The sequence below is a fragment of the Pinus tabuliformis genome, chromosome 7 (genome assembly GCF_031772625.1).
Source record: "Pinus tabuliformis cultivar Carrire ecotype Pingquan chromosome 7, CPIR1, whole genome shotgun sequence".
In the NCBI taxonomy this organism is placed as follows: domain Eukaryota; kingdom Viridiplantae; phylum Streptophyta; class Pinopsida; order Pinales; family Pinaceae; genus Pinus; species Pinus tabuliformis.
The window spans coordinates 1458016908-1458088996 of record NC_142293.1 but is presented as its reverse complement, the minus strand read 5'-3'; the positions used below and the strand labels follow the sequence as shown (position 1 = coordinate 1458088996).

Genomic DNA, 72089 nt, shown 5'->3' with positions numbered 1-72089 from the left:
TGGAGAAACATTGATCCTACAACAAATCAAACACTCCTGGTTATGCGGTCAACGCTGGTCAAAGCCCCAGCCTTTTGGTGACAAAGGCAGCAACAACCATAGGTTTCCCAAACCGGTTTCATTTTGGAAATCGGTTTAGAATGGAAATGACCCAAAAATCATTCCATAGTAAAAGCGGAAACAGCTGCATAGTGAATGTACATTCAATCCAAATGAAAGTCGTGTATTAGTTGTTTTTAAAACACGGATATAGTTACAGTTACATGGTTGTTGATCTCTATATATCGTTTTGAAAACAGAGCTTTTGTATGATCTTCAGAACTTAATACCAGAAATCGATTACAGTCACGGTTTCATTATAACATTGTTCATGCATTAATAGCTTAGTTGCTTGAGCGTATTCCAATATACCATTGAAACGCGGACGGGCCCTGCGTGGATGGGTATACTGTCATTTTCATTTCATTAGCAGCTTTTGAATATTGAATAGCATGCATAGTGATTAGAGTTATGCTTATAATTTTGTTGATTTAATTAGCAATCTTTACGAATGATGTTTATGGTGATAGCTTAAAGGATTTATCGTTAAGATCATTGAACCAAATCTTGTAAGAGATCTGATCCATCGTTATAATTTTTAAAGCATCCTCATAAACTCTGTTTACATGTATTTAAATTTGTTGTATGCCTTTGATCTTTCATGAATGCTGAGTGTTAACTAGACAGAGCTTTTGTACATAGTATCCTTGTAAGGGGATTAAAGTCTCGGTCTAACAATACACAGTGTCTTTAGGACAGTTAGATGAGTTCAGTGACCTGAGTGTCAAGGTGATAGGGAACATATCTTAATGTTCCGTAAAGAAGTACTGTAACCTACCACAATGAACACTTAGTTAGGAATCCTTTATATCTATAGATTTTAGACGCATGCCTTGAAGTTTACTTACCCTGGTCGATAATAAATTTAGCCTAATCTAGCACCCTAGGTTGGTTACTACAAACACCATATCCAATAAAAGTACATTTCTTTGATTTTGCCTCAAGCTTTGTTCTATTTTCTTTATTAATGTGGACAAAGGCTTCACAAACAAATTTTTTTAAAAATGAGTAGTTTACTTTTTACTTGTCCATGTCTCCTCTGTAATACCACCATCAAAGGAACTTGAAGGCCCTATGTTTATTAGATAAACAACAATATCTACAACATTTGCCCAAAATTGTAAAGGCAATCCTGCATGCAATCTCATGCACCTTGCATGCTCCATGATTGTCGTGTTCGTCCTTTCTGACACACCATTTTCTTGTGGTGTTCCTGGAACTTACTTTTCTATGCGAATTCCATTCTCTAAACAGTACCTATCAAACTCTTTGCTGCAATATTCACCTCCATTGTCTGACCTGAGACACTTCAACCTTTTTCCTGTCTCATTTTCAACCAAATCTTTCCATTTCTTGAAAGTATCAAATACATCAGATTTATTTTGAATACAATAAATCCAGGTTTTTCTGGTTGCATTATCAATAAAAGTAACATAATAACGAGAGTCGCCAAGAGATGATACCTGAGCGGGTCCCCATACATCTGTATGCACAAGCTCTAATTTTTCTCTCTTCTTTTCTTTCCCAACTCTGAGGAGTATGAGTCTCTTCTATTTTCCATAAACACAATTCTCACGTAATTTTAAATCAACATGCTTCAAACCTGGCAACAAATTTCTTGAGTGAAGAATTCGCATCCCCTTCTCACTCATGTGCCCGAGCCTATGATGCCATAATGTCGTATCTTCTCCTGTAGAGGTTAAATCGTTAACGGAATTAGAAATACCATTGCATAAATGCAATGTACCAACCTTTTCTCCTTTTTCTATTACCAGGGATCCTTTAGTGACTTTCCATGTTTTATCCATAAAAATAGTCATACAACCTTCACCTCCCAACTGCCCTGTTGAAATAAGATTTTTCTTAAGATCTGAAACATGCCTTACCTCCTTCAATAGCCATTGATTTCCATTCTGTTTTTTTATCAAAATTGTACCCATTCCAATGATTTTACAAGGTTTATCATCAGTCAATCGAATCTGTCCAAAATCTCCTTGCACATAATCATGAAAATGTTTCCTATCAGGTGTGGTATGGAATGAGGCCCTTGAATCTACGACCCATGCATCAATAATATTTTCTAAAGAAAGAATCAAAGCATCTTGCAATACATCATCTATTTTCTTGTTGCGCGTCTCCTTCTTTTCCCTTCTGAGACTTGTAGTCTTTCTTCAAGTGTCCTTTCTTCCTGCATTTCCAGCACATTATCCCCGATCTAGACTTGGATCTGCCTTTCCTTGACTTACTACGATATCCTCGGCTCTTTCCTCTTTCCATTTTTCTTCCCCTAGTCTCTACAATCAAAGCATTACCTAATGTCTCACTGGAGCTTTTCCGTCGCATTTCCTCGCTAAGGATTGCACCGACAACATCATCAAAGTTAAAAGTACTAGATTTTGAGACAGAGTTACTAATGGCCATAACTAAACCATTCCAACTTTCTCGCAATGAGCATAGAAATAACAGAGCCCTAACTTCATTATCAAAAGTTACCCCTACAGAACTTAACTAACTGGTAACTGTATTAAATTCATTTAAATGATCAGCAACAGATCCACCTTCTGACATTTTCATATTAAATAAATGCTTCATAAGAAATACCTTATTTGAGGCCGAGGGTTTTTCATATATTTTGGCCAATGTCGACATTAAACCCTCTGTTGTCGTTTCCTTTGAAATATTAAATGCTACCGACGCCGCTAGGCACAGCCGTATTGTTCCAAGTGCCTTTCTGTCGAGAATATCCCATTCTGTGTCTGTCATACTCATCGGCTTCTTTGCCTTTTTGCTCAATGGTTGGTACATCTCTTTGATACAGATAATCTTCCATCTGCATCTTCCATAGCTGGTAGTTTTGGCCGTTAAATTTTTTGACCCTAAACATACCATCTTCTGTCATTTCCCCCACTCGAACCAGGAACCCTTCCCTCCTGCGAGTTTATTAGCCAAATAGACCTTTGGCTCTGATACCAGTTGTTAGAAAATTATATATTACAGAGCAATGGAACACATAAAATATTGCAGAAATATTAACATAGAAAACGCATAAAACAAGAGAGACACATATATACGTGGTTCACCCAATTTAGGCTACGTCCACAGAGAAACAACCATTCCTTCCTTTTATATTATCCAGCAAACTGAAGAGATACAACCTACAGTAGATCCGCTGTAATTCCCTCTTTGCTCTCACACAATTTCCTCTCTTTTTCTCACTCAGAATACGGTCTACATAGACGCAATACAATTCCCTCATATGTAGTGAGGGGTTGCCTTCTAGGGCAGAAAACCCTAAATTAAACAGAACTTCTACCGTCAGATCTCTGCCTAATGAACGACCCAGATTGACTATGAATTTACAACATTTTACAAGGCAATTTTACATCTATTTTTAGCTTCAGGGGCGCTGCCCCCTCGGCCCCCCCTGCAACGTATATTTTACGGGCGGCGTTGCCACCACATTACGAACTGGGGTCCAATGTGGCAATACCTCTAAATAAAGAAGATAATCAGGCTCCACACCCAACAGCCACAAGGGTCAGTTTTAACCTTGGCTATAAATACCCCCTCATTTGTACATGCAAAGGAATTTTTCACCTCAGCTCCTCCCACATATCCAAGAGAGTCTGTAATATTTCCTTTGAGGAGTAAGTAGTGGCTCCAACGCCCCTCACACAAGGTTAGTGATGTATGGTGTAACAATGTGTCTTGGAACTTTCGCTTAATTCAGAAGCCTGCTAACAGGCTAGCATGTTTACACACATGTATTGTAATTGTTGTAAGACTAATCTTTAACACTTGTGATGCATGTTGCTTTAACCTGTGCTCTACATTTGAACTAATTCACTTGTTGTAATACACATATGTTAACGGAAATGTGTTGTATATGTTGTTAACATTGTCTCGCACGTGTAGACTACTCTCTCGGACATCAGACAGACCTTTCACGTAAAACTTTCTATAACAACCGTTGCACTCGTGCGGACTAATTCGTTGAGTGTTATACATGTTATATTTTCTTGTGTGTTGTGACTATCGCATCCGTGTGGACTGTTCCGCCGGAAGCTATGCATGTCATGTTGTGTTGTGTGTTCCTAATAGAGTTGGGACTTCTCCCAACCAACTTGGAGCTCACACTCACCCTCTCTCCCTCTACAGTGAAAGAACCATTGACACAAGTAACACTTACACTCACCAGGCACGCGAACTTCACTTCTCGAAGACAAAGCAGACCACTCTTTTGTGTTGACAAGCAAGAGTTGAGGCAAATCCTTAAGATAATGGAAACCGGGCCATCATAACGAATGGAACTCCCACACCAAACGGTGTGAGGTCTAGTTGTTACTTCATACAGGGGTGATCCCCTGAATGTTGGTGGATCCAACACCATCAACACCCCCCACCGCCCAAAAAAATAAATAAATTAAGAAAATAACTAAAAATAGTTAGTTTAACTTATATGTAAGGAGTTTGAATAACATATTTCCCATTCATTATTGTTCACTCTAAATCTATCTTGCTACATTTAGTTTATTCACATGTTATATGCTTCAATGTCTTCATGTTCCTCTATTAAAAATTTCTAAAATGATAGCCCTAGTTTAATGTCCTTGATTTTGACATTCCTTTGTCAATTTTGATAGAGATAGATATCAAAATGCCTAACAACACTTGTCCAACAATGAAAAATATATTCCTTTCTAATGAGCTTTTTTGTTCTTAAATCTTGTAACAATTTGTTGCAGAGGAAGAATCTAAAACCATAATTTTCTAAAAATATGGACCTCCCTTAATAGCCTTATTTCCTTATTGTTCTCTTAGTTTTGATTGAATAAATAGATGAAGATCCTTAACAACATTTGTGGGACAATGTCAAGCTTTTATTTTTCAATGATCTTCTTTAATTCTTAATTGGGCCGAGAGGCACATTCTACAGCCCAGTATGACCCCGATGTGTAAGTATTTCATGTCCTCAAAAAATAAAAAATAAAAATATTTTTCGCTAATGTGGGCCAATCTTAAATTATATATAACTTTTTAATCTTATTAATGGACAAAGATTAGTTATTAAAATATAACTATGTATTTGAATGGATAGTAAATTATCTCATTCTTTTAATAAATTCTTTATCATATACCTAAATTTGAATTTGAATGGATCATAAATTTACCTTTAACAATTGTTTTTGCCACATTAAAATTCCAAATTAAATAAAATTTTAAACATTTTTACTCTTTACTAAAGCCAATGTCATTTATTAAATCAAAGGAAAAAGGTTAATCCAACACAAAGAATGGAAAATCTTGCTCCAAAATCTTTTAATATTTCTTTTAACTAAACATTTGTAAAATGATTTTTTAAAAGGAAAAGCCATATCCTAAGGATATATTAAAATCTTTAAAGACATAAATATTTCCACATCAAAGTTACTATTTGAAAATATTAATTTGATGTAGTTTTATTATAAATTTTGTTACCAAGCCATGTAAAAAGCATAAATAAATTTAATATTGATATTATAATATTAATATTAATTTTATTAAATTTAAAAACTTTGGATTAATGCAATATTAAACTTAATATAATATTAAATTTGTTATATTATAATATATATTAATTGTAGATATATATGGAGGGAAGAACAAAGACATAGAGTGATAGAGGTGGAGAGATAGGGGGAGTGATAAGGGAGAGGATGAGATACAATGAAGGAGAGGGAAGAGGAGGAATGAAGAGAGAGAGAGAAAGAGACGAGTGAGAGAGGGGTTGAAGGGTGAGAGAGAGAGGGGGAGATACAAAGATGGATAGGAGAGAGATAATGACAAGGTTGGAGGGCATATAGAGAGGGAGAGAGGGGGGTGAGGGAGATAATGACAAGGTTAAAGGGCAGAGAGAGAGAGAGATGAGGGGCGAGAGAGGGAGAGAGGGGAAGGACCAGAGAGAGGACGAGAGAGGGAGGGATAGAGAGATGGAGTTGGAGGGGGAGAGAGGGAGTGAAGAAGAAAGACATAGAGAGAGAGTAAAGTGGAGAGAGAGAGAGAGGGAGTGACAAGGGAGAGATATAGAGTGAGTGTGTATGTTTTGGGGTGATATAGAGAGACAAATAAGGAGATATGGAAGGAAGGGTGGAGAGAGGATAGATGGAGGGAGATAGTGGCAAAGTTGGAGGGTGAAGAGAGAGAGGGGGGGATAGAGTGAGGTGGAAGAGAAAGGGATAGAGAGGAAGAAAGAGAGAGAGAGCATGACAGGCGAAGAGAGGGATGGAGAGAGAGGGAGCCTGAGGGGGAGATACAGGTAGGTAAGAAGAAAGACATAAAGAGAGAAAAGTGGAGAGAGAGAGAGAGAGAGAGGGAATGATGAGGCAAAGAGAGAGAGGGAGAGAGGAGAGTAGTAGGGAAGAGAAATATAAGCAGGGGGGGTGCGGAGGAAGGGAGAGGGAGAGTAATAGGGAGGGAGAGATAGATAGATATGGAGAAAGAGTGTGTATGCTTTGGGAGTAATATAGAGAGACAAAGGAGAGGCAAAGGAAGATAGAGATATAGATGGGAAGTGAAGAGAGGGAAGAAGAGAGAGATAGAGAGAGGGAGGGAGGTAGGGAGGGATATATATATATATATGGAGAGAGAAGGTGTGTATGTTTGGGGGGAGTCAAATAAAGAGACAAATAAGGAGAGATGAAGGAATATATAGATATAGATGGATGGGAGGAGAGGGAAGAATATTACTTACACAAGATGCATCGATTTCAATGTAGATGATGATTTATAATCCTATTTAATTGCTTCCACTACATGCATTGACTTCAGTGTAGATGTTGATTTCTAATTATATTTGATTGTTTGCACTAGATGCATTGATTTCTATGTAGATGTTTATTTCTAATCCTATTTGATTGCTTGCTTTAGTTGCATTGGTTTCAGTGTAGATGGTGATTTCTAATCCTATTTGATTGCTTGCACTAGATGCATTGATTTCAGTGTAGATGTTGATTTCTAATTATATTTGATTGCTTGCACTAGATGCATTGATTTCAATGTAGATGTTGATTTCTAATCTTATTTTGTTGCTTTTATTAGATGCATTAATTTTAGTGTAGATATTATTTTCTAATCATATTTGATTGCTCGCATTAGATGGATTGGATGTTGTTAATCTTGAGACTGCAAATTATTAAAAATAATTTTCAAGATTATATGGAGGGGAGAGAGAGGGAAGAATATTTCTTGCACTAGATGCATTGATTTCAATGTAGATGATGTTTTCTTAGAATTCTATTCAATTTCTTGCACTAGATGCATTGATTTCAGTGTAGATGTTGATTTCTAATCCTATTTGATTGCTTGCTCTAGATGCATTGATTTCAGTGTAGATGTTGATTTCTAATCCTTTTTTATTGCTTGCACTAGATGCACTTATTTCATAGATTTTGATCTCTAATCCTATTTGATTGCTTTCACTGGATGCATTGATTTTAGTGTAGATGTTGATTTCTAATCTCATTTAGCTGCTTGCATTAGATGCATTGATTTCAATGTAGATGTTGTTTTATAATCTTATTTGATTGTTTTCATTAGATGCATTAGATGTTGTTAATCTTGACATTGTAGATTATTAAGAAAAAATATTTTCAATATATATGGTAATACCTAAAAGGACACTATTAAGAATTAATTAGTTGTCAAAAGTTGTAATACCTATTATTAAAATGAAATAGATGTGCAAAATCAATCCTCTTGCAAAGTGCAAATTAATCCTTGATAAGATAGTCTTCCTTCTACATCACCAACTAATTACTAATAGACGATTACATATATTCAAAATATATTCAAAATTACTAATAGATAATTTCATATAATAATGTATTCATAATATTTATAAGAGAAAAAGATATATTTATAAACATTAAAAACAAATCAAAATATCCTTGAAGGAGATGTGATAATTGTTTGGAGAAACAAATAATGTAAATATTTTATAATTCTAGCAACTCATTAAAAAACTAAAATACAAAGCACATTATTTCTTGATTTTGTTGAATAGACTATAGATAAAAAATCATCAAAATAGTCTTGAAGGAAATAAATTATTACAAACGTTAGCAAAGAAAAAAATTATTTCAAGAGTAATATTGACGCAATAAATTATCAAAGCTACACTTCAAGATATATTTAGTAATACCTCGAGGGACACTATCGAGAATTAATTAGTTGTGAGAAGTTTTGATACCTAAAATTAAATGAAATAGATGTGCAGTATCAATCCTCTCGCAAACTATTGCCAATATTGTCTCCCTTATTCATCACCAACTAATTACTAATAGACAATTACATACACATATAAAAATATAACACAACAATTGTAACATTCAAAAACATTATCATCCAAATCCAAACACATAAACACACAAACCACTCAAAGCATCCAAACAAATATGTAAAAACCATTCAAGGCAAGCAACACGAACTAAATTAAAGAAGAGAATGATATGGTCATGCCAAGCAAAGAAAATATAATGTGAAATTTGAAGTTAATCTCAAACATATACATAATAATGATAATCTATAAATGTGACATTGTTTCCCTCAACTAGAACCAACTTAGATCCATCTAACACTTGTATCTATCATGCGCCGAGAGAGATCAAATCCCTGAATGTGCAAACTTTTACTCAAATTCTACACTCCAAATATATTCACATTTTTTTAAATATATTTATTTTTTGGCTTTTTAGGTGATTAAATAGTTCTTGAAAGTTAGATTATATTTGCATGCTTTATATTCAGTCTCTTTTCCATAATCAAGTGTAATAGACTATTATGGTTGTGTATCAATTAAACTTGGTTAGATCCATCTAACACTCGATTTATCATGCACCGAGAGGGATCAAATCCCTCGAAGTGCAAACCTTTCCTCAAATTATACACTCTAAAAAGAAGGTATGCACCTTGAGGGATTTGATCCCTCTTGACGTGTGATAGATCCATCATTAGATGGATCTAAGTTGGTTCTTATAATAATTCATTGTAGAGTAAAGGTATAAAACCATCTTCACTGCTTCGACATTTCATTGTTTTTCCTTTGTTTTTTATAACCTATTACACAAAAAGAATACAACCAAAGAGAAACACTATGATAGTTGTGCATAAATTTCAATAAAAGGACATCAAAAGAATATAAAGTCAAGTATTTTTGTGTTAGGTTATTGTTATTATCTTAAGATTGTGATCCAGTGCCTGCCTGTAGATTAGGAAGCCAAGTATACTCATGCATCCTCCTATTTGTATGTAGAATTGGGAAACCTCATTTCTAATTATAATTTCTTTTGCATCATTGCAATGTCTTTATGGCAAACAACAACATTTATGAACTCTCTAAATGCTTAATTACAAAAGAAAAGTAAGCTACAAGGCTTCATTAACAAATAAGTTGAGTTGAGGATTCACATTGCAAAGGTGAAATATTATGAATGTTGCCTTACCTCTATGCAATCTCAAATTTTCGAAGCCAATAACTCATACCAATTTTTTAGTAAAACAGATAGATAAAAAATGGATTCAATTCATTAATAATCAATTATAATTTAATCACCATATTTTAAATGCATTTTATTTCTTTTAAGTTATGTAATTTTTTATTTTGTTAAACTAATTTAATTATATTCAATTTTAAGAGCATGGCTAAGAAATTTTTACAAACCAATTAAATAAAATGATGAAAGCAAAAAAGAAATATGTACCATCTAGCATATAAATTCTTAGAAAAATGACATTGATATTTGACTAGAGCCTTTGTTTTACCCAATCAATAAATTTCACCCAATTCTCCTTTTAACCCAGAAAAGAAATTTCAAAAATTCTTCTCTTTTTTATCTCAAGAAATTTCAAAACTTTTGCCCAAAATAATAATTACTTTCCAAAAATTTAACTGAGGGAAAAAAATAAAGAAGGAAAAACATTGCCAATTTCCCTTTCCTTTTAATTCAAAGCACAGGTGGGACTACTTGTAAATCGTTTCCAAACACCAAAACTCTAGAGACTGGAGTTAATGATGAAACTTACTTTCATATTGCTTGTATCCTTCTACACTATGGGCGTATGGGTGACACCTTGAGAGATTTGAACCCTAAAACTCTAGGGACCGGAATTATTTCTACCTTATTTTTTAAGGCACTAATTTTTTTTAATTTTTTTTTTGGCTTTCGACCATTGTAATTAGGCTTTATCCTTTTTAAAATATTTATTTGGGGTAAAAAGGGGCACTCTTAAAAGAATTATATGAGCAAATTAAAAAAGGAAAATAACTTTATCAATTTCCAATTATTTCTATTCGCTTCTCTAGCTTCAATGTTTTTTGTTTCTATAAAGTGCCTCTCCTTTTATAAATACGACATTTTCTTCCTTAAAATATTCGTGGGCCAAAAAAAAGGCTAATTAAAATGGCAAATGTGACGCAACTTGACTAATTTTTACCAATCTCCGACAGATCATTAATGGAGTCAAAACCAACATATTTCGCCTATAGCAATACATAAATGATCATGTGTCTGTCATTGACGATTACTAATATGAAACCACTTTCTTACTACAAGCAACTAAACCTCTTTCATTCCGAACGCTTTCCATTGAAGACACAACTAACAGAAAGAAAACGTCATGCGAATGAACCTCCCAATCTAGCGTTTTCTTGAAGGCTCACGATCTACATCGAAACCCACCTAGCAGATATGGATGTGTGCTACTACCCAACCTGAGATCCTCCTAGGACAATAGTGAAGATAAAGTCTTGAAAATTGGATTTCATTTCTCCCCAAATTAAAGATCTTGATTCAAATATTTGTGTAAAAGCCAAACCACCATACAATCTAGAGCAGATCGGAAGAGATTCCTTTGTTCTCTAAAATTCCATTTTCTTTTATTAACGTGTAAAATGGAAAAGGCGACTCCTAAAATTTGGCGCTTGTCTCGAGATTCTATCAGGTTGCTAAAGCCAACCGTCGAGCTCTTCGCTTAGGTATGTTCCCATCAGGGGTTAAATTTGATGCCCGTATACAAGTTTCTAGCTTTTTTTTACACTTAAAATAATATTTATTTCTACAGGTCATCCCTAACTTATTTACGGGCATATTAAAAAACTGCAAGTTTATATATATATATATATATATATATATATATATATATATATACGGCTTGGGAGAATAGTAGAGTTCCTAATAAATCTCAGGAAAAAATTACCGTATGAAGCAATGAATCTCAACTTAAGTTGTAAATGTCCTCACAATTTTCCATGCATTATTAATTAATTGGGTTGGTGACCTACGAGCTACCAAGTTGCCAATTGCAATTATGTTCTCCTCTCGCTGGCTGAAACAACAAGTTATTAGATTTGATGTGAATTCTCATGGGGAGCACGAGAAAATTTGCATAAACAACATGCTACAGAACCTAGAACTTGGAAAGTTGGAAGGCTACAGAACCTCGAACCCAGCAGACCACTCGCACTCATAAATGCCTCACTCTGCACACATATCTCTGACCCCTTTCTTCACACCTTTCTAACATGCATTATGTTATAATTTTTTTTCCATCCCTTACTAGTCGCCCACTCCTCTAATTTGTAAGGGTTTCAATTCCACTGTTACTTACTTCACATGCTTCATAACGTCTCTTTCCCTCGCCACCTTGCTACTTCTGTTTACTTTCAGCCTTACATGGAAAAACATTGTGAGTTGGAACTTGGAAGTCAAAGTTTGGGCGCAACATCACAAACTAGAAGGGAGGTACCTACAATGATTTTCCAAGGTATCCATAATGCAATCACCAAGTTATATTTTATGCTGAGCAAGTGCAGAAAGAAAAGAAAAGAAACTTAGAGTATGTTTGGTGTCGAATTGCATTTTAAATAGTCACCTTTGTGCTTATTTTGATTTTTTCCAGATATTCGCTTGTGCGCAATTATGATTATGAAGCGTTTTATGTAAAAATGTTTATAGATTATATTTGTTAAAAAAATCATACAAATTCAAATTTATAGATTATTTGCATTAAATTTAATTCAAATTTATAGATTAGTTGCATTAAATTTAGTTTAAAATTATACAGTGATTAAATTATTTTAATGTAGTTTTAAATAGTAACTAAGTCATAATTGTGATCAAAGTTTGTTTTTGTTAACTGTCGGCAATGGGCATCATAGCCATGTCAGCCTGTGTTTGTTAAACATTATTATCAAAACCAACTGACATCCTGTTTGAGGGAAAGAATAACATACATCAAAACCATGGTGGCATTTACAAAGAATTAGGATAGGTCTCAGCCCCTACCTGGCCACATCAGCGCCTCTCTGACCATTAGTGTATGGACCTGCGGTCTGGGTGACTCCACCGTGCGAAGTGCATGCGAAATGTGAAACGAAATGAATCTTGGATGAGTTTATAAGGTGTTGGGCGAGTTGAGGGGGAGGTCCCATTAGTTGGGCGGGCCAACCCTCCTCCTGGGCGAGACAACACATTGTAAACGAGTTGGCTTGGGCGTTGGGCGTGGGTCGACCGGGTGACATAACCCGCCACCCGCCCGTATATATTGGAGGCATTTGGAGGCAAACGACCATCATTTGATCAACAAGAGTTCAATCAAAGGAGTTCTGCAGTGCGTGGATGAGCCCGCACAACGGGCGGAACACGGGTGAAAAACTCGTGCAGAAAAGTCGGGTGAAAAACTTGGGTGAGAAACTCGGGCAAAAAACTCGTGCAGAAAACTTGGGCGAAAAACTCGTGCAGAAAACGCGAGCGAGACAGAACTCAGGCGAGGTCGTTCAGGCAGGACTCGGGCGAGGTCATTCAAGCAGAACTTGGGCGAGGTCGTCGGGCAGGAAACTCGGGCGAGGTCGTTCAGGCGAACTGGGTGAGGTCGTTCGGGCGAGCCGGGTGAAGTCGTGTGGCGACCCGGGTGAGGTCGTTTGGGCGAACCGGGTGAAGTCGTGTGGCGACCCGGGTGAAGTCGTGTGGCGACTCGGGTGAAGTTGTTCAGGTGAACGAGTTTGGGTGAACGGGTGGACGGGCGGCCGGGTGAGGGCGTGCCGTGCACGCTAAAACGAAGAATCATGCAGACGGGCGACTTGGGTAGGGCGCGCCGTGCACGACGAAACAATGGAAATGGTGAAGTGTTGAGGTTGTGAACGAATGTGTGACTCGTGCGGAGGCGCCCGTGTGTGGAGACTTGGTTATGACGAGGCGCCCCCAGGTTGGGCAAACAACACGATCATGTGATGAGGTGAACGAAGGGTTGGTGAGTCGTGTGGCGACCGTGCAGAGGTACCGACGAGCTAGGCAACCGAGTTTGCCGAAGTTGGAAATTTGGCTAAGTGTAAATTTGGGGTTTCCTAAGATTTAACTTGTACTTATAAAAGAAGATTATATATATTGATTCGGGCAGACTCATATTGCAGGGAGTTACCCCTCCCTTTATACTGTTGTGCATTTCTATTGTATAATGTTGTTTGTGTGAATGTTATGGGCTTTCATTGTATAAAGGACAAATATAAGACTTGGTAACGAAAAATAAACTAAGTATGAATGTTAGGCGTAGTCTACAATCGTAAGTATTGGTGAAAAGAAAACAGTTGGTAGTGCTGCACCTCGCTATAGTGCGGTTGGAAGAGTACCGCCAGTGTAGGGGCGTGACAGGTGGGATCAAAGCAGGTTCACAGTGAGTGAAGACGGTGTCTGACGAAGAGCTAGAGCCGGGGAGCTGGTGCTGGTGCTGAAATGTTGAAGTTGATACACACCTGCACTTTGTGACAGGTGGTATCAGAGATGGTCCAAGTTTTGCAGGAAACTTGGTGAACTGAATCAAGGAGCTAATTCTACAAAGACCGAAGACTTGGCAGGGAGCTCAAGTTTTGCAGGTGACGGGTGGAATATCAGGGTGATTCAGGTGAATGGTGAAACAGGTTTAGCAGAGGTGAAGCTTTGTGCTTGGGCCAAGCTGAACGACAAGGCATGGCAGGTTTGGAAGAATGCGAAGGGAAGCTCTTGCTTACCTTATATAGGTTGAAGCGGATGAAAGAAGAGAACCTCCGGATTCGAAACGAACTTGAAGTCTTGGAAAAGAATGTTGAAGACAAACTTCTTCAACTTGGTTGGACAATGGAGCAGGATGAAGTTGCAGATTGTGCTAACAAGGAAGAGGAAGCCTTGATGATTGAGGATGTTACAGATGTGACAACGATGGAGGATGAACTTGAGATTGATCAAGTTGGACCAGGATCATACAGTTTGCAGACATGGATGGATGAGGATACTCACGTGGAGGAACCTCATGATGATGATGTAAGTACTATTGATACTTGTGTTTCTTTCGAGCATTTGGTAGATGGACCGTATGCAGGGAAGGGCAAAGCCAATTTGCCGATGCTAGGGAGCATCTTACCATGGATGTCTACAATGAGAACTTGTATGGAGAAGCAAGGATTGTTGACTGTTGCAGGACTTGTTGGGGTTGTTTGTGACCTTATGGTGGAAGGTACAAAGGCCCGTGACAAGGGAGGAACATGATGATCATTATGGAAGAATGGGTCATGCTTTAGCCATATGGAGAATTGGTTAAGTGCCTGACATGACTCACAGACATATTGGAGAAGGGCACACACTTGAGTTGCTTGAGTGGACTTCTCATGGCCGAGACCAAGAGATAGTCTTGGTGAAACCTTTAGTGGGGGAGCTATGATGGAAGGGACTCGTGATGATGATGATATGGTTGGCTGACCGACTTCACTAGACCGAAGATTGCAGACTTGGATGCGGATGATCAGATGTTGGGATGAGGCCACTTGGTTGGGCATCATGGACAACTAGAGTCATGGACATCAGGTTGGAGACATGGAGCATGAGTATGCAGGGACATGATGCGGGAGCATGGATAGAAGTGTCACTCATGGACATTCTATGGGAATGTTGAGGCAGAGATGTTGTGCAGATGCTGATGTGACATGGAGATGTTTTACTTATGAGCCGATGGAGAGGTTGTGCACTCTTGTACAACAAGGCCATGGACTTGGATGGAGTTGTGAGCAAACTATGGAGCATTCCTACTACATGGAGAGCTGAGGCATCTTGTAGAGATCTTTGGGCCGAGACTTGTATGCTTGCTGAGATGTTGGTTGGAGATGACACATGGAGCTCATGATGACATGAGATTGTTGTGACTTTTGGAGTTACAACGATGATGATGCCTTGGTGGCAACACTTGGGCATGGGTTGAGCCGAGACTTAACCACTTTTGACACATGGGAGCTGATTGATCTATGATCATGGGCAGCACATGGATAGATGAGACAGGTGTATACTTGTTTCTATGGCAGACTTGAGGGATGGCACATTACAGATATGATGGAGGTTGCTTCATGGACCTGGATGTGGCACATCGAGAGTCGGAGTTTGATGAGGAGATCTCTTCACTTTGAGGAGATGGATGTTTTGCAGATGGATGATGTTGTTGGATAGAAAACATCATGGACAGCATGTTGCAGATGAGATGGAGACTACTTCATGGACCTGAGCATGGCTGATACTTGTATGGAGATGGATTCTTGATCGAGTTAAGGATGTGACAGGATGTTCAGAGAAATGACTGATGATGGCATGAGGATGTACATTCTCATGGTTTGGGCGTGACAGTTGGATTAGCTACCCAACTAGTTCAAACATGAGGGCTAGCAGTGTGCAGAGATGTGTTAGCATTATGTTGGAGTATCATGGCAGCAGTTCACACGAGGATGATACATGATGAGGTCGACACGAGATGTTGCAGGAAGCATGTAGCTTGAGATGGAGGGGCCAGCCTTCCACGATGGGGAGCAGCATGTGGAGATTGTGACAGGGTGGTTGATGGTCATGGATTGAGATGATTTCCGATATATGACATACCGATGGGGTGTATGCCTTGGTATGGTGATCTTGGTGACAGATGGTTGCTAGGATGAGATATTGTTGAGGATGACAATGACTTCAAGTGGGGGAGGATGTATGGACCTACGGTCCAGGCGACTCCACTGTGCGAAGTGCGTGCGAGGAGCTCGTACGAAATGTGAAATGAAATGAATCTTGGATGAGTTTATAAGGTGTTGGGCAAGTTGAGGGGGCGGTCCCATGAGTTGGGCGGGCCGACCCTCGTCCTGGGCGAGACAACACATTGTAAACGAGTCGTCTTGGGCGTTGGGCGTGGGTCGGCTGGGTGACATAACCCGCCACCCACCCGTATATATTGGAGGGCGTTTGGAGGCAAACGACCATCATTCGATCAACACGAGTTTGATTAAAGGAGTTCTGCAGTGCATGGATGAGCCCACACGACGGGTGGAACTCGGGTGAAAAACTCGTGCAAAAAAGTCGGGTGAAAAACTCGGGTGAGAAACTCGGGCGAAAAACTCGTGTAGAAAACTCGGGCGAAAAACTCGTGTAGGAAACTCGTGCAGAAAACTCGGGTGAGGTAGAACACAAGCGAGGTAGAACTTAGGCAAGGTCGTTCAGGCAGGACTCGGGCGAGGTCGTTCAGGCAAAAATCGGGCGAGGTCGTCGGGCAGGAAACTCGGGTGAGGTCATTCAGGCAAACCGGGTGAGGTCGTTCGGGCGAGTCGGGTGAAGTCATCGGGCGACTCGGGTGAAGTCGTTCGGGTGAACCAGGTGAAGTCGTTCGGGCGAATCGGGTGAAGTCGTGTGGCGACCCGGGTGAGGTCGTTTGGGCGAACCGGGTGAAGTCGTGTGGCGACTCGGGTGAAGTTGTTCGGGTGAACGAGTTTGGGTGAACGGGTGGACGTGCGGACGGGCGGCCGGGCGAGGGCGCGTCATGCACGCCAAAATGAAGAATCGTGCGGACGGGCGACTTGGGTAGGGCGCGCTGTGCACGATGAAACGGTGGAAACGGTGAAGTGTTGAGGTTGTGAACGAAGGTGTGACTCGTGCGGAGGCGCCCGTGTGTGGTGACTTGGTTACGACGAGGCGCACCCAAGTTGGGCAAACAACACGATTGTGTGACGAGGTGAACGAAGGGTTGGTGAGTCGTGCGGCGACCGTGCGGAGGTGCCGACGAGCTGGGCAACCGAGTTTGCCGAAGTTGGAAATTTGGCTAAGTGTAAATTTGGGGTTTCCCAAGATTTAACTTGTACTTATAAAAGAAGATTATATATATTGATTCGGGCAGACTCATATTGCAGGGAGTTGCCTCTCCCTTTATACTGTTGTGCATTTCTATTATATAATGTTGTCTCTGTGAATGTTATGGGCTTTCATTGTATAAAGGAAAAATATAATACTTGGTAACGAAAAATAAACTAAGTATGAATGTTAGGTGTAGTCTACAATCGTAAGTATTAGTGAAAAGAAAACGGTTGGTAGTGCCGCACCTCGCTATAGTGCGGTTAGAAGAGTACCGCCAGTGTAGGGGCGTGACAATTAGGGATCGCCAAACTGCGTTGCCTTTATCCCCATTCTTATCGCCGTTCTTGGTTTTTCTTGATAGCCCGTTGGGTTAGTGTTTCATGACTGGGTGGAAAGGTCGCTTTTTTCCATTTATTGTAATTTAGGGTTGGAATTTCACTAATGTCCATCAAGAAGGTAGTTTAATTATTTAAATGTAATTTTGATATGTATATTTATTACCATCTAAAAAGCATTTTAATTATTTAAATGTAATTTTGATATGTATATTTATTACCATCTAAAAAGCATTTTAATTATTTAAATGTAATTTTGATGCTTATATTTATTGTCATTTATAGTTTATTTTTGTGAGTGGGTATGGCATATTTTTATGATTTATTTGTTTAAAAATTATTTTATTGAGTGTTTTAAGGTTGATTTAGTATTGCATAATATTGAGACTAACTTTATTGTCAAACAACATTAGAATTAATTTTATTTTTAATTAATATTGAAATTAATTTTAACTTAACTTCAATTTAATTGAAAAAATAAAATTACTTTTATAAATTTCATGGTAAATGTGTCTATTAATATACTATAATAAGTGATAAATGTGTCTATTAATATACTATAATAAGTTGTGTTTTGAATATGTTAGGGTGGATATAGTGTTTTGATAGTAATTGAAATTGAGATTTTTTTTAAAATTTAAGTTTTAGAGCCCATAAGGCACAGAATAGATGATGATGGGGTATATTGTTAAGGCACTCTATCATGTGAAGGTCACACGTTCGAAACTTCATGGGAAAAGATCCAATCATGTTAAGGGTTGGCATGGCCGAGGCCCGGTCACAAGAGGACTATAAATGTTAGGCTTTTTTCTCTCTGAAATGTTTGACTATCCACAGAAAACTTGACGTTCAAATCATACGGCATTGAAAGTTTTAGGCTAATCTTTACTTACTTTAATGAAGCACTTCATACCTTGTCTTTCTTTATTTTCTTTAATCAAGCACTTCAGACTTCTTCCTAAGGTTGAGTTTGAAGAACATTTCATTTTTTACAATGAATTTGTAGAAAACATGATTTTCTAATTATAGAGAAGACTTCATATAGTAAGAGAACTAGAAATGTGAGCCTTTTTTATCCCTGAATGTTTGACTTCGTGAGGTTGAGTTTGAAGAGCATTTCACTTTTTACAATAAATTTGTAGAAAACATGATTTTCTAATTATAGAGAAGACTTCGTATAGTAAGAGACTAGAAATGTCAGACTTTTTTATGCCTGAATGTTTGATTATTCACAGAAAACTTGACCTTCAAATCATACCACATTGGAAGCTTTAAACTAATCATCTCATATTTTACCTTCAAATCATAAATCATCTCATATTTTACCTTCAAATCATACCGCACCGAAATTGGAATTTTTAAGCTAATCATCTCATATTTCGAGTGCAAGCGTCATACGTTACGATATCTCTTGTCACGCTAGTCATCTCATACTTTGGAAGCAAGCATCATAGGCTTCAATACCCCTTGTCAAAGTTTACAACCAGAAAAATTATAACCATTTTGTTGGCTATCATTATGAGTTTTTCCAATGTGTGTTTTATTTTCCTTAAATTTTAAGTTTAGCTTTGTTCAGTTTTAATGCTAGATAATTTGTTTTTTGAGAGTTTACTTTGTTTTGGATTTTATTTTTGTATTTTTTTTTAGGTTTATAAATAGTGTATAATTCATGTAAACAATTTCTTAATTTGATTATATATTCATTATTTTAAGAGGTTCAAATATATTTAATATAAAATACTTGGGCGATATCCCGCGTGGTTGGGACGGTAAGTTATTAGCTTCCCCGGTTGGGACGGTAAGTTATTAGCTTCCCCACCTAGGTGATGCGTTGTCGTCTACAAACGCAACTATTGTAAATACTCATGTTGTAAATATGGACTCTTGGTTAATATAAAGCTTCTTCCGAGGGATTAACCTACTCTCATTATTTAATTCATGTAAACAATTTCTTAATTTGATTATATATTCATTATGGACTCTTGGTTAATATAAAGCTTCTTCCGAGGAATTAACCTCCCCTCATTATTTAATTCATGTAAACAATTTCTTAATTTGATTATATATTCATTATCTTAGGAGGTTCGAATATATTTAATATATAATTCATGTAAACAATTTCTTAATTTGATTATATATTCATTATTTTAGGAGGTTCAAATATATTCATTATATATACAAGGGAAAGTAATTATGAATATATATACGTCTTCGAACATTATTTTTTTGTTACTTTTAAAAAATAAAAAAATTACAAACATTTAGATACATATTTTCCATCTATCTTTTATTATTTTTTATCTTAAAAAAGTTGAACATTTCAACCGTCTGAAAAAAAAAATAATAATAATAATAAAATTATTCATAAACAAATTTAAAAAAAAAATAGTAATAAGACTTAAGTGGACTCTTATAACTTAAAATGAAAATTTTACAACAATTATGAATACAATTTGCAAAAATTAAATAAAACTTGTACATAAATTTTAAAAGTCATGTAATACGTAATTTAAAAGTAAAACCGTCTTAAAAAAATTCTTCCCTGGGAGGGAAACAGTCAAAACCCCTGCTTCCAATTAAATGCCAAAGCTGCCGAAAAGATTCGCTAAATCTCTAATTTAAACGTAGAGCAGGAATTTTCAGAGACCGATGAGGACATTGAATGCATTAAGTGAATGTCTATTCCACAGTTGTGTGATGTGGTAGGACTGTCCAATATATGCATTAGCAGACATCCCTGTTGATTGTATATTAGGGAATGTCTTTTTAGCTGCAGTAGAACCTCATGGGTCAGCCAGGTTGAAAGGAAGTAAAGCTGGTTATTTTATTTCTGTACCCACATCTAAAGGTAGAAGAAAAAGAATTGAGCTTCCTTATGTTTCAACCCCAAGAGTTTCTACAATGGAAGAGTGGAATTTGCCAAAACTAGAGTCATGGAATACGTTAAGTGAATGTCTAATCCACGGTTGTGTGATGTGGATGGGACTGTCCAATATCTGCATTAAAAGTCATGGATATGTATAACGCTCATAATCTATAATATTGGTTGCCTTCGTGTATGGCCTCTCATCTGTGTTCTTTCACTTTTTGGTGGGTTCACACGCGCTGAGTTTGACCACAAATATAAAATCCTACCTACAAATCAAATACGAACGATGGATTGATTTTCTCTAGAACTGCAGTCTAAAATAATTGTCTGCGCAACAAACACTTATAATCTGCAAAGACCTACTGCAATGACGCATAAAGACAAGGAAGGCGGATTTTCACACAGTCGATTGTCAGGTTTCCACCAGTGGAGATTTCCGATATCCGGCAAAATCAATTGTCATTGATCTTCATGTATGGCCTCTTGTTTGTGTCTATGTTTGTTTTTTTGCGTTTCGCGTTTCACATGATCTCGGGGTCTCGCTGTGTTTTTAATTTTGATGGGATTTAATGTTCTGAGATTATTGTGTTCGAATAAAATTGTACTATGGTCAAAAGTAATTTATGAGATAATGCTTTTCGCAATAAATATTTCTAGGTTTTCAATAAATTTTGAAGTTCTCACATTCACGCTTTTCTATTTCCATTTTGAGGGGAGAGAAAAAAAATGCATATTATTTTTTCTCATGTTTTTTTAGCATTTTTAAGTGGAGGTGTTTTTAGTGTAATTTTTTGAAAGTTTTTTTGGTGGATTTTCCAAGTCTAATTTCTCTAAAATCTTGCAGGGGTTTATTGAAATCACCAGTTTGATGGGTAATCTTCCACAATCCAAGTGTCGAAAGCTTTTCTGTGGGTTTTTCAGTCTAATTTCTCTAAAATCCTGCAGGGGTTCATTGAAATCACCAGTTTGATGGATAACCCTCCACAATCCAAGTGCCCTAAGTGTTTTTCAAGGTGTTGAATTCATATATACCATAAAAAAAACTAATTTAAATAACATAAATCAAAATTTCACCTTAATTGTTTCTTCCAGATTTTGACACTTGAAAATCGAAAAAAATCGCATTAAAAACAACTCCTTTTCCAACACTTTTTTTTACAATAGAATTGAGTCGAATTAACTAGATAATAAAAAATTTATATATCCACCAAATTAAATTATTTGATTTTTATTTTATTAATTTAAAAATATACTTTACAATAAAATTATATTTTTATTATTTATAATATAATTTTATAAAAAATTATATTTTTAATTATCTATAGTACCTACCCTTGACAATAAAATTCCACAGCAAGTTGTATACGATCATTGGGAAATTCAATAACTTTTTCAAATTTAGAGGACGCCGTTGCAGTTTCACAATAATATTCATGTCAGACCATAAAATCTAACCATTTGCATGTCAGAACATAAAATTTCAGATTTGAATATTTAGAAAAGACTGCAATCGACTTTTTAAGGTTTTGAGATTTTTTAAATAATTTTCAATTAATATGTAGGCAATGATATCTTAAACAAAAAAGTTAGGTAATGATGAGCAATGAAGCTTCATGATCAGGAATTCTGTTTGATATATTATTAAAATCTTTTGGGGCGGAATAATAGTTGGCGGTCACTAGCTGAAGCCATACCCATGACGTCGCCTGTTTGAAGGACATCGACTGTGCGACAAGGCAGTGGCGTGAAAGGCACGCCTGCAAGTTTTCAGTGTGTGACTGATAAAATGGGTGACACCCCACTATATCTTTATCTCTAACACTGCCTTTTCATTTCACTCTATTTTATCGCTGTCTTTTCATTTCACTCCTGTTTTATCATTTGAATCACTGCAGCTTTTCAGAGAGTAAAAACTCTTCACCGTTCCATTTCTGGAATCCATGGCGCCATGGCGGGTTGTACCAGGGACTTCTGCCATTCAGGTAAGACACCTCTGGTGTTTTCTTGTAAAACAATTAGCTGTTCTCTTGGCCTTTTGTCTAATAAATATTTATTATCGTTGTACAGTTAGTGGAGGCAAAAATATTGGAAACAGTAGTACAGAGCTACTAATGGAATGGGTAGAATTGAAAAGAAAAACAACGGTATGTGTCTATACCGCTCTGCACGTGCTTACGTTTTCGTTTTCAGGTTGATATTTAGACAGTAGACGATGAATGAATGGTAGTCATAATTTTAACTGTTGGGGAGTTTGAAAAATAATGGTCGATTGAACCTTTTGTAGAACCAACATGGTCTTGTGAAACCTATGAAGAACCATTATTTCTGCAAACTATGTAATATTAGTGTATATAAGTCAGCCATTGTGTGAAACCTATGGAGAACCATTATTTCTGCAAACTACGTAATATTATTGTATATAAGTCAGCCATGTATGAGTCAGCCATGTATGAATAACCATTATTTCTGCAAACTATGTAATATTAGTGTATATAAGTCACCCATTGTGTGAGTAATTGCCTCGTGAATATTTTGTAAGAAGACAATGAATGGTCGTCATATTTTTAGTGGACTGAACCTTTTGTCGAACCGACATGCCCATGTGAAACCTATGAAGAACCATGATTTCTGCGAACTATGTAAAGTTATTGTATATAAATCAGCCATTGTGTGGATAGTTGCCTTGCCTTGGAACGAAAAGGAGGCCACGACTGGCCGACCGGCTTATGGGTAGTGGTGGACCAATCTATGTATCTATGTAAGGGCCAAATCATCGCTGTCAACCTTTTCTGGCAACCCCACCTCTTTTCGTCAACGACCTTCGATCTTCTTCCATGAATGCCATGAGATGCGGCACTTTTGCATGCTTTGGCGGCATCGTACACTCCATTCAAACCCTGCTCAAACCCACCAATAGCCCAGACAAGGAAACGCGATTCAGTGGAACCTTGAATGCAAGTTTAATTATCGGGAGGCACCATATCTTGCAAGAGCATAACAAGCCGAAAGAATTTGTGTTTAGTTACCCCGACGAACCAAAGCCATAGGTAAAGGCAGTAGCCATACACACCATTCGTTCGAAAGATTCAGTGTCTTCCGCATTTCTTTCTAGTTCCGGTCCAGATCTAGTTTGAGTTCCAGCGATTGATCAAGTAAAGGCCAAGTTAGTTTCTCATTTTATGCCCAGAGCTTTCTGTGGAAGGTTCTTTATAAAAAGAAAGGTAGAATTTGCATAAATGTGAGTGAGCGGTTAGCGGTCAAACACCTAGCAAGATCCGGAAGCTTTCTTAGTTATACGTAGCTCACAGGATTCATGGTTACGGAGATTATATAGTTTAATTACTCGCCAAAGTAGAAAGCATCGTCCAAATCTAAGGAAGTTGGCGCAGTGGATCTCCAGAAAACCGATTGAACAACAAACAGCGCAACTGTCTCTTGGAACTCCAAAAAAATTAGGGTGAACTATATATGTTGGTTATATATCAAACACTAATTGAAGTGTCTCTTCTATTTTTAATAGTAAACTAGTAGATCACCTAAATTAGATGACTTTGTCTTTTCAACGTCCAAGCAGTTGAAATAGAGTTCCAAATATGTGAGAATTGCTAGCTTCCTGGATCTGTAGAAATAAGTGCTGAAATTTTGTTATTTGAGTGATAGAGATTTGTAAATTGTTTCCCTAATGTAATGTCAGTGAACAATGTCATATTCAATTTTTCAATTCATTTAGTGAACTAGGCTACCACGCACAGGAACCATGAATTGATTTTAGCCTTCCATCCATTAGAGCAACTAGAGGCAACAGCCTTGTCTAGGAAGGCAAACTGCTAAAAAAAAAAATGGTTTATAAAGAGTGAGATTTATTCCATACCTTACAATATCCACCACGCAACAATCCATAGTCTTGTAGGCAATCCTTCGCACAATGTATTCAACCCTTGAAGCTAATGAATCACATTGCATATGAATCAATCGAAGGAAGTATCCCTTTTATTGACAGAATAAGTTGCATTTAAAAAAAATTATTGGATAAAAATTATGAAAAACTGGACGATCTCTTTCTCAATCTTGACGTGAAACCGAGCTAACTTATTGGTTCGGTCCTAGGCAAGGACCGAACCAGTATGGTAAGCATTTTGGTAAGGATTTTCGTTTCGAGTCAAACTATTTTCAAAGATGGTAATGTTTGCGTCCTATTTGTTGGGTAACGACCAGAGCTAACCAGCCTACCATACGGCATTAAATGCCCGTATGGAAGTTAGCGCTACCATGGATGTCGAGGGGGTTATGGGCGCATCCATCCTCCATGCATCGTTAATTTGCAGCCAGCTCTCCGTTTCCGAGAATGCGGGACCCACCAGGCTCCAGCGTGCATCGGACCCATTTTCAAACCTCTCCTCGTGCCAAAAGACCATTTTTGCTATTCGCACTCGTGTTTGAACCTGCTTTGCCTCTGCAACCCATCTGGACGAAACACGGCCTTTACAATAGCTCACAGTTGCTTCCCCCTTGCAGGCAATCCTGGTCTCCTGGTAAATTAAAATACTTGTTAGTAAATTAAAAATACCTGTTAATAACAATCAGATGCACTTACACGTTAATATTTTCCTTTAGTTGCATATATAACTGTGATTATTATCTATGTTAGCAATAATGACTGTTGAACATCACTTTACGTTGGAGGTCATTGGTCGATGGTCGATGGATACATTCACAAAATAAGACTCAGCATATAAATGGTTGTATCTGCCTTACCATTTTAACAATATTGAACTTATTTGAGATATTGGAGGCACTACTGAATTGATTAGTAGTATTGCAGAGAAAGGGGCAGAGTTAGTTTGTTCATAAGTATTATGTATTAAGCTTATGGTGAAACTTTGAACCTACACTCTTGGTTTCAGTAACTTTGGTCATAAATAGTTGTAAGCAATGAAAAAAAGAGCCTGACCAGTCCTTCCCCTCCTTCCTGCCCCAATAACAAACAGAGCTGCAAGAAGGGCAAGTGCTTTTGGGCGATCATTTACTGATTCCTCTTCAACATAGATTACAAGTGATCGAGCTGCCTTTTGCCTCTGCAATCGGTTGGGAATTTGGCACGTTAATAGATTAAGATACAGACAACAGGGACCAGAAGAAGACATAGGCAAGGTGGAACCCCGGTACAATCTTATTTTTCAAAATATTACTGGAGATTTCATACCAGAGGGTTTAGATTTGAATTCCAAATTTGTTTTCAACATATTACTAGAGAACTCATACGAGGGGTTTATATTTAAATTCTAGTGCAAAATGAGGACAAATTAAGCCATGTGAAACGTACACTAAAAGGTTTAAACCTCAAAACTTATATTTATTTGACGAAGAAAGCACAAACGAACAACTACACTCCTTGGGCAAGGTCCAGTAAAGGCCTTTAAATAAGGCATGGAGAACACAAATCGAGCCCTTAACCTTAAACCCACGGGCAAGGTTCAGTAAAAGCCTTCAACTATAGAAATTATACTTAGATGTAGAGCTTTGTTGTCCCATTAACAAAAAACAACATATCGCAGAAATTCCAAAAATCTTTATTCTTGCGCCCCAAGTTGGATACATAGAATGCAGAGCATTACACATTTCTCCAGCCTAGAACAAAAACGAGAATCTAGCTAAGTCACAGGTAACGAAACCCTACAAAATTCACCAAAGATTTCGATTTGTGTGCATACAGAGAATTCACCAAAGATTTCGATCTGTGTGCATACAGAGCAGATGATTTATACTGAGATTTATATAAACAATAATAATAACTTAATTTTAAAGTCATTACCCAGCGAGATAATAAATGGATTAGGGTATGAAACCCTTAAAATGAAAGGTATGCCAACAATGTTTTAGATATATTTTCTTAAGTGAGGCAATTTAATATTCTAAAAAAAATTCTAAATCTAGTAATTGTTTTGGAGTCCCATAGAAAATTTTAGGGGCGAATGTTCGTCCTTTGGCGAAATTAAGGGGTTTTAAATTTTTAGTGGGCGAATATTTTGTATCATAGTACATTTTTACAAATCACCTCAAATAGTCCACCTTATTTTAAGGGAGATGGTAAAAAAGGTAAATTTAGTCCTTGAAATTAGGAGTTACAACCTTCCATTCGCCCATTTGCAAGAATAAGTTTTATTTAAGTGAATCCACCCGCCCATTTTCAAAATAGGTTTTATTTAAGTGAATCCTATGGGCCAAATGCCATATTTATAAAAGAGGCATGGTAAATTAATAAAAATATAAATAAATGAGAAGTATGGTAAATAAATAGAACATTTTTTCTATTTACTCCATAAGTCACCTTATATACATGCAAGGGTGTAAACAAATAAAAATATAAGTAAAGTGGAGGTATGGTAAGTAAATAAAACGTATTTTTATATTTACTCAAAAGGTATGGTAAATAAATAAAAATATAAATAAACTAGACATATGGTAAATAAATAAAATCTCTTTTTATATTTAGTCCATAACCTTTGTTCTATTTATGAAGGCTCAAGAAAGAGGTTTTATTAAGTGAATCCCATGGGCCAAATACCATATTTGTAAAAGAGGTATGGTAAATTAATAAAAATATAAATAAACGAGAAACAAATAAAACATTTTTTTATATTTACTCCATAAGTCAGCTTATATTTATGAACACTCAAAAAATGCGTTGTATTTAGGTGAAACCTATGGGCAAAATACTATGGGACAAATACCATGGACTAGATTGTTATTAATACCATGCAAAAGAACATTATTAACCCTAATATTAGTATTAATAAAAATAAAATTGGCACATGGTATTGACCCATGGTATTCACCAAAATGGCACATGGTATTGACCCATGGTATTCGCCTGGAATGTAGCCTATGTAAATGGGGAATTAAACTAGCATAGATCCATCTTTACTCGAGAGATATCAAATATCGTGATATGCAAACTAGCATAGAGTGAAAAAATGTTTGATCCTAAAATTGGATGTTGTAATTTAATGTATGTTAAACATTTTAGCTTGGTTAAAATAAAAATCAACTATTAATTTTATTAATTTTTATAAATTACTAATAGTAATTTTTAAGCTCCAGGTTTGTGATAACAGATGGTAATACCAAGATCTTACAAGATTTTATAATTAAGTAAAATATTCGACATGCCTAGTGAGAGATTCGCCAAAAAATTATATATACGTATTATATTATTGATAAAATCACCTTCTATTTTTCCTATATACCATGGAGATTCGCCCATTTATTATACTTATAAATTTAGGGGGGTTCTTAAAATTTTCCTTGTTTTGGACTTCATCTGAGCATAACAAAGTGGAACAAACTGATTAAAGTTGTATAACAAAGTGGGACAAACCGATTGAATTTCCTTTCATTCAACAAAGATGCTAAAGTACATGGCAAGCTCCTGTCCTTAAACTTTCCTTTCCTTCAATTCCAGCCTTATTACATTAAAAATATTATATTGTTACAACCATTCAAAAAGTAGTTCGGACAAAAAGAGTGGAACTTCTGATTAAAAAAGAGGTGGGCCTTTTGCTAAAAATAGCATAGGACCTAAGATAGACTGAATATTTGTGGCATCCAATCCTGTTTTATGTCAAAGGTTGTCTCCAAAGAATAGCTGTACATGATTTTGAAGCTAAAACGAGAGATTCAGAATATGGTTTGAAAATAAATATAGCCGGATGAGCTGTACAGGCAGACTCTTATAAAAAATATTTAACCAGGGATCGACAAGACAAGAAAATAAATGACAGAGCATACAAGAAAATATAGAATCCAGTCCCTAACTTATATTTCATTCTCTAACTATTTTCAAATGGCCAAATCCAAAACAAGGGAAAACAATTCCCAGCCTTTGGGACTCAGAGAACTAATAGAAAAAAATACAATAATTCATCCCATAAAAAATGCAAATCCAAACATTCCACTGACAATAGCTTCAATTGAGTAATCAATCATTTAAGTCCCCTGTCTTTTATTTCTATTCCAATCCAATACAGAACCAATATCTGTAATTGAGGAATCAAGCATTCAGCACCAATATCCTTATTGCTAATGCCCATATGAGCAAACAAGGGAAGAAACAGAAGGGGGGAAGCATGGAACAACTAGAAGCCAAATTGAGCGAGTGAACTGTATTTCCAAAACTACCGACTCAAGACCTTACAAAGAGGACAAAAGAACTTACTCTTAAGCTGCCTTTCTTCCTTGTAGGTCTGCTAACTTCAGCAAGACGGTATTCGTGCATGATCCAATTTGTCTTTGTGCCTTTGGGTGCTTTTCGAGCATAGAAAACAAGAGCCTTCTTGATGCCCACTCACTTCTTTCCACCTTTAGCAGTAATGGGCTTATCAGCACCTGTAGCTTTCCAGTATCTAGAACCAGCAGCCTTATTGGGCCTTGATCCATTCCGGTACTTCCTATCCCTGGAGTGAAAAAATAACATTCCTTCTCTCCAAACAGGGCCTTCTCTGTAAACAGAAAAAAGAAAAAAGCAGGCTCTTCGTTAAGTCCTGAAATCCATCTCTGATCACACCACCTATAATCTGTTTAGAAATATGGGTACAAGGATTAGAGGGGAGAACTGAAAAATATACCTGGAAGTTGCCATGGATCATATTTGTAGAGATCCACTTTTGCTATTATAGGAACAAGGATCATCTGAGAGGCTGCCTTCTTGCACAAGTAATAAACAAACAACTCTTCATATGTGGGAAATAATCTAAATCCAGGAGGCAACTGTAAGTCAGCCTTTACATTTCTTCTACTCATACCCATGGCTATGTTTATCTTAGTGTTTTCTTCTCAATACTCCTGAGATGCTCTGATCATCTCTACTAACACAACATATAATAAATGATGCATCATTACAATAATATTTCAGTCTAGACAACCTTGTCATGTCTGCCTAGAAGAATATTTTAAAATGGCATTTTCGAACAATAATTTCTGAACACAAGGTAGGGATACCTTTCATTATATCCACAACTGGAGATGTTGCAGGAGCCAATTGTTTTTTCCTTTGGTATGGAACTGCAAGAATTGCGGGATAAATGGCAATCAGTCAAAACCATTGTGAAATCAGACATTATAACATCATCTTATAGCAACACTAACTTTTCATACTAATAATGTGGAGTTAGGGCTATTTTGCCACTTTCATAAGCAATACACTTCAAAAGGTAGTAGATATGGGTTTGGGAACAAAAACATTTCCCATTTTCATAGGACTTTAGCGAATGCAGCCAGCTACTCATTGGGTTCAAACAGTTGTGTTGGTAAAACTCAAAACTCTGAAAAGTGCTTGTGCAACATCTACTAAGTAGCTTCTTTCTGTGCAAGAAGTTCTTGTTTCAGGGATTTGGATAAAGAATAATGAGGTGGGGAATCTTTGCAGACGACTTGGAGCCAAGAGATTGAGGGTTCTGTTTTAAATTGAGATACATAGACAGAGGTTTCAGTAATAGGGTTGGGTCTTCAGAATATAAACCCATGTCATGATCCATATTTATCAAGGAGTTGTTGGATTTTCTTTGCAACAGATTTTGCATGTTATTATGTTTCTTTCAGCAATGTATTGATTATACCAAGATGAAGCATTTGAAAGTCTATAATACTGTTTTGTGCATGGGTAGGAAATATTGAAGGGGAGACAGGGAATTATGCTCTAAATGTGTTTATATCTGGTGGGGTCTTGAGTGTAAATTGTACACTACAAAAAAATTGCATTTCAAGTGGTGTTCAATATTTATAGTATGAACTGTTGCTCATATGTTTAGTCAATATTCGTGTTCCCTCATTTGTATAGGGATTTGAAGAATGAAGAAGTGGGACTTGATCAATGAGTTGGAGGTTGAGGACCCAGAAGGAATGATAGAGTTTTCAGCGGAAGATTTGACATGGACAGAAGTAGCAGGAGACCAAGTCGCGATTATTCCATATTGTCGACTTCAAGATTTTATAAGTGGAGAGCAAATGAGGGAAAGTGCACCTACTCAATTTGTTGCTAAAACTCGACGAATTAAAGATGTGAAGGATATCAAGAGGACAAATTCTTCAACATATCTAGAATATGTTGTGTGAGTCTCTCTCTCTCTCTCTCTCTCTCTATATATATATATATATATATATATATATAAAATTTTGATTTAAGTTCACTATGTCAAACATGCATAAATATTTAATTTAATTTTTGGTAAATTCTTGATCACAGATATTGGTGTGCCTATGGTCCAAATCATGTACAATCCAACAATGTAGCTGAACCTAGATCCACAACTAAGAAACGTCTTCCACGTCACAGCATCAAAGTTGGTTGTTAGTGTCACTTTATTATGCGACGACTTGCTCTTAGACCAAATGATGCCGTTCTAATATATACAACATGCAGACATATTGATGACAAAAATGTGGTTTGTCATGGAAATGAGGCAAATTACATGCTCAAGAAATTCAATTTTGCGCCACATTTAATAGAGCATATACGAACTATTGTTGAAGATTTGGTTCGTGATGGTTTTAATGCTACGATGATCTGAGAAAAATTTATCTCTGATTTAAGGTATGGATATGGTGAGTTGTTCAAAGGGGCACCTCGAGATTCTTTCATGACAAGAAAGGATGTGTCAAACATGTACAATAATATCAAGAGGCTAAAGTATGTGAAGCATGAAAGTGATCCAATTAGTGTGGATTGTTGGGTTAGTGAGTGCCCAGAGAGATTTTTCTTCTACCAACAATAAGATGTTAAAAACATCGCTTTCATTATAGGCATACAAACTAAGTGGATGCTTTCAATGATGGTGAAATACTCACACAACATGTTATCAATGGACTCCACTTTTAGCACTAAGAAATATGGGGTAAACATATTTACCAAAACTTCATTTTTCCTGTTTTATTTCAATGTTGTCATCTTATATGCTTATAATCTTGTTTTCTTATTGTAATGCAGTATCAACTGTACACCATAATGGCTTTTGATGATCATCACAATGGGATTCCAGTGGCATGGGTAATATCATCACGGAATGGTACTCCTGATATTTGTAAATGGATGTCACAATTATTTGCAAATGGGAAAAAGGAAAACCTAGATTGGCATGTCCGAGCTGTCATCACAGATGATGTAGCAGCGGCCGTGTTTCTTCCAGATGGGTTGCAGAGGCAAAGCAGAGCATGTCAAACGAGAGCGAATGTCCGAAAATGAAAATGGGTCTTTTGGCGCGAGGGGAGGTTTGAAAATGGGTCCCAAAGCATGGTCTTGGGCAAAGTACCAAAATCATCAGTTTTGTTAGCTTCTGCTAGTTTGCATACTAGACTTGCTATAGCTTGGGAACGTTGAAGGGGAATGGATTCCCTAAGTAAAATGAATGGGATAAAAGTCAATGGTAGGTGAATTTGGTTCAGTCATTAATGGCCTATGATGCTTAGGAAGTGCATTTGCACTGCAACCATATTGATGTCTTAGTCAACAAATTAACAAGTCATATTAGTATAGTACCTTGCAGATGGAAGAACTCCCATTAACTGATTGAATGGCTTGAATGGAGTCCGAAGAATAAATGTAATCTTTAACTGACTGAGACCCATAAGATCAGAGGCAAAAGGAGCATAATGGTATGGATAATACCTGGCAAATAAATAAACCAGTCAACCAATATTGTCAACTCAATTAGAGTGCAAACTTACTTGTTTTTGCATCAACTCAGTTAGAAGCAAACATATCACGAAATAAATGTGCTGAGAAAAATATTATCCAACCCAATTAGGAAGGATACATCAACTCTTCATGTAAGTATATGCACGTGTCTGTAATAGTAAAAATCCCTGGCAAAAGTAAATACAATGTCAACTCCTTGTGTGTTATTTCATATATATATATATATATATATATATATATATATATATATATATAGCATAGATTGATCTTTATCCCATATCTGTTTTATGTTGAGGTATCAAATCTCTCAAGTTACTAAATCCAATGGTTACTGCACACGCGACTGATTAACATTTTGTTCCAAGCAGGACATTCTACATCCCAAGTAAAGGGGATCCTTCAAACTTTGCATGTATGTTTGTAATATGTATGTTGAGAGGTATCAAATTTCTCAAGGTACAAGTCCCAAGGTTTTTGCATTCACAACTAATTTACTGCTTGTTTAGTTGTTCCAAGAGGCACATAAATCTGCCAACACAACAGTGATAAGGCAACTACTTTATCACTATACTTAGGGTTGTATCAATTCTGCCAACACAACCCCTTTCATCACGAAAGAGGATGATCATAGGCATCAAGAAACAACCCAAACATCCACAATTTTTCTCCCCAAATTGCATGAAACTTAGGGCTTATTCACACGCTACCCAATCAGCCTATTAAACAGACCTTTACCCACCAACCTTCAACACTCCTTTTCCCACTAGCCTTCACTTCAATACAATCCAATAGACAATCGCAACATGCTTTGTTCTGCCACAATTTGAGCAATATTTTGGCCCTTGTTCCTCACTAAAATACATGTGCTAAATCCTTAAGTCATGTGTCCTTATTGCAGAGACATATCACAGTAGCATGTCACCTGTTAAGGGTATCGTTCCTCATGATTAATGCAAAAAACTAGGCCACATAGCGACGGACTGATGGTGAATTTTTTTTCATAAAAGAAGCTAAAAACTAGGGCAGAAACTAGACAGAGGATACCTCCAAAACCCTCGCTCAACAATCCTACACAAGGTACGAAAAATCACAAAAGAAACCATCCTCTTACTTGAGTAGATACTTGGCATTCTAGTAGACTATAGAAACCATTCATGCTCCAACATTCGTCCTTCTTCCAAGTGGAATTTCTTGATTTTGCTAAATTTGAATTACTACAAGAATCTCATGCTTCCATTTTTTCCAGCAATTCGTTCATTTTAGTCCCGCTCTTATGCATTGACAATATCTATCCATTACTTCAACCAGATGACATAACTCAATATCAACCAGCTACTGTTTGGTTGAATGTACATGTTTATATTTCTAATGTCAATATCTATTGTTTCATTTCACAATTGTTGGACTTTTAGTTATTTTTTCTAGAAAGTAGAAATATGCTTTGTGGGTGTTGTTTCCAATGACTTCTCTCATGCTCTGTTTTGTTTGTTTTCATCATCTTGGATACTTACATTTTTCTTGATATGTATCAGTATGTTGTTTTTTTTGAAACCAGAACTTAATCATGTCCTCTTTTGTGATATATGTATCTAAATCAATGACTTTGATCAACATTTCTTCCACTGAGGTTTGGCTTTTACAAGACATTGTACAAAAATTTAGAAAAACAAAGACAAAGCTAATATTGTGGCTTCTTGGCAAATATGATGTAGATCCATCAACAAATGCAACATATGGTTCCCTTGTAAAAAGCTTAGCATTTGTGAGGAAATTTGTTGTTGGAATCATGGTTCCAAAGGACTACATTTGCTCAGTCGATACAAACTTGTATTTAGAAGCACCTACAAGTATTGTACAAGATGCACACTCTGCAGGGCTGGAAATATTTGCTGCTAATTTTGCCAAATTATAGCTATGACCCAGTAAGGGAATATCTTCAGTTTGTGGACAACAAGAATTTCACATTTAATGGACAGCAACCAGAATGGACAACAACCAAGCTAAACAATTTATGATTTGGATTGCAGATTCTGCTAGCACACATGATTTGACTTCATAAATTGGAAACTTTTAGCACACATGATTTGACTTCCTAGATATTGCCTCTTGTTGATGGTGATCCGGATAAGCATATGAGTGTTCTCTCTATTTGGAACCCTCCACCCAATGCAATCCCTCTTTCAAGATGTGAGCAATAGCTCTGGAAAGCACTAATAGTGAACTGCAATTGGAATCGCTAGATATAGCAATGCTTTTGAAAATGGATATAGCAATGTTTTTGAAAATGTAACAGGAAAAACCATTTTCTAGGGTTTCTTTAGTCAATCTTACTAAAAGATGATATTTTGAAGTCCTTAGAATCCTTGATAACATGATAAGGTTTGTCTTAAATGATTCATTTCTTTTTGTCATGCTACATCCTCATTTTCATGAACATGCATGCATTATTAACTCTTTATGCCCAAAGTCTTATCATTGATATTTGATTTTCTATTATTTTTCAAGGATGTGCATTCAAACTTGAGGTAGCATAAAAATAATCAATTTCAATCAGGATATTTTGTCATATTAATGTATTCTAACATGAATCTATTTTGTTGTTGTCACTATGCAGTGCTTCTAAGCTCACAGAATGGTGGAAAAGTGGACACTGTGCATTGAAGTATCATGCCGCCCAAATCTGGGTCGAGCATCTTTAAAATTTGTCCTTCACAATGGGGCAAAAAATCATGTGATTTATAGAATATGGGAAGTGCAGGGAAAGACAACCAATAACGAAGCATTCTACATTACACTTGTTGCGGGGCTAAAAGAGGCAAAACAAAATGGGGTGAATAACATAACAGTGCTGACAAACTCAAATTTAATCTGTAATCACATGGAAGGCATCTACAATGTTCGCGCAGACAATTTGAAGCCCCTCTACAGAGAGACAAAAATCTGGAGTGCTCGATATAATTCTCTTTCGATAAAGCACTTTGTGAAGATCCATAAAATCTCTATTGATCTAATGGTTGGAGCAATCTCAAGTGTAGATGCAGGTGCCAGAGATGATTCAGGATCATCGTTCATTCCACTGGAAAACATTTATCAGCATCAGTATAGGTCTTGACTATGTGTATACACCATGGTTGTCATTTTTCTTGGGATTCTCATACCGTGGTTCTTTCAGTAAAGAACTCGTTAATGTACTTTTTTTTGGTTTTGTAATATCATTCACCTTAGATTTCCAATCATGTTATAACCGAATTCATGTGTCCAATTATGTACATTATATTTGAGGTGAACTAATTATTCTTAACCTACTAGTGGTTCAGCGAATATTATTGTAGCTCCGTTTGAATTTAATTTTAATTTCAAGTTTCAGATGCTACCGCTTTAATAGTGTTGATTTCCACCTGGATGGATGCCATGGGAATAAATGAAAGTAACAAAATAAGGTTATTTACATCTGGTTTGTTGGTTTTCACAACATTTAAGAAGTATAAGTCATTTCTCATGCAAACCCTAGCTATATCCATATCTATATGATGACAAGTCGAAAATAGTTGATGATCTAATGTGAGATGAAGAATTTCATACCATGAAGCCCTCCTAAGAACATTGATGCATAATAATGACAAACTCTAACCTAGTATGAAGTTAATTTTCTTAGGTACATGGTTTGCCCTAGAATGATGCAATGTACGCATATATCAATGAAGCCCTACATGCCCATGATGCCTTTGAAGATGCCATAATATTAATAAATAAAGTTAGTAAATAAAGAACACAAGTGAAGAAACGCTCATATTTCAAAATTGCCTAAAAGATTAAAAATATGGAGTCCGCAAACTTTGTCAAAATCATAATGATAAATTCTGCTTCAAAATGCTTAATCCCCCATTTTCTTGACATTTTTTTTTCTTGACATGTCCCTTGTTCGTCACACCCACACTAATCTTCCAACTAGGACACCTTTCTTACAAGCACAAGAAATGCTCTAGAGTCTAGTGTCCCATGTTTCCAGCACCGGAACCAAAAACTAAGGCTTTGGAATTTGCAAGAATGACACCAACAATAACAACTAGAAATTTAAAGCGTAATGCCCCATAATATCGGCCATCTTGTTACTACAGGGCTAACTCAGCTAATGGCCATAGCTCATCATCTAATCAAGAACACTCACTATTGACTTTACACCAGAATCAACGGTGATGTGCGACCATAAAAAGCATGCCATAAACCATAACAGAGAAGTACATCGTCACCATCCATATTCATCAAAGTGTAACGAAGAAAGATGTAACAGAATAGCATGCTTATTAACATATACACAACAACAACTCTGATGGAACAGAGTAGGTTATCAAACATTTAGAACAATGCTTCATTCAATATCCACACAATATGGCAAGAACCCTTCAATAGCATGCCAAAACTAAACAATGTTACCACTTGTAACAACCCAAAACTAGCAACAACCCTAAACTGTTCAGAGCTCAAGTACTTGTACACCACTACCTGCTCAATGGCAATTTAGGTAACCCTTACAGCATTCCGTTACCCTGATGTACATGATCTTTCACATCCAAACTAGTAAGTAAAGCAGAGTCGTTTACAAAGAAACGTTACAATGAGTTCGAAGCTCTCTTAAAACTTCCAAATTTAAAATGAATATCACTTTACATTTGACCAAGTCAAATAATATATCTAAAACGGGGATTAATAACTCCCCAACCAAGTGAAATAATATATCTAAAAGGAGGATTACTCGCTGTACCATATAATTCATCTTTAGATCCCGTGTAATGCATAAAGAGGTGGAATACTATGTTATGGAGCCCATTTGCTATTATCACAAGCATCACTTTCACTTATATCAAGGTGTCAAGGTTATTTCTATATTATATGTTAATTAGAGTCTAGCAGTGAGCAGCGTGATTAATTCATATACCCTGAAGCCTTATGAATAATTGTATAGCTATGCTTTTATAGAGATGTAAAATTGGTTGTGGGAATGGCCTAGAGATGGCCTGTGCTCATGGTTTTTTGGAGCCAAGTCTAGTTTACATATGACATCACTATGTTTTCACAATCATAACAGATTATATCAGTTCATTTACTAAATGAACTAAATTATGGTGCATCCAGAAACCAGATTAGTGTGGTATTAGAAATTTTATTCATTAGATTTTAAATCCAGAATGTTTCAGTGTAATGCCTTCTGGACCTATTTTCACAATCACAACAAATTAAATAAGTTCATTTACTAAATGAATTAAATTATGGTGCACCCAGAGACCAGATTAGTATGATATTACAACTTTTGTTCATTAGATTTAAATCTAGTGTAATGCCTTTAGGACCCTCTTTGGTATATGGGTTGTTATCTATGTAATGTCCATAATAATTGCAATTTTTACAATAATACTGTCTTTCCTCCTCCTCACTGATTGAAGAACAAGGATCCATTAAGCTGCCAAAATCCTCCATAGACAAGATACCTGCTTAGCCGTATGGCTCGTTACACAGATCAAACTTTACAAAAAAAAACTCGTTGAAAAACCATGGTGCTTTACAGGGCTTATCTTCCCAAGCATATACTAAAAGAATACAATTTTGTATAAATATAGTGAAATATGCTACAAATTACAATGACATTTGAAAAAATCCATCACTAACTCTGCGTTCCAAAGCATTGGGTGTCTCACTTGGAGGAGGCTCACAACTCAAATAGCCATGGAACTGCTATTATAGCTCTGTTATGAAGAATAGATAACTCTTGATACATAATATAGCCGAAAAGGTATAACAATAACCAGATCGTTCTGCAGGAAAGTGATATAAGGTTAAAATAAACATCTGAAAAAGAAACCTAATATATTCTTAGTGTGAACAGGACTTTATTAGTTATGACTTCCACCTCTTGCACCTTGTCACCATCCTATACGAACCAGCTGACTCCTTGATCAGAGAATATGTGAGATGGCTTTCCAAACAAATTTGGAAAGGCTGATTTTATTCACTTTCATGGACATCAAAAGACAACTATAACTGCAAGGAGATGATGATTATGCCATAAAAAATTAATAATCAGCTCAAGATTGTAGTCGATTGCCACACAAACTGCTAGGTGATGCCTGGCGATTAAGTTCCTGGAAACATGAAGCACAAAACAATTTAGAGAACTGATATTGTAGCATGTACTCTTTGCTTGAGTTTAAGTATTGTTTGAGAATTCTAGGGGGCAGCTGCAAACTTTCAAAATTTTGAGTGCATTCTTTAACTCAAAAATTCAAGAACAGAAAAAGCCCAAAGCAGGAAAATATCAAGGTCAAATGTCACAATTTGGAACGAGCTTTATTAGCATACCTCTGAAAAACGCAGGTGTCCAAGTTGTGTACAGGTTGACTTCACAATGGTTTCCCACAATAAACCAGTCTCTTCTGCTCTCACAAAATTCAATATCTTTCCAGCATAGCTCTTGAAATTAAATCCCTGCTGTCTCTAATACTATACAATGAGACCCTGTCAGTTTAATAGAGCAGCTGATCATTTCATGCCAACATTACTATGCAAGAAATCCTCAGAGGTGTTATGGCCAAGCATGAATAAATTTCTATTTTATAGGACATGGATATTTATCTCTTGGTTCCGAGAGAAGAGAAGCTAGTCCTTCAACAAATGCTTCAAGAAACTTTTGTTTATTTAGGCTTGATGGCAAACAATTTCTTAGTAGTAAGCCATGTCTTTGATTGAAAAGATCACCCTCTATATTTGGAATAGTTTGTTAGGATGTAGTTGACCTTTTAAGGTTCTCACTTCAATTGGCCTTGAATGCATTTTTAAGTGATGCCTAATATATTTTAAAAAAATGATTATATAGAGACTATTATATTAGTTGTTTTTATTTACATATAAATGGTATGCGTTGTTCTTGGTTTCAATGTCAATTATGCCTACATACATCTTGGATGTTGGGGAAATAAATTGTGCCAACTTCCAAGAAAACATTTTCTTATCAATTTAAATACACGATGATGTCTCCAAATAAAATGATTTGGCAACAATAGTCGACATTACATTCAAGAGGCTTCACTTGACATTCAATAACAAATGAATCTTGGGCTCCGTTGGAAGGATCCTTGACCTCAACATGAACAAAGTAAACATTGTCGTAGTTGTGGACATGAAAGAGGTTACCCTTGGTGTCAAACACACAACAAGGGTAATAGTAGTAACCAAGACTAGAGGATCCATTCAATACACTTCAAACTTAGCAACCCTTTCATCACAAATAGCATATGTCTTTCATGCGATCATCCTAACTCCAACTGATAATGATTTCTAAATGAAAACCAAATATAAGTAATATAAGTTTACACATGATCACATGAAAATGATGATAATATTCACATTGTGGCAGTCAAAATATATGCACATTGTGGTCCTCTAACAAAAGTCTTGGTGACTGATAAAGATGTAAATATGAAGACTTGATTAATTGCTTTTTAGTTTATTTATATATGTATCAAACAAATACCGATTAGATTGGTGCATCATATCATTTCAATCAACAATACATTGGATCTCATGCCAGGTAGGTTAGGCTAGGTTTTGTAATAAAAGCAAACATATTCAAAGTGGGCACAGACATTGCTACATATGAAGAGAAATCGCCTCTATTAAAAAATGACACACAAATAAGTGAATGAGAGAGCACCTACGTTGTATAAAATATCATACTTGGACACTCACTTCTCTATTATTGGTAGAGCTTGTGAAGCATATACAAGAGAGTCTTTGCAAGTGAAAAGAAGGGTACGAATTGGGATCCAAACACAAATTAAAATTAGGTGATTCTTTGTTAGAAAATGAGTGCCAGTTAAGCTATGGTTGAATAAGGGTGATTCAATGATCATAATTTACATGTCATCTCATGTAAAAAATTAAAAAATTAATAATCAGCTCAAGATTGTAGTCGATTGCCACGCAAACTGTTGGGTGATGCCTGGTGATTAAGTTCCTAGAAACATGAAGCACAAAAAAATTTAGAGAACTGATATTGTATGATCCGGACGGATTTAAACAAGAACGCAACAAATCACAGCGATAACCATATACACAAAGATGCAGCGGAAATAATACTTCATTTCATTAATGGAAAATACTGAAATATGCTTACAACCAGAAATGGAAATAAACCAGCTAGGGCGATGGTAGCTTATCTCTGAGAAGAGATGTGATGGCTACATGCCTCTGAACTGTGTTACAATGAGGCTCGAAGGCCTATTTATTGTTGAGAAACAATGGAAAACCCTTAACATTCCCAAAACCTAACCCTAGGAGATGAAACGCCAAACTGTGGGCCCCGTTTGGGGGTAAATTGGTACATCAACTTCCCGGGGTCGTAACTTTGGCATATGATCTCCGTTTGACGCCTACAATAGCTCATTAGAAAGATCTATCCGAGCACTATCATTGTTGGAACGGGCCTCAAAAAACGGCTCCGGAAGTTCAGGACCCGAAAAACTGCTAAAAATAGTAAGTTGTGCTACAATTAAGGAAACTGAAAATGCTAAGAAAGACAATGGTGGGGGTCCAGGTGGACTTGGCAGGTGGCCACCAATATCCACCTGGATCATTCCTCCCCCCTTAGGAAGCAATGGTCCCCATTGCGTTGAGCTCCTCCATGAGATGAGGAAACTTCTGCTGAACTTGTTCCCTGGTGAGCCACTTGCCCTGCTGAAGGAGTTGGCCTGCTTTGACAACTCGATACAGTTGGATATTCTGTTGGCGAGTGTTCTTGATCTGTGTGTCCATGATCCGATCAGTTGCAGCTTGTTCCATGCAATCTGGATTTAATTCTGTGGGTTTGAGCTGTTCTGCAATGTCGGATGTGTCTAGCAATGGTGGAAAGTATGGCCGAAGGCGGTCCACATTGAACACTGGGTGCAGGCCAAGGAATGGGGGAATGCTGAGCTCAAATGCATTGTCTCCCATAGCCTTAGTAATGGTGTAAGGACCATATCGGAGTGGTCTCAATTTCCGATAGGCTCCAGTAAGGCGTTCCTTTTGCAAATGCAACCAGACTTTGTCGCCCACCTGAAACTTGTGTGGCACCCGGTGTTGATCATGTCGCTGCTTGTACTTGGCATTTGATTTCTCAAGAATGTCATGGACCTGCTGGCGAATATGTTGGATGCGCTCAATGAAGCTGGTGGCCTTATCTGTTTCGGACTGGACATGAGCTGAATTCATGTGAGTAGCTGCAAGGGGCATGGCCACATCAATGGGGCATAGTGGCTGGAATCCCAAACCCACCTGAAAAGGGCTATGGCCAGTGGAGCTGTGAAGAGCTCGGTTGTAGCTGTGTTGAACATAGGGGAGGCTCTCGTCCCATGTGCGTGGATGCTTTGAGTTATACATGCGCAGAATGTGCACAATCATCCTGTTGACAACCTCTGTCTGGCCATCAGTTTGAGGATGGAAGGCTGTGGACTTCGTGAGTTTGGTGTCCAGCATTGACCAGAGACTGGACCAAAATGTGCTGAGAAACCGACTGTCCCGATCTGAGATGATAGACTGTGGGATCCCAAAGTGCACCCACACTCGTTCAAAGAAGAGTTTAGCAGTGGCTTCTGCTGTGATATTCTTCTTGCAGGCCATCATAATGGCCATCTTCGAGAACCTGTCGACGACCACAAAAACACAGTCATTTCCATGCTTAGTGGAAGGAAGGCCTGACATGTAATCCATGGAGATGGATTCCCAAGGTCGACTAGGGGTAGGCAACGGGGTATAGAGGCCGTGCTTCTTAATGGTCGGTTTGGCAATGGCACAGGCAGTACATGATCGGATGTACTTCCCAACATCCTGTCGAAGATTCGGCCAATAGAAATAATTTTGCAGTACTGCCACTGTTTTCTCGACCCCGAAATGCCCAGCAGCCCGACTGTAGTGCTTCCCAAATCATCTTGGCACGCTCGCTTGAAGGAACACAAAGGTGACCGAGGTGGCATAATAGGGCATCCTGGAGGTGAAAATCTGCAACATGCCGACCCTCCAAGAGTGTCTGGTATGTGTGGCCGAATTCTGGGTCGCTTTTGTAGAGAAGTGGCCAATCAGAAGTCTCGTGCCCACAAGAGTTGAGCACGGTGGTTAGCGCCATGATCGGTGGTCGACTGAGGCAATCTGCAACATTATTGGTGCTGCCCTTTTTATACTTGATATTCAAGTGAAACTGTTGCAGGTATGTAGACCACTTCTGATGGCGATCATTCTGCAATTTCCCTTGGGTCTGTATGAACTGCAGAGGTCGGTGGTCTGTGTGGATGACCGTTTCCTTCCCCAAAATGTAATGCTTCCATTGTCGGCAGGCCTGTACAATGGAATACATCTCTTTATCATAAGTGGGGTACTTCCGGACTGTGTCTGAAAGTGTTTCACTGTGATATGCCACTGGATGTCCATGTTGAGTAAGGACTGCCCCAATAGCATAGTCAGAGGCATCTGTCTCGACCTCAAATGGTTGTTGTAAATCTGGTAACGCGAGCACTGGTGTCGTGCAGAGGCGATCCTTCAATTCCCTGAATGCCTTCTGTTGAGATTCAGACCAAAAGAATTTTGCTTTCGCCCCGCCCTTGGTGACTTGACTCAAGGGCCAAGAAATATGAGAAAACCCCAACACAAACCTGCGGTAGAAGTTGGCAAGACCTAGAAAGCTGCGGAGCTCTGTTAGAGTGGTTGGAGAGGGCCAATCCCGAATGACTTGGATCTTGGCTGATCGACATGCACCCCCTGTTCATCAATGATGTATCCCAGATACTGAACCTGGGTCATGCCAAAAGTGCATTTCTCCAAATTGGCACATAGCTTGTGTTGCCGCAGTGTTTGGAGAACCTGTCGGATGTGGTGGAGGTGCTCTTCCCAACTCTGGCTGAAGATCAGAATGTCATCCAAGTATACTACTACAAAGGAGTTGGTGAATGGCCGCAAGATGTCATCCATTAGCCTCATAAAGGTTGCAGGAGCATTCGTCAATCCGAAAGGCATGACCAACCATTCGAAGAGGCCCTCCTTGGATTTGAAGGCAGTCTTCCACACATCGGAGGGTTCGATTGGTACCTGGTGATATCCTGACTTCAGATCGATCTTGCTGAAATATTTCGCCCCCTTTAGTTGGTCTAGGAGGTCATCAATCCGCGGGATCGGGTACCTATTACGGACAGTGATCTTGTTCAGCGCCCGATAGTCAATACAGAGTCTCCACGTCCCATCCTTCTTCTGTACCAACATGATCGGGCTCCCACAGGGCGATGAACTCGGACGGATGTGACCTTTCTGCAGGAGCTCCTGAATCTGCCTCTTGATTTCATTGTTCTCCAGAACGGAGCGCCGATAAATTGGTCCATTGGGTAGCGGCGCACCTGGGGTCAGATCGATGGAGTGCTTGACTTGACAGTGCAGAGGAACCCCTGCCGGGGAGGTGAAGATGTCCTCGTACTCCTCCACAATCTTGTCCATCTGTAGTTGTCGTGCAGAGGGACCCCGTTTGGAGGCCGCGGCCACTGTCTTCTTCTTTCCTTGAGGGCGTATCATCAGGAAAACAAATTTCCTGGTTTTGGAAATGATCTTACTGCATTGTTTTGCAGTAATCAAAGAGATGGCGGCAGGTGGTGCTACCTCTGGTATCCTGAACAACTTATTTCCCAATGTAATAATAACAGCACGGGGCCTTGATTCATACACAGCATGTCGCTTCCACAAGTATGGTTGTCCTAGTAATACATCACAAACTTCAAGGGGAGCAATGTCACACAATACCTCATCCGTGAAGGGCTTGATGTTGTATGGAAGGCGACACTGCTGGCTCACGCGAAGATCTCGTCCTTGGTGAAGCCACCCAATGGTGTATGGTTGTGGATGTGTTGTGGTCGGTAAGCCCAACCGCTTCACGACCTCTGCCGAAATGAGGTTCTTTTGACTCCCGCTATCAACAATGAACTGTATCGGGGAGCCCTTTACCCACATCTGGGAGTGGAAGAGACGCTCCTCCTCCTCTGGATCTTCGGGTTCATTTTTCTGGATCTTTGCGGTAGCAACAGTGGCGCTGGGATCCGCATCAATGATCTGCTTCCCTTTTTCATACCCCTTATCGGGTTCTGACTCAGAGTCGGAACATGCATCTGATTCTGAAACCTTTAGCTCAGCCACCAGTGACTGCTTGGCCCGACACTCACTTGTGTTGTGAGTGGAGCTCTTATGGAACTCGCACCATTTTCCAGTGTCCTTTCTCGGCTTCGCGGCGCTGTTCTTTGCTTGCGGCTTCGGCTGGTTGTCTTGGGCTGTCCCGCCTTGGCTTTGTCCTTTGTTCTGTGGTTTAGGGGCACCTTTCCCCTGCTTTGGATTCGCAGATCCAAAGTCTCGCTTCTTTTGTTTAAACTTCTGCTCGACCTTGACGGCATATCGGTATGCTGCGCCGAGCGAGGGGATGTTTAGGAATTGTATTTCTTCCTGGATGTACTTGTGCAGGCAGCCACGGTATTTGAGTATCAAATGTTGCTCTGAATCCTTGATACCCAACTTTGTGCGAAGGGTATGGAAAAGATTGGTGAACTCCGGCACGTCTTGGTCCCTTCCCTGCCGCAGCGTGGTCCACTTTATGTATTCATCCTCATAGCTTCCGACAGGGTAGTACTGCTCCTTGATGGCATCCCGGAACGAATCCCAGGTGGGTGCGGCTGAAAATAGTGAGCCAGTACTTTCATCCTTCTGCTCGCAGTAGGTTTCCCACCAGTCCTTGACGTGGGGGGCTGCTTTGAGAAGAGCAAAAACAATCTTTTCCCGACTCGAAAATTCATGAACAGAAAAATAACCCTCTAGCAGATTTAACCATTTATCTACGACATCTGCGTCTATCTGACCCTCGAATATGGGGATTTCAAAATTAACTTGTACCTTAAAGGTTGTGGCGTTTCCAGAGTAGCTGCTGGAAGCCAATGCATTGCTTCTGGGTAGCCGCTGAAGGATCTGGGCAAAGCTGTCCATCATCGCGTTCCGTTGTCGCTCGAGGGCTTCTTCGAGCAAGATTTTGATGGGATCTCCTGCCCCCTCGTCTTTCTTCTCGTCCACCATGGGAGGCCGTCGGGATTTGCGAGGCTGGTCTTGCAAAGGTTCAACCAGTTCAAGCCCTAACTCCTTATATCCCGACCTTGTTGGGGACATGCAAAGAAAAACAGAGAAAAAGCAGACCGCTCTGATACCACTGATCCAGATTTAAACAAGAACGCAACAAATTACAGAGATAACCATATACACAAAGATGCAGCGGAAATAATACTTCATTTCATTAATGGAAAATACTGAAATATGCTTACAACCAGAAATGGAAATAAACCAGCTAGGGCGATGGTAGCTTATCTCTGAGAAGAGATGTGATGGCTACATGCCTCTGAACTGTGTTACAATGAGGCTCGAAGACCTATTTATTGTTGAGAAACAATGGAAAACCCTTAACATTCCCAAAACCTAACCCTAGGAGATGAAACGCCAAACTATGGGCCCCGTTTGGGGGTAAATTGGTACATCAACTTCCTGAGGTCGTAACTTTGGCATATGATCTCTGTTTGACGCCTACAATAGCTCATTAGAAAGATCTATCCGAGCACTATCATTGTTGGAACAAGTAACATCGGTCCATTCCATGGACCCATGTTGCCCCTGGATTCCCCAAAAAACGTCGTTTAGGGCCTCAAAACGGCTCCGGAAGTTCAGGACCCGAAAAACTGCTAAAAATAGTAAGTTGTGCTACAATTAAGGAAACTGAAAATGCTGAGAAAGACAATGGTGGGGGTTCAGGTGGACTTGGCAGGTGGCCACCAATATCCACCTGGACCATTGTAGCATGTACTCGTTGCTTGAGTTTAAGTGTTGTTTGAGAATTCTAGGGGGCAGCTGCAAACTTTCAAAATTTTGAGTGCATTCTTTAACTCAAAAATTCAAGAACAGAAAAAGCCCGAAGCAGAAAAATATGAAGGTCAAATGTCACAATTTGGAACGAGCTTGATTAGCATACCTTTGAAATACGCAAGTGTCCAGGTTGTGTACAAGTTGACTTCACAATGGTTTCCCTCAGTAAGCTGGTCTCTTCTGCTCTCACAAAATTCAATATCTTTCCAGCATAGCTCTTGAAATTAAATCCTTGTTGTCTCTAATACTATACAATGAGACCCTGTCTGTTTAATAGAGCAGCTGATCATTTCATGCCAACATCACTATGCAAGCAATCCTCAGAGGTGTTTTGTTGCAACTATAAAACCAACCAGACCTACTGAAGAATAGCCCAAAAGTCATATCATGAGGAAGCAAAGCAATAAAACCCCAAAATGAAACACTTTGAATACACTGACCAAAAGAAATGACAAAACCATAGCAAGAAACAGGTAATGGCAATTGTTTGATTCCTCCCCTGAAAGGAAGGCTATGAAGTATTTTAGTTGCAATAACAAACATGAAATCATAAATCATCTTTCAAAGCAACACTATCCAATCCTAGCATGGCTCAAACAATTTGCAAGGCGAGATCAGTGTAAACTGTCACTGAATTTTGGGCAGTTGGGTTATTGGCCATAACACCATTAGGATCATCTAGGTTCTTTTCATTCCAATAAATATTTTGGCACAGCAACCGAACTGATCAGAAAACTTACTTGGCATAAATGAACCACCAACCCCTCCCCATGATGATGGCAATGCTCTTCAACATAATTAAATTGCAGTCAGAGAACACGGTGTTCTAAGCTAACTTAGAAGTTAGAATCACCATTCCCTATTTGATCTAATCCAAAATCTCCACATACACTAATAGTGTACAGTTCCAAGGCCATCAAAAATGCAGGGAAACGGAGAAAAAAGGGCAACTGCAAATGGGTAGAAATGGAAATGTAAACAGTAAGTCAGCAAGCATGGATCCTTGGGCCTGTTATCTGTAACTCCCAATGTTTAAGAAAGCAATATCATTATGGAGGCCTGGGAAGTGATGAAAAATGGTCAAACTGAAAAAGAATTCAAAAGAAATATGGGGAAACTCACCTTGTGGTAATTGATAACGAGATGAACTGTGGTTTGAAGAGCATTTGGAAGGCTTGTGAGGCTGTTAAGATTTTTCTTTCCTAGAAGGATTAGTTTCTCAGATATGGCATGTCATTTCATGATCACCAGCTGTGGTGGTCCCCTCTTGTGAAGTTTGAGGGCAAGTTGCTGTTCGACTCTCCCTAGTTCTTAAATTTAAGGTTTTTCAAAAAAGGCATTAACTCAACCAATGAATTCTTTACCAGATGATAAAATCCCAACGTGTAGATTGCTAGCTCTAACACCCTTTATTTGAGCCAAAAATTTTGGCCTCCTAGCCATTGCCAACCAAAAAATGGATAGGCTAGGAATTGGACTAAACTCTGTCTCCAAACAAAGTATTAGATGGTATACTATTTTGCAAGAAGAGAGAGAATTTTTTGAGTATGGCCATTTTAAATATGAGGATGCCAATAAGTTTAGAAGGGAAGTAATCACTGAAGGGGTTTAGATTCCTTCTTCAGCATATGTGGACTGTCTCCTAATGGCAGAATTGGATCTCTCTAATTAAGATGGAAGAGACAATACACCTACTATGTGGCCATGGACAACCAAGGAAAATGTTGGATGACGAAATTTGGTGAAGTAGGAATGCCTCTATAACTAAGCTGCATGATATGGGGAATGGAAACCTGAATTTGAAACAGAAATGTGATGGAAATGTGACCCCTGAAATTAGTAAACAATGAAATTTTCAGTTTTAACATTATGGTTTAGAATATAGATTCATGATTTAAAAGATACCTTTTTATTTCAGATCCAAAATTTTGGTCACGCAGTTTTTTCACCAAAAGTAAGAAGCAATAAGATACTTTTTTCATCCCCACTGAAATGTATTTTAGGCGTGTTTCAGCCGTGTTTTGGAGTTTTTGTACTGAAATGTGGCTGGTATGCAGGGGGTACATTTCCTGCAACATAGCTCTACAATAATTGTTTTTATCCTGCTAGGTCCATCCTTCCTTCATGAGTCATGACACATTGGACTTGAAAGACATAGCATTGAGTATGCATAGATGGGTTCCAACTCCACAATTTTCAATCATTTCCAGACACCAAAGGACTGACTTTGAGCATGTCAATAATTTTCACCAATTTTCATTGAAATTCATTTTGTATTGAAGCAACATGCCAAAATAACATCTACAATAATGAGCCAGCCTGATATATAAGAGTTCCAATTCTGCCTTTATGTACAATACACTATACTGTTATCCAAAAAGGATGTATCAAGCTTATAGTAGCAAAAAGGCAAATAACCTTTTCTTGGAGTTTGTTAGAGTTCAGCGAACATTTACACTGAGATTTTATATGCTTTGAGTTCAACAAAAAGATTTCAATAACTCGATACGATAACCATACAAAATTGAAATTAGATAATGTTGTACATATCCAAAAACATTTTCAACCCATCATGCACACAACATTTTCTTGGATTAGGAGATCTCTTTATAGGGTTATGCCCATATTATATCCATGAATACTCATCAGCTCGAATATTTGTCATCTCGCCATTTATTGCTGGCACTTTGATTTTTCTCCACACGTTATTTCCTGTATAGAGTGCAAGCGGCGATACAATCCCACTGGTTGTACAATAGGAGGCATCACCCTAGGGTGTGGAACCAAAATGTTATGGGTTGAAGTAGGCTGCCCAATGAATGAATTTGGTGCAATTGGTGGAAACAACCAGGGGGTTCGATGATCAAACGGAAGAGGTGGATGTGGTGAATCAAATGGAAAATGAATCAATGAACCCCCCCATATTTGGATCCACATTATTCTCATGAAATAAACGAACTTGGCAACTTGAAGTATTATGAGATGTGGAATCTTCAGCTGTAACAAAAAAAAAAAACACATTGTTATGCAATTGCATTGAAGGCAATGAAGATAATGATATTTTGAATTTCACATAAAATGATACATCAATTGATATTTCCATACCAATATTTTGCAAAATAGAACTTTGTACCCTTCTAGATGTGTGGTCCAGATTGATTTCTTTTATAGAAAAAATCTCCAATTGTTCATTCATGCTTCTTTTCCTTCCACGACATCGTCCAACCTTTAGAAACTGTGGTCCATATTTTCTTGATTTCAACGCAGGAACACTTTTCCCCCTTTTTTTTGTTGGGCTCAAGAAACTTTGTAGCCTCTTGGTAGTGACCTTGGATGGAGTTACAACATCAAATTTCTTATTATTGTACACTTGGCTTACATTTTTTACCAATTGATTTAGTGCATATGCCTGCTCCAAAGTTTTGGGTGTTATTTGTAATAAACCCCTCAATCTCTTATGAGTTGATGACATCACAAGTTTAATTTCCTCATTGATTGTTAGGGTGCTATATGGCCTTACAATGGTTGAATCAGTGGAAGGAGAAGCTGGAAGGTTCATTTCAATTTCTGGGCTCATTACAAACGATTCATTTAAATCAAGTAAATATCCAGGTCTTTCTGTAATAGACCTAGAGACATTAGGCAATTCATTGCCCCTTGAAACATTTCTAGTCACTACCATCTCAACTTTTAGAATATGCTTACAAATATTGTCATTTAGGGCCCATTTGCAATTACAAAAGTTTAGGTTCAGCCCTTTATAGATGACATGATACCATGTATCACGAGTTTCCATAGTTTGGCTACAAACCAAATACTCACTTTCCTTGTTTCCATCAGCCATACAATCTTCATTTGGGATATTCTTTGCTTTGCACTTACTTAAATTTATTTGTTGCTCAATTTTTGAATCTCGGACAAAACCAGTATTTTTTAGACGTTGCATGTGAATGTAATACAACTCAACCTTTTTTAATAATAGGTGCAACAGCCAATCCACCTTTCTATGGGACACATTATTCTTCTCATAAAGGTACCTTTGCTTTAGATACCGGTGATAAGATTGAATATCATTATTAGTATCCTGGTTGGAATGTGGGAAGTCCCTATATGGTTTTGCCCACATATTTGGAAAAAAAGCATATATTAGATGCGAAGAAACAATAGAAAATGGTCAATTACAAAATAAACTGATAAAATGCAACTTTAAGAAACTTACATAATTTTTTGGTTGTTTAACCAGTTGGTTGCAAAATAATCCAAAAACACAGTTTCTTCTTTGAATTCATCAAAGAAACTTTGAATTTCATGTTGCACAGATGCATCATTTTCACACGAATGCATGATTAATCCTAGAGCACGGAAGATACGGACTTTATTTTCCTTTCCCCTGACTTTGGTTCCAACATTTTTCAACCACGGTCTACGGACATGCCATACACACAATAATAGTGTACAGTTTGTGCAAGTCCTGAAATAATATAACATTATAAGAGAATATCCTTGAACATTATTTCTTTTTATCTCTTCTAAAAAGAAAAAACTGGTTCACCTTAATGCCTCGATTTCCGCTGCTGCATCATCTGTGATGACAGCTCGGACATGCCAATCTAGGTTTTCCTTTTTCCCATTTGCAAATAATTGTGACATCCATTTACAAATATCAGGAGTACCATTCCGTGATGATACTACCCATGCCACTGGAATCCCATTGTGATGATCATCAAAAGCCGTTATGGTGTACAGTTGATACTGCATTACAATAAGAAAACAAGATTATAAGCATATAAGATGACGACATTGAAATAAAACAAGAAAAATGAAGTTTTGGTAAATATGTTTACCCCATATTTGTTAGTGCTAAAAGTTGAGTCCATTGATAACATGTTGTGTGAGTATTTCACCATCATTGAAAGTATCCACTTAGTTTGTATGCCTATAATGAAAGGGATGTTTTTAACAACATCTTGTTGTTGGTAGAAGAAAAAGCTCTCTGGGAACTCACTAACCCAACAATCCACACTCATTGGATCACTTTCATGCTTCACATACTCTAGCCTCGTGATATTATTGTACATGTTTGACACATCCTTTCTTGTCATGAAAGAATCTCGAGGTGCCCCTGTGAACAACTCACCAGATCCATACCTTAAATCAAAGATAAATTTTTCCCAGATCATCGTAGCATTAAAACCATCACGAACCAAATCTTCAACAATAGTTCGTATATGCTCTGTTAAATGTGGCACAAAATTGAATTTCTTGGGCATGTCATTTGCCTCATTTCCATGACAAACCACATTTTTGTCATCAATATGTCTGCATATTGTATATATTAGAACGACATCATTTGGTCTAAGAGCAAGTCGTCGCATAATAAAGTGACACTGACAACCAACTTTGATGCTGTGACGTGGAAGACTTTTCTTAGTTTTGGATCTAGGTTCAGCTACATTGTTGGATTGTACATGATTTGGACAATAGGCACACCAATATCTGTGATCAAGAATTTACCAAAAATTAAATAAAATATTTATGCATGTTTGACATAGTGAACTTAAAATCAAAATTTTATATATATATATATATATATATATAGAGAGAGAGAGAGAGACTCACACAACATATTCTAGATATGTTGAAGAATTTGTCCTCTTGATACCCTTCAAATCTTTAATTCATCGAGTTTTAGCAACAAATTGAGTAGGTGCACTTTCCCTCATTTGCTCTCCACTTATAAAATCCTCAAGTCGACAATATGGAATAATCGCGACTTGGTCTCCTGCTACTTCTGTCCATGTCAAATCTTCCGCTGAAAACTCTATCATTCCTTCTAGGTCCTCGACCTCCAACTCATTGATCAAGTCCCACTTCTTCATTCTTCAAATCCCTATACAAATGAGGGAACACGAATATTGACTAAACATATGAGCAACATTTCATACTATAAATATTGAACACCACTTGAAATGCAATTTTTTGTAGTGTGTACAATTTACACTCAAGACCCCACCAGATATAAACACATTTAGAGCATAATTCCCTATCTCCCCTTCAATATTTCCTACCCATGCACAAAACAGTATTATAGACTTTCAAATGCTTATTCTTAGTATAATCAATACATTGCTGAAAGAAACATAATAACTTGCAAAATCTGTTGCAAAGAAAATCCAACAACTCCTTGATAAATATGGATCATGACATGGGTTTATATTCTGAAGACCCAACCCTATCACTGAAACCTCCGCCTATGTATCTCAATTTAAAACAGAACCCTCAATCTCTTGGCTCCAAGTCGTCTGCAAAGATTCCCCACCTCATTGTTCTTTATCCAAATCCTTGAAACAAGAACTTCTTGCACATAAGCTACTTAGTAGATGTTGCACAAGCACTTTTCTGAGTTTTGAGTTTTACCAACATAATTGTTTGAACCCAATGAGTAGCTGGCTGCATTCGCTAAAGTCCTATGAAAATGGGAAATGTTTTTGTTCCCAAACCCATATCTACTACCATTTGAAGTGTTTTGCTTATGAAGGTGTCAAAAATTACCTCTGGAGGAAACAGAGGCCGTGTTTCCTCCAGACGGGTTGCAGAGGCAGAGCAGAGCATGTCGAACGGGAGCGAATGTTCGGAAATGAAAATGGGTCTTTTGGCGCGAGGGGAGGTTTGAAAATGGGTCCCGATGCGCGCTGGAGGCTGGTGGGTCCCGCGTTCCCAGAAACGGAACGCTGGCTGCCGGATTAACGATGCATGGAGGATGGATGCGCCCATGACCCCCCTCGACATCCATGGTAGCGCCGGCCTCCATACGGGCATTTAATGCCCTATGGCAGGCTGGTTAGCTCTTGCCTTCGGTAACTTTGGTATGAGTTGGTCCTGTAAGAAGGATTATAAACCTTGCTTGTTCGTCTATAAGAGAAAATCGAGGGTATAGGGGTATAGGTTTTATGGTTGTAATAGAGAATTCTAAAATTTATTATGTTTTTGAAAATTACATTTTTTTTAATGTTGTAATGCAAAAACCGTAGTGTTAGTGTTTTTAGTGGTTAGTATCTATATAGGAATTTGTGGGTGCGTAGGGAATGAATAACCCATATAAAACATGTAATTGCAATGCTATTTGATGTTTTTTTTGGGTTATTCTCCAAATTTTTATTTCATGTGTGTTTTTGTTGTTGTTGGTTGTTTGTTGTTTTTATTTAATTCTAAACTTTTGTCATTTAAAATTGATCATTTTTAGTGGTCTATTTCATTGATTTGTTTAGAAGTTATGACACAAGAATATTAACATTTGAGTGTGAATAAAAGGTCTATTGTTGCTAACAAGCCACAAATGAGCAACTACATCATTTGAGATTCTCCTCTTTTCATTTACAACCCTAGCACTTAGTGAATTGTTTTCATTAAAATATTTTGAGTTCTTATTATTATCTTGATTGAAATTGTTTTTAATCGGAGAATGCTTCAACTTATTGTTGTTTTAATTGATAAAATAAGAAAACAAGGATGGTATTGTGTGGGTATTTTAACTTTTTTCTCTTTTCTCAAGTAGAGCTTAACTAATGTGGTTAGTTGGTTAGTTGGATAGGTAAAAAATATGTTCCTTCCATTGGGAATTTCTCACTCAATCAACAGTCACGGGAGAGCAATCCCTCTTAAGATGACTTGACTAGATTTCCCTGTTGTTCCCTCACATTTATGCGCTTACAAAAACTCTTTTTGGTTGAGCCTTCTGTGACTTTTGTCATTTCACTGGAAGACTACTTTGACCTCAAAAAACAAGTTGTAAGGCTAGATCTCGTTCCTCCCATTGATTGTATAGAGCAGTGAAATATAAATTGGGTGGTTGAGATGCGAATACATGTTGGTTGAGTTGGGGGTCAATGCCATTCATTTACTGAACTAGGTGGATGTGTTCATTTATAAGTTGTTAAAGTGATGACATGATAATCACACAAGCACTCAAAGAAAGATTAATCCCAATGCTTTAGCCCTTGTCACCCCTTGGATTGAGTGACATTGTCAAAAGAAAATTGCCTTTAACTTTCCATATATAGAGAAGAAACTTGACTGTTTTACTCGTGAATAAGATATTATTTTTGATTTCCCCTTTTTGAAATTTATTTAGTATTTTAGGTGATGTCATAATGCAATTCTCTAGTTGATATTTCTAAATGGATGTCGATCTTGTTTGCCGAAATTGAACTGTTAAGGTGATGTGCTTAGTCTTTTTTATAAGAAACAAAAATATTGTTAATGTATATTCTCTAAAAATTATGTTATTCCACGTCTTCAAATAAGTGTACAATATTATTATGTATGTGGCATGTCCATTGTGCATGGTTGAAGAATGTTAGAAATAAAGTCCAAAAAAGAGAACAAAATTCATATTTTTTTTGTGCTTTAGGAGAAATCATGCACATTTGTGTCAAGATGATGAATTTGTAAAAAAGATGAAAGGTTCGTTGAAAAATTCTTTGAACATCAAAAGTTTTTGGAATATTTTAAAACCATTTGGTTAGCCAACAAAAAAATATGTGTGATTCTAATGACTCTATTTTGCATGTCATGTATAGGTTTTTTTTTTTTTAACAAGGTCGTTTACTGATATATTATAAAACTTCGAGGAGCGAGTCCTATTACATAAGATGGTAAGATTAAGGAGGAGAAGATCCAAAATGGGTATGCAGACCCTTCATCCATGTCAGAGGACTTGTAGATTGAGATATGGAAAAGATAACTGCTATATTGCCGTACAAATTGGCCTACAAGAAAGCAAAATTTGCAAGACATAGGAGTTACTGTTGCTGGTTTACTGAATCATCGAACTGAGGCTCCTTTTTCTCACTGATCTTTGTCGAAGCCTCTCTGTGCATGCTTTGAGTGATTGCTTTTATGTTGGTTATTGCTTCTTTCAGGTGGTTGCATTTTTCTTTAAGGCCTTCAATCTCCGCTCTCTGTTTCTCCAACTTTTTTCCTTTTGGATTTGCTGTCAGCCTAAAATTCTTCCTTGAGGTCATTGAAGTGCATGTCATGTATAGTTATTAATAAAAAAACTAATATATATATATATATATATATATTTTACAAATGTGCAAACATTTTATACATTCCAATCAAAATACAAACAATGCAATTGAATCTCACCATTAGTATATCAACGAAAACATTGCATGTTATATACGATTGATTGGTTAATTAATGTGTTGTTGACAAAGGTTGTATTATAATACAATCATATGCAATTTGAAAGGGTTGGACGAGGTGAAAAAAAGACATGGATTAAGTTGAAATTATCTTCTCGAAAACAAAAAAATGTGGACCACCTTAAGTGCAAAAATGACATGGATGAAGTTGAAATTATTTTCTCAAAAACAAGAAAAATGTGGACCACCTGTTTGAGTTAGTGCAACATTTGTTTTTACATATATGCAAAAATTTTACGCTCCAATCAAAATACAAATAATGCAATTGAATTTCACTATTAGTATATCAATGAAATATATTTAAGTGAGAATAACATTGCATGATATAGACATATTGATTGGTTAATTTATGTGTTCTTGAAAAAGGTTCTATTATATTACAATCATGGGCAACTTGAAAGGGTTGCACTAGGTTGTACAAAAAAAAAGAAACAAAAAAATGTGTATCACATGTTTGAGTTAGTGAAACATTTGTTTCTACAGATGTGCTAAAATTTTATACATTTCAATCAAATACAAATAATACAATTGAATTTCACCATTAGTATATCAATGAAATATATTTAAGTGAGAAGAACATTGCATGATATAGACAAATTGATTGGTTAATTTATGTGTTGTTGGCAAAGGTTGTATTATATTACAATCATATGCAATTTGAAAGGGTTGCACTAGGTTGTGCAAAAAAAAGGCATGGATGAATAGTTGAAGTGATCTTTTCAAAAATAAAGAAATGTGGACCCACATGTTTGGGTTAGTGCAAAATTCTATTGTACACAAAATTAGTATGAAAATTTAATATTATTTATTATTTTATATGAAATACAACATATTATCATTTTTAATGCATTTGCAGAGTTATATGAACTTTTTTATTGTTACAATATAGGGACACACTTCTCATAACATTCTAACTTGTCGACTTCAATTATTTGATGAACATGTCGCTGAAAAAACTTGAGCATTGGGAATGTTGCTCTAGCCATTAGCATCGTAATAACTTGCATCCCAATAACTTGGCTTCCCAATAACCTCCATGAATTTGCTTTCCCTTATTATACAACTAATGGGGATGTATCATTGTCTACACACACTGACTTTTTTCTTCATAAATTATTTCATACATATAACCACCTCTCCAGAACGTTCCCCATGCCCACTCCGACCCTGTAGTCATCCACCCTTCTCATTGTTTCAATCATCTACCGTTAACATTCCAATTACCCCTTGGTGTGACTCTCACCATCGTACAACCGATGGGGGTGTCATTTTTCACACCCACTACCTTTTTCCTATTTCACTTTCAGCATGTCTTTATCTACCACCCTTGAACCATGATGATGCTTATATCCAGCACAAGTGCTCAACCATCTACCCAGGAAGAGCAGTGTTCTCCATCACCCTAGGTCTTCATAGTGAGAATGAGTAGTTGATCCAAATCTTATTATGAATTAATGAAATTGATTATATGCATTTTGGTTTTTACAACTAATTGATTATTACAACTTTTTTAGCTATATGAATTTGAAAATGCATTTGGGAACGTTTGAGTGGTGAATGTCACTTATAGAGCTATTTTCGAGGTAGGTCATGATGTCACTTTTCCATTATGTCATTTAAGGGTATAACTTTCCAAGGGTATAACCTTCCATTATCAATGTTGAGAATGAAGTTCTATTTTGTAAAAAAGAAAAATGTATAATTGGACGAATTTTGAATAAAAATACATGAATTTGGACTTGTTTTGTGTATATGATGTCACTTTTCCATTATGTCATTTAAGGGTATAACCTTCCATCATCAATGTTGAGAATGAAGTTCTATTTTGTAAAAAGAAAAATGTATAATTGGACGAATTTTGAATAAAAATACATGAATTTGGACTTGTGTTGTGTATATGACAACTTCTTCATTGACTTCTAAATTCATGATGTGGAATTGATGTTATATTCTATCATGCTATATTTTTGTATATATATCTTACTAGATGTTGCAAGCAACATATCATTATCATGGAAGTTTGCTTAGTTATGATAATAGATGCATTATATATATGCTCTTTAATTGTAAAATCCAATGTTAAAAATTAAAATATAAAACAAAATTAAGTTACATTAATAGTTGTCATAATCTTTAAATATTTATTTGCACTTTTTTCGCATTATTAATTTCTTTAGCTTTGCTAAACTAAATGAGTTATTACTAAGTTAATGATTTTTTTAAAATTTGGATTAAGATAATCTTTTTTCACTTTATGTTTTTGTTAGTTTTGTTTTAATTCAATATACTACCATTAAATTTTTTCAAATTACCATTAGTTTTTTTTTCAATTTAGCTTGAGTAGGTCTAATGGTAAAAAACACGTTTCGTTTTAAGAGGTTACAAGTTCAAAACCAAAGGGGTAGAGTATGTATACCTTAAAATTAGACAAACAAAGGGTCATCATACACCAATGTGGTGTCATGTTTGACTCTGACCTTGAAATTGGATAATAATAATTATTTACACTCTTTTCACATTTCATGTTTTGGTTAGTTTTGCTTTAATTCAATATATTACCATTAAATTTTTCCAAATTACCATTAGTTTTTTTTTTCAATTTAGCTTGAGTGGATCTAATGGTTAAAAACACGTTTCCTTTTAAGAGGTCACAAGTTCAAAACCAGAGGGGTGGAGTATGTATACTTTAAATTTAGACAAACAAAGGGCCCTCATACACCAATGTGGTGTCTTTTTTGACTCTGACCTTGAAATTGGATAATAATAATAATAACAATATCATTGAAATTGGATAACAATAATAACAATATCATTGAAATAAATTATTTAAACATTAAATTTGTTTCCATGTGATATCAAAAGTAAAAAAATAAAATAAAGTGAGTTGTCTACAATATGTTAACAACACATGTTTCCTTTTAAGAGGTCACAAGTTCAAAACCAGAGGGGTAGAGTATGTATACCTTAAAATTAAACAAACAAAGGGCCCTCATACACCAATGTGGTGACTTGTTTGACTCTGACCTTGAAATGGGATAATAATAATAACAATATCATTGAAATTGGATATATGTGAGACCAAAAATAATAAAATAAAATAAAGTGAGTTGTCTACAATATGTTAAAAACACATGTTTCCTTTTAAGAGGTCACAAGTTCAAAACCAGAGGGGTAGAATATGTATACTTTAAAATTAGACAAACAGAGGGCTCTCATACACCAATGTGGTGTCCTGTTTGACTCTGACCCTGAAATTGGATAATAATAATAATAACGATATCATTGAAATTGGATATATGTGAGACTACAAACAATAAAATAAAACAAAGTGAGTTGTCTACAATATGTTAAAAACACATGTTTCCTTTTAAGAGGTCACAAATAATAATAACAATATCATTGAAATTGGATAGGTGTGAGACCAAAAATAAAAAAATTTAATAAAGTGAATTGTCTACAATATGTTAAAAACACATGCTTCCTTTTAAAGAGGTCACAAGTTCAAAACCAGAAGGGTAGAGTATGTATACCTTAAAATTAGACAAACAAAGGGCCCTCATACACCAATGTGGTGTCTTGTTTGACTTTGACTTTGAAATTGGATAATAATAATAATAGCAATATCATTGAAATAAATTATTTAAACGTTATATTTGTTCCATGCGAGACCAAAAATAATAAAATAAAATAAAGTGAGTTGTCTACCATATGTTTTTAACGTAAAATAGCTTCAAATTGGATAATAATAATAACAATTTTACCATTTAATATCGCGGTTATTTAATAATATGTGTTTTTAATATATTAATAAATTAATATTATAATTTAAACATTATTGTTCAAATATAGTTGTTACTTGAAATTATGTTTTTACATTGCTCTCTATTTAAGCCTTTGGCTTTGCCATGGTTTGCTTATTTATTTGGTCTTGATGAAAAACCACACTTGGTTGGATAATAATAATAATAACAATATCATTGAAATTGGATAATAATAATAACAATTTTACCATTTAATATCGTTGTTATTTAATAATATGTGTTTTAAATATATTAATAAATTAATATTATAATTTAAACATTATTGTTCAAATAGAGTTGTTACTTGAAATTATGTTTTTACATTGCTATCTATTTAAGCCTTTGGCTTTGCCATGGTTTGCCTATTTATTTGGTCTTTGATGAAGAACCACACTTGGTTTGAAACGTGTCGACCAAAAAATTCTCGTAGGTGATTTCTACTAAAAGACTTTGTTTAATTCATTATAGATCACAGAAGATTGATGATAGAAAATAACAATATCATTGAAATAAATTATTTAATTGACAAATATATATATATATATATATATTATAAATATTTTATGTTGATAATAATTAATGTTATATTTGTTCCATGTGAGACCAAAAATAATAAAATATAATAAAGTGAGTTGTTTACAATATGTTTTTAATGTAAACATAATTATTTTGGTTTATAGTTTGTTGCACAAGATATTGTGCGGTTGTGTAGACTATACAAATATATGATTGGTCACAAAATAAATAAAGAGAGGAAGGTAGAGGACATTTTGTGGAGGTGAAGTTTGATGTATGTTTTATTATTAATAAAATAGAGTTGTTCTAGTTGGGGTTTTCAGGTAAAATTTGTGGTGTCTTAATAAATTATTATTGATATAAGATTTATTGTAATTTATTTATCAATTGGTACTCAAAATATAACAATATTGAGAACATTTCTAAACACGGTTTCGATGTAATCAAATAAATTAGAAATTTTCACAATTATTTTAAATGTATTTATTTTTTGGCTTTTTAAGTGATTAAATAGTTCTTGAAGGTTAGATTGTATTCGAATACTTTAGTTAATGTCTTTTCCATAGTAAAGTGTTATAGACTATTATGGTTGTGTATCAATTAAATGAGTATGATTGTATTTGAATACTTTAGTTAATGTCTTTTCCATAGTCAAGTGTTATAGACTATTATGGTTGTGTATCAATTAAATGAGTATGATTGTGTATCAAATTGAGATTTTATTGAAGAGAATCTAAGTTCTAAAGGTATTGCCAACTTATATATATATATATATATATATATATATATATATATATATATATATATATAACACTCTTTAAATAATATCAAGGGTTTACTTTATCATCTTGTTTAATAAAACAAAGTGATTTTCACAATTATTTTAAATATATTTATTTTTTGGCTTTTTAGGTGATTAAATAGTTCTTGAAGGTTAGATTGTATTTGAATACTTTAGATTCAATGTCTTTTCCATAGTTAAGTGTTATAGACTATTATGGTTGTGCATCAATTAAATGAGTATGGTTGTGTATCAAATTGAGATTTTATTGAAGAGAATCTAAGTTTTAAAGGTATTGCCAACTTATATATATATATATATATATATATATATATATATATATATATATCACACTTGATGGGGCCGCAAACCGGTAGAGCTGTGGGGGCGGTTTTATCATATACAAAACCGAGCATCATTATTACAAAGTAAAAACAGGACTGCGAACGTGAACAAACAATTTTGCAGAGCTCATCACCCTTCGTCATTTACTTCATTTTGCTTTGAGTCATCATATCACTTGCATAAACATCTTCGGGGATTCAAAAATCATCATAAATTGGTTCAACAACATATCTATTTGTCACATTCACACACTCAGCATTATATTGAATGAAGTTCTTGAACTCAAAGCTGCTTTTAACAACATCACATGTTCACACATCTACAGGGAACATAACGAGAGTGCTGACAAACTATCCAAGGAGGCCTCGATGATGGACAGAGGAGTATGGGAGATCACAGAGGTTCAAGGCCAACAGGAGTACAAATACTACCATCGTCCATACAATGATCCGAGATATCAGCATGCACCTGAGCAATAAATTATCTGAAGAATATTTTGTACATGACAGCAACTGTTTTTTGTAATCACTAAATATATTTGAATCAGCTAGGAAAGCCGGAAGGCAATTTGTAAACAGGTTTTTTATAGAACACTGGAAGATGACCCTGCGAGGTACATCTGATCTGATATTCATGAACAGAATCCTTTTTGTAACTAATAGGCACACTTGAAATAGTGACCTCAGGCATATGCGTATAGCATCTACAATATGTAATTTTCCATATAATGAAAATTACGGATTTTTCCAGTGGAAAAAAAAAACATATATATATGTATATATATCACACTCTTTAAATAATATCAAGGGGTTTACTTTATCATCTTGTTTAATAATTTCCATAGTCAAGTGTTATAGACTATTATGGTTGTGTATCAATTAAATGAGTATGATTGTGTATCAAATTGAGATCTTATTGAAGAGAATCTAAGTTCTAAAGGTATTGCCAACTTATATATATATAACACTCTTTAAATAATATCAAGGGTTTACTTTATCATCTTGTTTAATAAAACAAAGTGATTTTCACAATTATTTTAAATATATTTATTTTTTGGCTTTTTAGGTGATTAAACAGTTCTCGAAGGTTAGATTGTATTTGAATACTTTAGATTCAATGCCTTTTCCATAATTAAGTGTTATAGACTATTATGGTTGTGTATCAATTAAATGAGTATAGTTGTGTATCAAATTGAGATTTTATTGAAGAGAATCTAAGTTTTAAAGGTATTTCCAACTTTTATATATATATAACACTCTTTAAATAATATCAAGGGGTTTACTTTATCATCTTGTTTAATAAAACAAAGAAAAAATGATTAGATAATTAAACTAATTAGTTATTGCAATAAACATATAAAATGTTGCATTAAAAAGGTCATGTGTTTTCCATAGTTAAGTGTTATAGACTATTATGGTTGTGTATCAAATTGATATTTTATTTAAACTAATTAGTTATTGCAATAAACATACAAAATGTTGCATTAAAAAGGTCATGTGTTTTCCATAGTTAAGTGTTATAGACTATTATGGTTGTGTATCAATTTGAGATTTTATTGAAGAGAATCTATGTTCTAAAGGTATTGCCAACTTATATATATATATATATATATATATATATATATATATATATATAGATATATAAGCTAAGTAGTTATTGCAATAAACATAGAGAATGTTACATTAAAAAGGTCATGTGTTTTCCATAGTTAAGTGTCATAGACTATTATGGTTGTGTATGAAATTGATATTTTATTAAAGAGAATTTATGTTCTAAAGGTATTGCCAACTTATATATATATATATATATATATATATATATATATATATATATATATATAATTTGATATTTTATTGAAGAGAATCTATGTTCTAAAGGTATTGCCAACTTATATATATATATATATACATATAACACTCTTTAAATAATATCAAGGGGTTTACTTTATCATCTTGTTTAATTAAACTAAGTAGTTATTGCAATATTATATAGTATAAGCATATAAAATGTTGCATTAAAAAGGTCGTATAGCTAGTGTTCTTTGCTACTTAGTTTAAATATAGATAAAAAAAATTTTTAGAGGGTACTACACCATGGTTGTGTCCAAGAATAATTGCGAGGGAAATGAATGATCATGGTTACGTCCAAGAATAATTGTGAGGGAATTGAATGAGTAAATTTAAAATGTAAAAAAATTAAACTTTTGATTAGAGCGAAATAAATTGTTTTTAAATAACATTATTTTCTATTTGAATGAGGAAGTATTTGGATATTATTTTGAATTTTCTTTCCATTAATAAATTCCAAGTATATTTATTAGCAAAATGTTGTCCAAAACAAAAAGAGAAAAAACACCCGTGTTAAAATTAGAACATTCTACTTAAAAAAATCTATCATGTAGTCCATTGTACCATTGAATTTATTGAGTATGAGTGAATAGGGTAGATTGCCAAATTGTAGTGTGAAATTGGCCCATTTTGCCAAAGAATGTGTCGTGTAGTGGACTATGCCATAGATGTAGATAAAGTAGTATTCTTGTAACCCTACAATCTTGAAGTTATTTGATGTTTTTTGCCTTGAATTCTTTTATTGGTCAATTACTTTTGTTGTTGTTGAATTATTATAATTGCCCAATCCATCAAAATGGTTGCTATGTTGGTTGACTTGTTTAATAAAAATTGAGTATAAGAAACTACGAGCATTTCCCAATCCATCAAAAGATTTCGATTTCTTTCCAAAATGAGGTAATTATATATTAATCTATATTCACAACTAATTTTACCTTAGACAAGCTTATACACCATAAGCCTATATAAGTCTCAATTTGTTTAACCTAATTATGACTTGAGCAACATGACAAGGAACAAAGCATATCATAAATTTATTTTAATCCAATATTAATTAAAAATTGAAAAAATTAAATATTTTAAATTATAAATACATTTATATATATATATATATATATATATATATATATATATATATATATATATATATATATATAATGTATAAAATTATATATGTATAAAAATATATTATTATTATTATTAAAACTATATTAACATAAATTTATTTTAATAAAAGATATGAAATTCAAATTTGTATAAAACCTATTAATGATTGCAAAAATAGAACATTTAGATCTAAAATCACTAAAATCTTTGAAATTAAAATAATTATTATAAACCATTAGAAAAATTTTGGGTTACAAGTGAATGTTTGTGTTAAGACTTTAGATGCCAAGGGTTTACTCTTTAAATTTTGGGTTTACTAATTAAAGCCCTAAACTTGTTAAAGTTACCTAACATTGGTGAGTTGTTTTAATTCTCAAAGTGGTAAGTGATGAGCCTTGGTATTACACCAAGGATGTTGCAACTCAAAGATTTTCAACTTAAATTATCAACTCGTGGTTCGTACAAATTTAGAGGTGACAGTGCTATATGCACAACATGTTAGGTTTTACTCATGTCACGTTTAGGCATTAGATCAGAGCAAAGATATTCAAAGACCACTCCTTCAACTAACTACAAAGATAGTTTCTTATGAAACCATATCATGATTGCAAGGAGATGAATATGATTCTAACTACATAAATGAAAATGTCATTCATTAAATCTAAATGCTAATTGTAATTGTATGAATGGAAGAGGTTAGTTTATTTAAAAAAGTAAACCATGCTACTCTATTTACACAATTAATCGAATCAATACCATACTTGAATGGGTTGCAACTTGCTCAAAAAAGAGGAATTCAATCTTCAACACAACTATGAAAAAATGCAAAGTCTAATTCTACCTGTTGTCTTATGTTTGTAGTGAGGAAATGATGGGGTTGGAGTGGTCTTAGATTCTTCCTTAATCATGAAATCAAGGCTTGGGGGCCATTATCCAACTTCAAAATGCAAGGGTCATTGTTTAGAGTGAATCTGGTTAAAGTAAGCAATGTTAAATGACTGTTACAGTAAGTGTTACAAAAGGCCCTGTTTTGCTACAGGTGGGTCTTGAGAGATTTGAGGACAAGAATGGTAACTTGAAGGTGAAAGAAGGTGAATGAAGGGTGTAGGATCCCCTTTGCCAAGCTTAGTACCACTTAGATGCTTATATTACACCAAAGTTTATGCTCACAATGTCCTTCATTTTCCCTAGAAGAGTGATCTTGGTGGCAAAGTTTGGAAACAATGTGAACTGTCCAGGAGAGAGATGGAATGGTCTAGGTTGGTGTGGAAGAATGTGCCCACCCTTGCAAGTCAACAATCCCTGTAGACTAATCAAACGCCTGCATCAAATGATCAATATTACAACAAAATAAATTAACATGGAAACGAAGAGTTGAATTTTATTAAAATCTACTGTACCCTACCACACAATTATAATTGCCAAATTATTGCTACTAATTTGTAAGTTGTAGAAACCAAGCATGTAGAAGGATTACAATCCAATTCTTAACAATTTCCAAAAAATCATAAACACATGTTTTTGGGTTGTTGTTCTAGATCTTCCAACCATTCTTCCCACAAGAGAGGTGATAGGAAAACTTGTAACTACAAGTTTTGTGATGTAATTCTTACTTGAACAAGAAAAGAATTGCAATGACTTGAAAAAAAAAAAATACAAGAGAGGGACTAAATCTTTTGGGTTGGGCCCTCCAAAACTAACTCAGATACAAGGAAACAATGCACTTCTCATTGATAGAAAACAAGAGACACATACATCATATCAAAGAGGAAAATAACAGTATCAAGCACAAGGCTCTCAGTAGCTACTCTTATTTTCAAAAACAATTCCAATCCTAATGAGCCTTTAGGCTTGTTTATTTATATAAAAGGTAGTTGAGGGTAGCTCCGTTGAAAATAGGAGTCATCCCCCCAAAATTTCGAGATTAGTGGATCTAGTTCCCTTGGATCTTCGCATGCACTTGAGTTCCTCGACTGTTAGTGAATTTGCGCTATTCGTGATGAATCTTTGATCTCAAGCTGAGTTAGAGAGTTAATGCAGTGGACAAGCCCCTGCATAGTAAATATATCCAAAAATGCTTATTTTCCCTACATATTAATCACATTAGGCCATGCAATACGACAAGCACCCTTTTGTATTCTTACTAAACATATTATGGATAAAAAATTTAATTAATGTGAGAAAATGAGAGTTTTAATTAATTTGTTTCTCACCCTCTAAGAAACTCAGTGACTGATGTGAAGTTCATTCATGGCTCTGGAGGCCTCTATGACATCCCAAGGCATCTCAAATGGTGTGCCTTCCTGTGCATAGAAGCATGCATTTGCTTCTATGTTTGTCCAGGCCTTTTGTTCTTTTGTCTAGTATCTTCTCTTGTGTAGGCCCAACAGTAAGGGAAAACTGAATTTGAGTCCTATCCACTTGATCTTCAACATTTGCATGATTCTTTTGTCGAGTGGGGTTATCTCCAAGGCATTTTTTAGTCTTTCTAGAGAGTGATACTCTTTGATTTGCAAACTCTGAGGCAGAGAATGCCATCTTCTTTAGCAAGCCTGCAAACTTTCTGTCCTCAACATCTTAAAGGTGACTTCAGCGCTTGTTTTCTGATGGGTTAGCTAAGAGGATAATGGCATTAGTTGCATGTCCCCCAATCTTGAGTTAGGGTCTTAGAAGTTCATGTCTGTGAGGATCATATTGTGCATGTAAAACTCAGTCGGTTTGGCTCTATTCCCAATACTTGCCTTGATCCGGATTTAAACATGAACGCAACAAATTACAGAGACAACCATAAACACAAAGATGCAACAGAAATAATACTTCATTTCATTAATGTAAAAAACTGAAATATGCTTACAAACAACAATGGAAATAGACCAGCTAGGGTGATGGTAGCTTATTTCTGAGAAGAGATGTGGTGGCTACATGCCTCTAAACTGTGTTACAATGAGGCTCGAAAGCCTATTTATTGTTGAGAAACAATGGAAAACCCTCAACATCCAAAAACCTAACCCTAGAAGATGAAATGCCAAACTGTGGGTCTCGTTTGGATAGATTGGTACATCAACTTTCTAGGGTCGTAACTTTGGCATACGATCTCTGTGTGATGCGTACAATATCTCGTTAGAAAGATCTATCCGAGAAATAAAAATTTGGGAGGAGAAACATCGATACATGGATCCATGTTGCTCCTAGTTTTCCCAAAAAACATCGTTTAGGGCCTCAAAACGGCTCTGGAAGTTTCAGGCTCGAAAACATTGCTAAAAATAGTAAACTATGCTAAAATTAAGGAAACTGAAAAGCTAAAAGAAACAATGCTGGGGGTCCAAGTGGACTTGGAAGGTGGCCAACAAGATCTACCTGGATCATTCTCCCCCCCTTAGGAAGCAATGGTCCCCATTACATTGAGTTCCTCCATGAGATGAGGAAACTTTTGCTGAATTTGGTCTTTGGTGAGCCACTTGCCTTGGTGAAGGAGTTGGCTTGCTTTGACAACTCGATATAGTTGGATATTCTGTTGGTGAGTGTGCTTGATTTGTGTGTCCATGATCCGATCAGTTGCAGCTTGTTCTATGCAATCTGGATTTAACTCTGTCGGTGTGAGTTGTTCTGCAATGTCGGATGTGTCCAGTAATGGTGGAAAGTATGGCCGAAGGCGGTCCACAATGAACACTAGGTGCAGGGCAAGGAATGGGGGAATGTTGAGCTCAAATGCATTGTCTCCCATGGCCTTGGTAATGGTGTAAGGACCATATTGGAGTTGTCTAAGTTTTCGATAGGCTCCGGTAAGGCGTTCCTTTTGCAAATGCAACCGGAGTTTGTCGCCCACCTGAAACTTGTGTGGCATCCAATGTTGATCATGTCGATGCTTGTACTTGACATTTGATTTCTCTAGAATGTCATGGACCTATTGGCGAATATGTTGGATGTGCTCAACGCTGTTGGTTTCTTTACCTGTTTCGGACTGAACATGAGCCGAATCTGTGTAAGTAGCTGCAAATGGAATGGCAACATCAATGGGACATAATCGCTGGAATCTCAAGCCCACTTGAAAAGGGTTGTGGCCAGTTGAGTTATGGAGAGCCCGGTTGTAGTTGTGTTGAAAATAGGGGAGGCTCTCTTCCCATGTGCGTGGATTCTTTGAGTTGTACATGTGCAGAATGTGTACGATCATCATGTTGACAACCTCTGTTTGGCCATCAGTTTGAGGATGGAAGGCTGTGGACTTAGTGAGTTTGGTGTCCAGCATTGACCAAAGACCGGACCAAAATGTATTGAGGAACTTGCTGTCCCGATCCGAGATGATACACTGTGGGATCCCAAAGTGTATCGACACCCGTTCAAAGAAGAGTTTAGCAGTGGCTTCTGTTGTGATATTCTTCTTGCACGTCGCCATAATGGCCATCTTCGAGAACTTGTCGATGACCACAAAAACATAGTCGTTTCCATGCTTAGTAGAAGGAAGGCCTAACATGTAATCCATGGAGATGGATTCCCAAGGTTGATTAGGCGTAGGTAGCAGGGTATAGAGGCCTTGCTTCTTGATGGTCAGTTTGGCAATGGCGCAGGTAGTGCATGATCTGATGTACTTCCCGACATCCTGTTGAAGATTCGACCAATAGAAATACTTCTGCAGTACTGCCACTGTTTTTTCGACTTCGAAATGCCCAGCAGCCTGATTGTTGTGTGCTTCCCAAATCATCTTGGCACGCTCGCTTAAAGGAACACAAAGGTGACCCAGGTGGCATAACAGAGCATCCTAGAGGTGAAAATCTGGAACATGTTGACCCTCCAAGAGTGTCTGGTATGTGTAGCTGAATTTTGGGTCGCTTTTGTAGAGAAGTGGCCAATCAGAAGTCTCATGCCCACAAGAGTTGAGCACGGTGGTTAACGCCACGATCGGTGGTTGATTGAGGCAATCTGCAACATTATTTGTGTTGCCCTTCTTATACTTGATATTCAAATGGAACTGTTGCAGGTATGTGGACCACTTTTGATGGCGATCATTTTGCAATTTCCCTTGGGTATGTATGAACTGCAGGGGTCGGTGGTCTGTGTGGATGACCGTTTCCTTCCCCAAAATGTAATGCTTCCATTGCCAGAAGGCCTGCACAATGGAATACATCTCTTTGTCATAAGTGGGATACTTTTGGACTGTGTTTGAAATTGTTTCACCGTGATATGCCACTGGATGCCCATGTTGAGTAAGCACTGCCTCAATAGCATAGTCAGAGGCATCTGTCTCGACCTCAAATGTTTTTTGCAAGTCTGGTAATGCAAGCACTGGTGCCATGCAAAGGTGATCTTTCAACTCTGTGAATGCCTTTTGTTGAGATTCAGAGCAAAAGAATTTTGCTTTCGCTCTTCCCTCGGTGACTTGAATCACGGGCCAAGTGATATGAAAATATCCCAACACGAACCTGCGTAGAAGTTGGCAAGACCTAGAAAGCTGCGGAGCTCTGTTAGAGTTGTTGGAGATGGCCAATATCGAATGATTTGGATCTTCGCTAGATCCACATGCACCCCATATTCATTAATAATGTATCCTAGATACTGAACCTGGGTCATGCCAAAAGTGCATTTCTCCAAATTGGCACATAACTTGTGTTGCGTAGTGTTTGGAGAACCTGTAGGATGTGGTGGAGGTGCTCTTCCCAACTTTGGCTGAAGATTAAGATGTCATCCATGTATACCACTACAAATGAGTTGGTGAATGGCCGCAAGATGTCATCCATTAGCCTCATGAAGGTTGCAGTTGTATTCGTCAATCCGAAAGGCATAACCAACCATTCAAAAAGGCCCTCCTTGGTTTTGAAGGCAGTCTTCCACACATCAGAGGGTTCGATTGGTACCTGGTGATATTCTAACTTCAAATCGATCTTGCTGAAATATTTTTCCCCTTTCAGTTGGTCCAGGAGGTCATCAATCCATGGGATCGGGTACCTATTGCGGACAGTGATCTTGTTCAACACTTGATAGTCAATACAGAGTTTCCAAGTCCCATCTTTCTTCTATACCAACACGATCGGGCTCCCACAGGGTGATGAACTCGGACGGATGTGACCTTTCTGCAGCAGATCCTGAATCTGCCTCTTGATTTCATCATTATCCAGAAGGGAGTGTCGATAGATTGGTCCATTGGGCAGCGACGCACCTGGGGTCAGATCGATGGAGTGCTTGACCTGACAGTGCAGAGGAACTCCTACGGGGGAGGTGAAGATGTCCTTATACTCCTTCAGGACCTTGTCCATCTGTAGTTGTCGTGAAAAGGGGCCTTTTCTAGGGGTTGTGGCCACCATCTTATTCTTTCCTTGAGGGCATATCATCAGGAAAACAAATCTCCCGGTTTTGGAAATGAGCTTACTGCATTGTTTTGCAATAATCAAAGAGATGGCGGTAGGTGGTGCTACCTCTGGTATCTTGTACAACTCATTTTCCAAAGTAACAATAACAGCAAGGGGTCTTGATTCATACACAACGTGTCGCTTCCACAAGTATGGTTTTCCTAATAATACATCACGAACTTCAAGGGGATCAATGTCACACAATACCTAATCCGTGAAGGGCTTGATGTTATATGGAAGGCGACACTGCTGGCTCACGCGAAGATCCCCTCCTTGGTGAAGCCACCCAATGGTGTACGGTTGTGGATGTGTTGTGGTTGTGTTCTGGGCACAACCACCACCCTATTAAAACTTGCTCTGGTGGCAAATTTGAATGGGTCCCCTAGACGTTTGATCTATCGTTTCTTACTCGAGTTGTCACATGGAATTATGTTTTCAACGTTGAATGGTTAAGGCCCCTTTTATAAATCTATGCGAAATTATTTATTTATAACCCAGTCTAGCCCTACATTCATATCTTTTGATCGGGACTTATTAAACCCTCATAAACCTGCATGATATTCTATACCCACACATATAACCAACCCCCACTCTTTACTATGCTTCTATGTGGACTCAACCCTCAAAACTTTCTATAGCGTCTTTATTTCTATTATAATGCTTTTATAATGGAAATACTCTACTAGCATACATAACTTACCTTTCTGCGCTTCCTCAATCTTTACACATCTCTTAATGCATGCCTTTATCGCTTATCGCTTATCGCAATCTCTTGTCCACTCCTCCATCGCATATCGCTTTTCGCATTGGTAAGGGGCTAAGGTCTATTTCCCATGAATAATTGCGATGTGATCAAGTCTCCGATCACATCAGATATCGCAATCGGTACTTTCAACTAGTGTGTCGGCCCAAGCTTCAATGTTCCACTATGGCGGGCCCGCCAGGATTATTAAACGCAACACATGATTTCGGGTCCGAAGCCCATCGCAAATCACAATCGGCGGAATTCAACGCTTATACATAAGGCACGATGCAATACAACGGACTCGTCGGGATTATTAAGCATAACACACATGATTTCGGGTTTGGCCAATCGCAAATCGCAATCGGCGGAACCGGGGATGATGTTGCATATGATTGCCTGTTGCGATATGCGATTGCAACTTGATCGCATCGCGACTTTGGCTGAACTAGGGGCCAATTATTTCACACTCACTCCTTTTGATTTCGATACGCCTTTATCATATCTCCTTCTCGCTTTTGTCTCTTGTTATATCATCAAGTGATTCTTAAATAAAAGTTGAGTGATACAGGGAACGAAAATGTTTGATACTATACACAGAGCTCCCAGTTACATAGTCCGTCTCTTTATAAAAGTTTTAATGAGGGCAAGATTTGTTTTTGGGCATTTCTATCATATTTTTTATAATCATAGCTAGTGTTAATTATTTCTGCAGGTGAGGATTAAAAGATGCATGAGCGGATCCGAAGAGTTCATATATGTGGGTGTGTTCTATTTAAGATTTGGCTTTAGGCGTTCACGGTCGGGTTTCCATGTGTTCCTTGTGTATCCCGAAAGTTTTGTGGTCCCGGGTTTTATCATGAAGAAATGACACGCAGACCTTCTCCTTTCAAGCGGCATCTATTCATTTCGCTAGGAAATAAAACGCTACAGCAGATGTGGCCTCGACGTGTCAGTGGTTTCACCGATCAATTCTACGTCTGTATATTGAAAAGGGGAGGAAGGTGGAAAGTCAGGGGGAAGACGGAGGGTCAGTGTTTTCCTGCATAAGTATTACCTCCGGAGATGGGAGGAGGACTTTTTTTTGGGGCAGAACAGGGTTGATTTATTTTGCTAATAAAGAAGACTATTTGAATCAAGAAGAAGCCTTTTGTAGATTCATTTTCTTTTTGTTTTAGGTTTAGAATCAGGGTGTTGTTGCTGGCATATATATATGTTTTGCATAGTGATAACATACAGTTCGTGACTAGTCTTGGTTATTCGAATATAATTTGTTATCATGGTTAACTCATGAGCGGTTGCT

The 72089-nt window shown here is 36.7% G+C and overlaps 1 long non-coding RNA gene across 3 annotated transcripts; it reads left to right on the top strand.

Annotated features, from left to right (window-relative positions):
• Positions 1 to 22288: 22288 nt before the first annotated feature.
• Positions 22289 to 55083, top strand: LOC149253260 (uncharacterized). Of its 3 annotated transcripts, none has more exons than XR_016266171.1 (3): positions 22289 to 22438; positions 22524 to 22600; positions 54729 to 55083. It is a non-coding gene; the product is annotated as an uncharacterized LOC149253260 (long non-coding RNA). The 3 variants fall into 3 exon arrangements; XR_016266172.1 differs by lacking the exon at positions 54729 to 55083 and adding an exon at positions 34760 to 35139; XR_016266173.1 differs by lacking the exon at positions 54729 to 55083 and adding an exon at positions 30292 to 30556.
• Positions 55084 to 72089: the final 17006 nt, after the last annotated feature.